Source organism: Xenopus tropicalis, chromosome 5 (genome assembly GCF_000004195.4).
Source record: "Xenopus tropicalis strain Nigerian chromosome 5, UCB_Xtro_10.0, whole genome shotgun sequence".
In the NCBI taxonomy this organism is placed as follows: Eukaryota; Metazoa; Chordata; class Amphibia; order Anura; family Pipidae; genus Xenopus; species Xenopus tropicalis.
Window position 1 is genome coordinate 131,223,235 of NC_030681.2, and position 72,089 is coordinate 131,295,323.

Below are 72,089 nucleotides of genomic sequence, written 5' to 3' on the forward strand. Positions count from 1 at the left end.
TATATGCTTTTTTAATGTGTGTTTAGGTACATTATGTACTTTTGTATAAATGCTTATGAGTATATTCAGTACTTTTGCACTATTTGTTTAAATTGATTAGTGTCAATCATTGTTAACTAATAGGTTATTTATTGCCATCACTATTACGTATGTTTATGCTTGACAAAGGGGCAGTTCTTGCCTCGAAACGTTGCATTTTCCGCAATAAAGAATTTGAAGGGCATAGTCCCGTATTAAGCTCCTGAGTGCCGTTGCTATCTACCTATTCGGAATCTGTGGGGAGGGTGCCGATCCCTCTGAGCACTGTGAATGGTTATTGGAGAGCTGAGGGAGTGCGGGTGAAGGTTCATTTTGTATTCTAGATGTCACGTGTCTTCCCACTAACCTTAATTTACCTACTAATATACACATAAGTGCACCCTGCTGATAGATTATAGTGCTAAGTTAACTTTTTCTACAACAATAAAACATACACAGCTGTTATCTAATTGCCTCTTTTTCTTTGCCACATTGTTAATGAGATTTTCCCTTGGAATGATAGACACCCTATGATAAGGTGGCCATACACGGTAAGATTTGCTTGTTTGGCGAGGTTTCCAAACAAGCAAATCCCATCCACGATATGCCCACCTTGAGTGGGCGATAACATGCCAATGCAGTCATTTGGCCCTAGGAGATAGAAAAAGTTGGAGCAAGGAACACATCAATGAGTTGAAGTGGTCTCCGATCTGATGAAAAATCAAGCTGTCATTCTGTCATTAACATCTGGCCAATTTTTGGCTAGATATCGGTTGGGGAAGCCTCTTGGAGGGCCCCATACAGGGCTAATAAGCTGCCTAGTTGGTCTTAAGGACCCAAATCGGCAGCTGAAATCTGCTCTTGTATGGCCAACTTTACTATATACGAGTTTCCAGTAATCTTGCTGACAGTTCTTCAGCCCTTCTAACTTATACATCATGTTACTATGAAGACATATGCATTCCCCAAAAGGTGTGTTTTTATTGGTATATCATGGTGGATGCTGAAATATAAAATTAGTTGCAGGCAGGGTCGGACTGGGTTCCTCCTCCAGCTGCGTACCCCACACCCCCCACAGGGGTCCCTGCACCACCCCCTACCACGCAGTGTCCTCCCCTGAGCGTGCGTAAGTGTAATGCGGGAGGGGAGGGACAGTGGCAGCCGGGGGGACTGCAGACAGGGATCGGGTCTGGGCGGTGGGGCCCACTGGGTTTTTCCCCGGCAGCCCAGTGGTAGCAGGTTTTCTGTATAGATTGGTCGATAACTTGCCATCGGGTGTGATAGAGAGGGAGATGTCCAGTAAATCGATCATGTTAGTGCTATGTGTAGATTTTAAATTAATCAGGTCCACAGACATTGAGTACTGACAGGATTTTGTCTAATAATATGACAGTGCCCATCCACAGAAACAGTTTAGCAGAACCATTCAATTACATGTTTTGGGTAGCATGCTGTATTAGTGTATTAGTGGGGGGGGGGGCAAAGGCCACATGCAAAGCTTCCCCTCTCTCTACTGAAGGTAAAATGTGTTACTAAAAGAGAAGAAAGTAAGCGTGAGGCAGAATTGTGTGAATAATAAAAGATTGTTTCAATTGGTGGGTTTTACCTCAAATCTTTAAAAGTAGATCTCCTGTATCTCAAACATATGAGGGTAAGTTACATACAAATGGGCATTACTTCCTATCAATATAGATGCTTGCTTATTCATAAATGTTTCCATTGCCAGAGACAATTCCTGGAAGTTTACTTTAGAAATCATATAAAATGTTGGAGTCCTAGAATGGACATTAATTGGAGCCCTCAGTTGTACTCGAGGCATTAAACCAGTTTGATATCCATCTTCTGTAAAAGTGTTATATTGGTCTCTACTTGGATCCTGATGTAATTCACTGTAACACGTAGTATACACACGTTATTTTAATTCCACAGTAATATAAATGATCTTGGGCCACAATACAACATTCCTAGGACACTAAGGGGTGCAAAAGCCTATGCCGGGTGTAATTTCCTAATTTGTCTGGATAACATTGGGGGATGGGAGAGGGGGCTTCTGCATGCCGTCCCCAGCCTTCATGAATAAAGCACTGACAAATAAGTGCAGTGCTGTATTCATGAGGGGCAGGGATATGCACGCCAAAGTGCAAAGAACACGGTTGATTGTGCCCATTTTTTGCATGTTACACCCTGTTGCATGTAAAAAATAACCCCCTACTCTCACTTTCTCTGATACATACTGTATATGTCTGTGAAAAGTATTTATACCTTTTCAATTCTCTATATTTTCCAGGTTTTTAAGAAGATATTTTCAAAACCAAAAATATTTGGTAACAGCTGTTACCTTCTGGATCACTAAAACATTATTTTGCCCAGTCCTGCACTTTAGGGAAAATGCCCATACCTGGTGCACTCTTACCTTCCAGTTTGTGCCTGTATGTTACCCAACCACTTAGATTGTAAGCTCTACGGAGCAGGGACCTCCTTCCTACTGTGTCTCATACCACATGGTACTTATTCCCTGTGTATTTATATATATATTTATTTTATTTATTTTTTATAACACTTGTCCTCCCTGTGTGTAATTTTGTATTCTATAAGATTGTACAGCGCTGCGTACCCTTGTGGCGCTTTATAAATAAAGTTATACATACATACATTCATTGTGGGTAGATGTGGGGTATATTTACTGCATTTATTGGAATGCAGGCAGGTAAGTGCATGTCTCTCAAGGCAAGAAGAATATTCTGCAAGCCATGAATTCCATGTTGCACAAGAAAGACGTGAGACATAGGTTGGCATTGAAATACACTACAGTCATGCAATAAGACATGACACAACCAGCAGAGTAGCTTAAAAATAACAATTAGTGGAGTGAGGAGAATGAAACCCAGCTACAAATGGAGGAGGATACAAATAGAGGAATCTAGTTCTCTGCCCGTTCTCAACTACAGATCTGTAAGTTTGATATCAGTGGTAGGAAAGGGTCTTTTTGGAAGGGGCAATAAGGGATAAGATACTTAAAAATCACAATACTATGAGTTTGTGCCAGCATGGTTTTATGCGTAACTAATTTAATTTCTTTTTATGAGGAAGTGAGCAGGAACCTAGACTCTGGGATGGCAATAGATGGGATCTACTTACACTTTGCTAAAGCTTTTGATACAGTACCACATAGAAGGTTATGGTTAAATTGAGGAATATTGGCCTGGAACATAATATTTGTACTTAAACAGAGTACTGGCTGAAATATCCTTACAGAGAGTAAGCATTTTCTAATTGGACCAGGGTTGTTAGCAGAGTTACACAGGGGTCTGTCCTTGGCCTTTTGCTTTTTTACTTGTTTATTAATGACCTGGAAGTGGGCATAGATAGTACTGTGTCTGATTTTGATACTAAATTGTGCAAAACTATAATTTGTCTAATTCCAGGCAGTGTCACTCAGTGGCTACTAAAGCAAATAAATAGCTGTCTTGCATAATAAACGGCATTGACTCAAGGTCTCTGGTAAGGCCTCACCGTGAGTATGCAGTGCAGTTTTGGGCTCCAGTCCTTAAGAAGGATATTAATGAGCTGGAGAGAGTGCAGAGACGTGCAACTAAACTGGTAACGGGGATCAAAGATTTTTGCGCCTGTTTTTTAAAAAAAAAATCTGCCAGTGACGAAACACGGAGATTCACCTCCAATCCGTGCCTGATGAAAAATTTCACTCATCACTAACCAGACCCTTATTATTGAACTCTTCCATTTACCAGAAATTCACAAAAAAAGTGCTGCATTTGTTGGAAGGAAAAGTTAAATCAGAGACAGTAAGTTATTTATTTCTTACAATGAAGCTTCTATGTTAGTAACACTAGCCCAGAGAAAGAAACAATTTCACAATCTGGAATGCACCAAATGTAAACCAGTTGATAGGAAGAAGACATTTCATAGATTTATTTGCCCACCCCGCAGGCTAGAACGCAGCTAATGTGTTTAACGGTGAGGCTTCTGCAGCCAAGAGTCTGCTATGAACCTGTAACAAGTGGCAGAGAGACAGAGGCTGCCAACCCCAAGCAGTCTTTATTCTAGTGAAACTTCAGAATTATCTAAGACTCCAATAAGGAAACTCCTAGAAAAACACAAACATTTTTTTAATGAAAATTCATATGCACAACTTGCTTTCCTCTCACTGGGCAAAGCCGGCATCCAGGATTAATCTGAGGTGGTGGGGGCAGTTGCACCTTTAACCTCAGGGTCCAACCATTCTACTATATTTGCAGATCAAAAACTATAGCAGTTGGTCAGCTTGATACCAACAACCAATACTGAGATCTTACTTTTACAAAAAAATATCTCACCAAACACAGATGCCCATTTGCTCCTCATTGATCCTGACAATGCAATATGTAATCTGGCATTCCCAGACAAATTGCAAGACTCAGCACCGTAGTTCTGGAAGGTTCTAGCATAATACAGATTACATCCTTGGTGTAAATGTAGGGACTTGGCCCTATTTCCTTTGCACCTTCTCTAATGAAGCACCCATTGATGTAAAATTCATCAGGTAGGAATAATTATTGGCAGATGAGCATTTTATCTTCCATATGTGTGAATGGCTGTGAATAAAACAATATGGCAAAAAATGATGTTCCTGACTGGTTTCCTTATTGGCGACTTTACATACATGGGTGGTCAGATTACCAATCTCTTTCAAGCACTTCATCTCCAAGATGTTACTCTTTATGGTAATGCTTCATCATTCTGTCTATCAAGCTATCACTTTTAATGCAGGTTATTTTCTAATTGATCACTTGTCCAGATATAGCATACTCAGGGCTTCTCCTTGCTGGACAGGGTGTTAAAGATTGTGCTATATTGCTGATCCCACTACAGATGTAGATGATCACATCAAAGAAGCTAGAGGAGCTACACCTGGCAGATCCATGCCATAGAGCTCCCCAGCTCCTTGTGTTGCTTGCAAGCTTAGATGCCTGAGCAACACACACTCAAGGGATAGTCCAGGAGATTCCCATAGGCGCTTTGCCTCCTGGCTGCATATGTTTGTGCCCCTTTTTTTGCACAAAGAGTTGTATTTCAGGGCACAAGCAGTGTACTTGAATAGGGAAGGTGCATATGATCCTCTGTAGCACATTTATTTTGGTTTTCTGTTAGTTCTTGTTTCCTGTCAGTTACTAGTACCTAGGCTGTGGTTTACTATTTCCTTATTTGATATGAACTGTTGCTAAACTGAGTTTTTCATACATATGTGACTCCTGTACTTTATTTTCTTTTAGAAAGTCAATGCTGATATGGTTGCTCCAAGCAAAAGGAAAGATTGATTGGCAAAAACATTGATGTATTACTTTGGGTTCTGTGTCTTGATCTGGTCACTGGGAAAAACAAATCTTGGTTATGTCTAGGAGACACAATATAATGCAGGCTGAATTGTAGATGATAAACTGGGAGGGTACCTTTGTACATGTGCAACTTTTTTCTTACACATATGACTTTTTTCCTCATTCCAAGTGCCTTAAAGTCTATGGGTGTTTCTTCTCACTCCTACTGTGCACCTATTTTTTACACACAACTTTTTCCCAAATTTTTGTGGGGAGTTTTTGCCGCAGTTTCGGGAAATAATTTGTCAATGACAAAATGTGGAATTTCCCCATGAATTCATGCCTGGGGAAAAAATCACTCATCATTAACCACAGGGATCCCCAACCTTTTTTACTTGTGAGCCACATTCAAATGTAAAAAGACTTGGGAAGCAACACAAGCATAATACATGTTCCTGGGGGTGCCAAATAAGCACTGTTATTGGCTATTGGAAGCCCCTTTATGGACTGGCAGCCTACAGAAGGCTCTGTTTGGTCGTACATCTGGTTTTTATGCAACAAAAACTTGCCCCAAGCCAGGAATTAAAAAATCAGCACCTGTTTGAAGGCCACTGGGAGCAACATTCAAGGGGTTGGAGAGCAACATGTTGCTCACGAGCCACTGGTTGGGGACCACTGATTAACCATTATACCACCAAGATCTCGGCTATGGAGACATCAGTAGAAGGGATTGCGCCAGGATAATGACTGGAGCCCTAAGGCAGGCGGTAAGGACAGGACTAAGCTGCTTCCCTTGACGCTGCTCTCTGCTCGGAGCACTGAATTTCTAATCTGGCTCTCAGTGAGGGCAGCAAACCACTGGGTGAAAGTGCTTGGTAGATAAGCACTAAGGGGTGTACTCTTGCACTTGCACCCAGGGGTTTGCTAATTAACCTTTATAGTCTTTGACATTGTTCTAATAAAATATTTGTATTACTATTTTACTTTCAATGTACCAAAATGAACACAAGAGGCAATTAGAGAGCAAAATGCATATTAGCAAATATAATAGTGCTGAACTAGAAAGGGAAGTTTGAGAACAAACTTCATGTTGGGTTGAAAAACATGAAGTCACTGAATGGGCTCTGCCCACTTTCTCTAACCTTGGGCCACAGTTATATAGTAAAAACCACTGTGCAAAGTTTGGGGACCCTGGTTTTAATAGTGTCTGAATGGCAGCAACTTAAATTTCCCCACTGAAAGTCAACGAGTGACATCTGATTGGCGGTTGGTGGCTCCACCCCCTTTTTCTAACCTGGAACTGCAGTTACCCAGTGACTAACTCTGCAAAGTTTCGGGACCCTAGGATTAATAGTTAAGGAACGGCAGCAGTTAAAATTTAAACCAATAAAAGTCAATAGGTGAATTGTGATTGGTGGTTGGTGGGTGTGCCCACTTTTTCTAACCTTGAGTCGAAGTCACCCAGAGACAAACAGTGGGCACCCTGCCATAAATAGTGTGAGAATTACAGCATTTTAAATTTAAACCAATAAAATTCAATGGATGAAATTTGATTGGCTGTTAGTGGCCCAACCCACTTTTCCTATTTTTGACCTGCAGTCCCCCAGTGACTAACTTTGCAAATTTTGGGGACTCAGGCATAAAAATTGTGAGACTGACAGCATTTTACATTTCCCCATTGAAAGTAAATAGGTGAAATGTTATTGGCTGTTGGTGGCTCCGCCTAATTTTTTCTAACTTTGAGCGGCAAATACCCATAGACCAACTCTGGAAACTTTAACAACCCTGGAATTAATATTTAAATAATGGCATCAGTTTAAATATAAACCAATGAAATCTTTTTTAAAACCTAAAAATGCAGTCCCCTAGTGACCCTGGTATTAATACTGTGAGAATGGCAGCAGGCTGAATTTCCCTATTGAAAATCAATAGTTAAAATCTGATTTGCTGCTGGTGGCTCCACCCACTTTTTCTAACTCTGAACCACAGTTACCTGGTGACTAGCTCTGCAAAGTCCGGAGACCTTAGTATTAATATTTAAAGAATGGCAGCAGTTTAAATTAAAAGATATGAAGTCTATAGGTGAAATCTGATTGGCTGTTGTTGGCTCCACCCACTTACAAAAATACAAAAAACCTTAAATGCGTAGTCACCCAGTGTCTGACTATGCACCCTGGTAAAAATCAATAGGTGAAGTCTGATTGGTTGTTGGTGGCTCCGCCCACTTTTCAAAACTAAAACTGCAGTCCTCTAGTGACCAAATGTGAAAAGTTTGGGGACCCTGGTGTTAGTACTGTGAGAATGGCAGCAGGTTGGATTTCTGCCAAGTCAATAGGTAAACTCTGATTGGCTGTTGGTGGCTCCACCCAATTTTTCTTACCTTGAATTGCAGTTACCTGATGCCTAACCCTGCAAAGTTTGGGGACCCTGGTGTTATTACTGTGAGAATGGCAGCAGGTTGGATTTCTGCCAAGTCAATAGGTAAAATCTGATTGGCTGTTCACAGCTCCGCCCACTTTTGGGCATCCAACAATCATCATATTTTCATTCAGGCTGACCCCATGACTGTGTGATTCAAGTTTGGGGAGTGAAGCCTCAAAGCTGTAAGATTGGCAGCAGTTTCAATTTCCCCATAAAAGTCAATGGGTAAAATTTGATTGGCTGTTGTTGGCCCCTCCCACTTTGCTGTTTAAAAAAAAACAAAAAAAAACTTGAATGCGTAGTCACCCAGTGACTGACTGTGCAAAGTTTGGGAACTCTGCCATCAAACCAATAAAATGCAATAGGTGAAATTTGATTGGCTGTTGGTGGCTCCGCCCACTTTTCAAAATTAAAACTGCAGTCCCCTAGTGACCAACCCTGCAAAGTTTGGGGACCCTGGTGTTATTACTGTGAGAATGGCAGCAGGTTGGATTTCTGCCAAGTCAATAGGTAAAATCTGATTGGCTGTTCACAGCTCCGCCCACTTTTGGGCATCCAGCAATCATCATATTTTAATTTAGGCTGACCCCATGACTGTGTGATTCAAGTTTGGGGAGTGAAGCCTCAAAGCTGTAAGATTGGCAGCAGTTTCAATTTCCCCATAAAAGTCAATGGGTGAAATTTGATTGCCTGTTGTTGGCCCCTCCCACTTTGGGGTCATCCAACAAATGTCGCTGTTTCATTCGGGGTGACCCCATGATTGTGTTATTCAAGTTTGGGGGCTGTAGCTTCAAAGCTGTAAGTGTGGCAGCAGTTTGAAAATCTTCCCTGTTAAAGTCAATGGGAAAATTGGGGGGTTCGGAGCGGCGCCACAAAAAGACGGGGGGCGGGATTGCTTAGAAAAGCACAAGCAACCTGCTCCGCTATAGGGCGAAGACGTTTGTGGAGTTTGGGTGTTGTACCCCTAAAACTGTAGGAGGAGTAGCGTTTAGAAAATGGGGGGCGCTAAGAATAATAAGAAGAAGCGGAAGAATAAACCAAAGTGGAAGAAGTCTGTGGGGTTTCCAACCCAACACAATTATTATAATGCATACATACAGACATTAACGAGTTACAACCAACACATTAGGGCTCAATATCAAACCCTAAGGGGCTGATTTACTAACCCACGAATCCGACCCGAATTGGAAAAGTTCCGACTTGAAAACGAACATTTTGCGACTTTTTCGTATGTTTTGCGATTTTTTCGGCGTCTTTACGAATTTTTCGTTACCAATACAATTTTTGCGTAAAAACGTGAGTTTTTCGTAACCTTTACGAAAGTTGCGTAAAATCTTGCGCTTTTTCCGTAGCGTTAAAACTTACGCGAAAAGTTGCGCCTTTTTCGTAGCGTTAAAACTTAAAAGGTGCAAAGTTTCGCGTAAGTTTTAACGCTACGAAAAAAGCGCAACTTTTTGCGCAAGTTTTAACGCTACGAAAAATCGCAAGATATTACGCAACTTTCGTAATGGCTACGAAAAACTCGCGTTTTTACGCAAAAATCGTATTGGTAACGAAAAATTCGTATAGACGCCGAAAAAATCGCAAAAAATACGAAAAAATCGCAAAATACCGATCTTTACGAAAAAAACGCAATCGGACTCATTTCGACCCGTTCGTGGGTTAGTAAATGTGCCCCTAAGAGTAAATAATGGTGCAAAACTGTGCCCATCTCAACACCATACAGAACACGCTTGCACTTATCTGTGTTTATCTACATGTGACACATTCAGTTTGCACTTACTTTGGTACATGAGGTGCAGGACACAAGGCACAGTTTGCTCCAAAAGAAACAAACCTTGTATGTAACACTTCCAATGACCCGGCAGCCAGGCCAGGGCTCCATCTGCACACATATAGACGCTCAGTTTTGTAATACCAAATGTTTGTTTTTAAAGTAGTGACCTGTTAATTCTACCAAGGAAAACTATACCCAAAACAATGTAGGTCTCTATAAAAATATATTGCATAAACAGCTCATGTGTAAAGTCCTGCTTCATCTAAATAAACCATTTCATACAAATATACTCTTTAGTATTGGGTACTCCTAAATAGAAATGTAACACTTGTTTGGCTGAGAAGGGGTTAATCCAGACTGGAATACGGTAGAGCATGTGTTACATGCAACCCCCTTTCCTAGGAGTGGGGCCTTCGCTAAGTGGAAGGTTGCCTGCACAATGTAGTTGTACTACAACTCCCACGGGTACTGTGTAGTGTGTTAAGTAATAGGACGCCAGGAGCTCTTGCAGATGAACTAGTTAACTCTTTATTGTCCAAGACAGATGTTGTTATCACAGGGATCAGTAAATACTCACAGCAGTTGAGGTAGACTGGTATAGTTGGTAAATAGCAATTGTGACCAATAGAGACAGTGAAGCCCACAATGCAGATATGCAGAGGTAATAGCCAAGAGCCCAAGATGGATGCCCTTTAGTGGAACGGATCCCTACAGCCAACGGTGGTTCAGGGGTAAGTACTACCCTGAATCCTTCGTCTTAACTGTGGTCCCTACAGCAAGGCATACAGAGCCTGGGGTAGGCTAAACCCTTAGGGGCACATTTACTAACCCACAAACGGGCCGAATGCGTCCGATTGCGTTTTTTTCGTAATGATCGGTATTTTGCGATTTTTTCGGAAAATTGTCGCGACTTTTTCGTTACCAATACGATTTGCGCGAAAAAACTCGAGTTTTTCGTAGCCATTCTGAAAGTTGCGCAAAATCGCGATTTTTTCGTAGCTTTAAAACTTGCGCGAAACGTCGCGCCTTTTAAGTTAACGCTACGAAAAAAGGCGCAACTTTTCGCACAAGTTTTAACGCTACGAAAAAGGCGCGACTTTTCGCGCAAGTTTTAACGCTACGAAAAAATCGCCAGCTTTTGCGCAACTTTCGGAATGGCTACGAAAAACTCGCGTTTTTTTGCGCAAATCGTATTGGTAACGAAAAAGTCGCGATCATTTCTGAAAAGTCGTAAAGTCGCCGAAAAAATCGCAAAAAATACAAAAAAGTTGCAAAATGTTCGTTTTCCAATCGGAATTTTTCCAATTCGGATTCGAATTCGTGTCTTAGTAAATCAGCCCCTTAGAGTCTCCTTTGGTGGGGCTATTAGCTGCCCTTTCTAGTTAAAGCTGACTATGCTCACTTCTCCTAGAGAGTGCTATTAAATGTTCTGCTGTGTTTCTTATCCTCATTCACGGGGCTGGCTGTCCCCAACTTTCACTAGAGTAAATGGTCCCCTAGGGTACAAATGCTTCTGAGGCCTAGTCTGCCTCCAGGCTCAGATGGAGCTCTGCTTAGGAGACAGCATGCAGCCAAAAGAGGAAGCCACACCCTCCTGCCAGACACTATATCAGTCTGCAGGGGGAGTGGTCAACCTGTATAGACCTATAGGGCATAGTGTTAGAACTGTAATTTAAGTACAGGGACTCTTACCTAATAACAATAAAGGTGTGAAGAGGTAGGGGATAAAACCATAGGGAGCTTAACCCTATGGGTCCCTACTGAAAATTGCCATTTTAAGAATTAAGGGATCATAGGATTCACAGTGCACACAAATAAGCCAAGGCACACATACATGCTAGGCCCCATCAGCCAATTAACGGACAGAGTTCTGCCTTTTACTCCCACACTACTTCCTGTTACAGTCACAGCCACATTATTTCCTGTCAGCTGATCTCTGAGGGAGCACACAGCCCATCACTAAATGGTGGCTCAAGGGAAAGGATGTAAAAGGGCAATATTTACTGATATATATATTCCAGTTTGGCGAGATTCTTTAACAGGCCACCAATGCTTAAGTAATCTGTAAGTACTGTACATAGAAGCAAAGATGCAATAAAGGTTAAAGGACATTCATTACAAATTTGTTATGTTTTTTTAAGTTATTTGTATATTTTAATAGCAATTAAAAGCAGTGCTTATCTGTTCTTTTTATTCTCTGCCCTGTGGCCTCTGGTATTTAAACAGTGTAACACAAGCAGCAGACTGACGGACCTGACTTGCTGCAGGAAACTGACCTTTGAAGCATTTTTTATATATTCATTAACAGGAGTTAAGCAAATACTGCTTTTAATAGCAATTATATTTACTAATACCATTTAGAGTACTATAGATCTTTAACACATTCATATTGATAAATTGCTTAGAATTCTTTCTTTTATTAGGGAAAAAATCTTTTGGGTTGACATGTCCTTTAAGGTGAGAAGGGCTAAAAGGGGCAGAAGAACAATTCCCAATGCAGTGACTCTCAAGTGGTGCAATAATGTCCCACATTTTATGGTTTACCAGACACGTACAATATAGCACATCCTCTATCATAAACAGGAACACAGTCTTACTAGGATTTAGCAACAAAAGGGTAAATCCCCACTTTATCCTTCTAAGTGCTTACGCCTGTTGATCATGGGGGCAAAAATACTGAATCATGGGTAGGAATGGGAAGTCTATATAACCTTGACTGCAGCAGCAGGAATATTACATTGTGTAACTCCCAAGCACATTCAAGCTTTATACTGCCGACTTTCTACACAAAGCTTTTATTTATGGCACCATCATGAGTAAACTTTGGTGAATGTACAACCATTAACCCCTCTACTTATCTTTCATTAGCCATCTTTTCCAGGGAACTGCTGCCATAAAGCAAGTTGAGAAACTCTCCTCAGGCGGTTAAGTTACTATGGTCTTGGTAATTTCAAGAATTGAAATTCGGATTTTTTAATCCAAATTTTGTCTCTAGTGCCCAGAGCACCCCAGGGTGGTACTGAGCTCTGAAATGCCCCTGGCACCCTTGTGTCCCAAGGAATGGAAAATGACAATACTCAGGAAACCAATTAAGTTTTCCCTTATTTTACACGGTTTTCCCATTTAATATGAAATACACATAATGGTGGTTTAGTGTAAAGCCCAGGCCCAGATTTGTGGTGAGGCCACAAAGGCACAAACGTAGGGGTGGCATGCCGCCCCGCCACAGTGCAAATTTGAAATTTTGCTCCCATATGGAGAAATGGGGACCTCTCCCCAGTGCTCCATATGGGACTGTTACTGTTCGCGCATGTGCACTCGGCACCATTGGGGGGGGGGAGGTGTTTGTGCATGCGCGGGGGGGTAGGGGGGCGGTGTCGGGGCGCACCCATTAGAAATCCGGCTCTGGTAAAGTCCACAGATTCCTTGTATTTTAGAGCACTGCATCTTGCATCTCAGGCACAAAAATGGGCACAACAGGTGCCTAGATATTAAGCACAAGAACACACAGACACACATGATTTCTTGGCGATGTTTTAGCTAGGGATGCACAGAATCCACTATTTTGGGATTCAGTTGAACCCATCAGGTGGATGGGCGACGATGTGTGGGAGGTGGGTTAATGATGTCAGTGGGTGGGGCTATGACACAGCAATCGATCATTCACCTGTCACATCATCATTCACCTGTCCTGTCCAGATTTCCTAATACGGTTAGGCAGTTTTCACCTGGACAGCCCTTCTGCAAACCAGGTATTTGTGGTAAAAACAGCTGGCAGCCCTATGCGGGCAGAAAGTTCAAATATATACCTTATGCTTAGAGGGGACCTTCTAATTATTTCCAGTGGTTTGCAGTGTTTTTACTAAATATGCACCCCCAGATTCTTTCATTGGCCCCTCATGCTGTTGCTGCTGCTCTAGTAATTATTCACTGGATCAGCTGATCCTCCCTTAATGTGTATCTGAGCATAAAAACCACACGCACAGGGAGAAATCTGATCCTGATGCTCTTATGCCTGAGAAGCAAGCTCCCAATGAATTCAATTACTTGCACATAGACAAACTGCACTTCACTAAGCCATGTTGTTCTTTCACATTTTCTATTTGGAAACTACCAGCAAACATGTCTCGACAAAGTTCATGCTAACTGTAGTAGTTCAGCAAAATACATTATGGGGCCATCATGCATATAACAGAAGATAGGAGGCTCTAGACCAACTGGGCGGGGAGCAGGGAAATTGTTGATCTCGGCAGGCATGGTTTTAGAAGACAGTTACAGTAAATAATGTAACTACGCCCATCTCATTTCCTTTGAAACAGCAAGGAGAGAAGATGAGAGAAGTGCCGAGATGAAACAGCTGCCCACAAGGTAAAAGAAGAGATAATTTGATATTTTATTTTAAAGCACGTCAGAGAAATGATTATATACAGTTTCTGCAGATATGGCTGGGTCTATTAATATCCCCTTTAGAAATCTTTGTATACTATATGTGCATGCAGAAAGGGAAACCAGGCTTCAGCTGTGAGAATGAAAGGACGTTGGCAACACTAAAGAAAACTCTATTAAATCATCTGTTTCCAACAAATTATTAACCCATTAGAGGATATAATGGAGCAACCATACTAAGTGCAAAATGTACAGCTTATTCTGCTTGCTGAGCCAGTAGATAACATATTGCAACACAGAGAAGGCAATGAGATAAAACAGCAAAACCAGATCATCAGCTTGTTTTTTTACAGGAAAAAGAGCAGAAAACTTAAATACAGTTTGCTTATGGCAAACATAAACTTTACTTTCTCATCTTGTACGGGGAAAATGTAACTTTTTCAAAGTTTAAAAGGCCAAGTGTGGAGTATTCTGATTAACAAGCATTTCTACATTAGGGACGGTCCTTTTTAGCTGAAGGAGTACCTCCTAATATAGAGACAGCATAGAACTGATAGCTTAAAATAGTTTTCTAGAGAAAAGTTAGTAGGAGATTTGGAGAAATTGGAAAATGCTTCATAAGATTAGTCACAGCAAAAAAATGCCATTTTGGTTTCATCTTACATAAAGCAGTATATCTGCCACCCACCTGTTGTCAATATCTAGGGATAGTCTTCTCTTTCGACCGTCAGGCTCTAGAGCTTTTGTTCCTGGAAATGTGTTCTGGGTTTTAAAAATGTCAACTTGCACAGAGCTGAAATTCGAAAGATTAGTCCCCAGTTTTGCTTTCACCATAGTGATTAATAGTAAAGCTTGATCATGACCTTTAAGCATGTCATATATGGTATTTGTGGGACATTATTTACTACATTTCTGCATTTATCCCATGATGAATAGCACAAAAGTCAAAATGTCCTTAAAAATTATTTATTCAGGTTTCAACTAGGAAAGAGGGAGGGTGTAGGCAATGGGCATTGCACCCTGGCCATCAAGAGGAAGTGGTGAGTGAATATTTCAACCTTTGTATTAATTGCATTAAAATGGAGAGTGAAAACCAACTGAGCAAGAGGTTCGGGGCATAAGCACCCGAACCTGTAACCTAATTTGGTGAGCGCTTAACTTGTTATAATAAATTGTTAGTTCACCGCTGTATATTTTAACAGGAATGACTGTGAGCCTCTAGATAATTAGAGTAAAGTGTATTAGTGATGAGCAAAATGTTTTGGTAGGTATGGATTTTCAGGGAAATTCTGCATTTGGCCTTGGTGAATTGTTTCGCAAAACGGGCTAAAAAATTCACGTGGCAAAAATTTGCAGAGAAAGGAAAAAGTCACAGTGGCATCAAAAAAAGTTGCAGTCGCTGCAAAAAAGCCACATTATGCTTCAGTGAAGATTGTGACAGATTTGCTCATCACTACTGTGCATGTATTGTGTATCTAACGGTATCCGTGGGGGACCTACAATGTATTTCCAGGACATAACTTTCGTATAATTGTAGTCTGCTGATTATGAAAGGTCAGAACATTGTCCTATTTGTTACTTTTAGGACTCTTATTCTTTAACTTCAATCTGAGTGTTAGTTTTAAATCAAAACATCGAAGGGGACCTGTCACCCTAAGAAATAATTCCATATTCTTTTCTATTGTGCTTTTTGAGCAATCTAAACTTTACTTACATTATATAAATTATTTAAATCATGTTTCCGTAAGTCTTGGAATTACACAATCACAACAAGCAGGAAGGCGCCGTTTTGTGGGCACTGTTATCAAGGCAAGATTTATATCATGCCAAAATCTAGTTTATGTGCCAGAATTAGGGACCTGATGCCCAGGCCCTTGCACTGGCTACACAATCAGATAGTGAAGAGGGAGGGGGAAGGTAAGTGCTGAATAGAAAATAAAACTCATTGTTTGCTCCACCTCTATGCCTGAGGCATAGAGGCGTGGCAAGGAAAATATGATTGGCAGCTGGGATTTTTAAATGCCTTAATGGGCATGGATGCATTTATACAAAAAGGAATTTGGGTTTCATGTTTAATTTGAAATTGACTTTTATAATACAGATTTTTTTATGTCTGGGTGACAGGTTTCTTTTAAAATGCACAATCAATATCTTCATTTGTTGTAAGACAGCTAAAATCTGAATGTGTATGGCCAGCTTTATGGGATGTGGTAGGAGTCATGTGGAGGGAAGGCTACTAAAGGTGGCCATACACGGGCCAATTGTAGCTGCCGATATCAGTCCCTTGGACCGATTCGCCAGCTACAATCAGCCCGTGTAGAGGCACCAACAAGGGGCCTGCCTGACCATTATCTAGCCTGAAATTGGGCAGATATCGACCAGGCAGGTTAAAAAATTTAGTCGGATCGAGGACCGCATTGGCTCGTTGATGCAGTCCCCAATCCGACGTCTCCTATACCCGACGTTTTAATTCGATCGTTTGGTCCCAAATTAGCCTGGATTCACCTGATATCACCCACCCATAGGTGGGGGATATCGGGAGAAGATCGGATCTGAAGGTGTATGGCCACCTTAAGTGTGTGGCTGAGTGCTATCACGCTATTTAAAAAGAAGCTGACTCTCCAAAGACATTGAGGTTAGCATCTCAAGCCACTTTGTGATCAGATTATTGGATAATTGTCTCAGGTTCCACATTTGGCTGATCGAAATCACCTCTATTCATTACCCAATCAACAATAGGCCAACAGACTGCAACCTCAATTACATATTTATATGAACCTAGAACATGAATCGGGCCAGAGTCTTGCAGTCAGCTGACTAAATGGCACATTCACAGGTATCATGGAATTATTTTTGAGAATCTCTCATTCTCCAATAAATATTGCTCATTATGTCTGTGGCTGCTGTACTATTTCTTTGATACCTTAATTAAGTTTAAAAGGACAGGGTTAGGGCAAAGCTAGAATGCTAGTAATTGTAGTAAGCCTAGAATGATTATACAGGTATGAAAAAAAACTGTAAATAATGTAATCAATTTATACAAGGTTCCTTCTCACTTGCTGGTGTTTATTTGCCGCTAGGGGCACCACAGCAAGTCCCCGACCAGAAGTGTTCTGCACATTAGCAGTAAGGGGCACGCTTTTGTGTCTCTTACAACTTCTGAACCCACAATTTGCTCAAGAAATGTTCCCATAAGTTTCCCTAATGACTTCATTAAATATATTAATAAGAACATTGTTCTAAACTTTGGCTATGCTAACGTTAGTGGCAAGTGGGTTAAAGGTAAAAGGCAAATGGGTAAATGGAAAATATACTGTAACTCAGCAGTCAACTCAGCACAACTATAATGCAAAATGAATTAGATAACTTTGGTGTATACCTGTATATGATTTTGGACTCTCTACAACAAAGCTGAGCATTGGATCATATAATAACCATTGGAGAATATTTCATAATCAGCATTGGTAGCATTAATTTTTGTTAATATGTCTGCTGGTTTATTGGTTAGTTAATGTTTGTTAACTAATGGAGTTAATGTTTCAGGCTCATTTACCAATTACCAATTACCCATAGCAAACTGTAAGTGATTATCTTCCTTGAACAACATAAAAATTCAGATTGTAAGCCACTCTGAGCAAGCCTCCTACATGCTACATAACTCTAAAAATATCAAATATGCTCCTTACATGCAGGTAATTTATCCCAAAAGAGTTTACACTACTGTATGTTGTGGCCTGCACATATGTACAATGCAGAGTCATAGCACAGCATTATACTGACAAACACTGAATAGGACTCTGCTGATCCCAGTAAATTAAAAAGGAGAAACATACTGAAAATACACTGCTGTACATGCAAAGTCATCTGTTGTCAGGAAGGAAATGCACAGTATATGACATTGTTAGCAGTTTGATATTGGCCTAACAGAAAACCACTGAATGCACCAATGGTTAAAATCCCAAGGAGAGCTTTTGTAATGCATGGTTTTAAGTGAAGTCTGCAAATATTTTCATGAAAGAGCTAGGGTATAACATCATCTGTTTGACAACCAACTATATTAGTGTTTAGTGGTTTTTTTAAAGACAAATGCAAAGATGATACTGTAAGTACAGTGGCTGAGACCCTGTTCTGTAAGTAGCAACAGATCCATGATAATGCTTCAAAAAGTACAGCTTGGTTTAAAGTGGACCTGTCACCCAGACATAAACAGCTGTATAATAAAAGCCCTTTTCAAATTAAATGTGTCACCCAAAGTAATTTTTTTATTAACATATCCATACCCATTATATAAGCATTTAAAAGTCCCAGCTGTCAATCATATATTGCCTGACCCGCCTCTATGCCTTAGCCATAGGGGTGGGGCAGACAGTTACTTTCACTTTCAATTCAGAACTGTTTAGCTGTCACTGCCCTCCTCACATTCCCCCTCTCTCCTCACCATCTAATTGTGTAACCAGTGCATGGATATGGGTATCAGGTTCCCCCATACTGGCACAGAAACAAGATTTTAGCAGGATGCACAGCTTGCCTTAATAACAGTGTCCACATAATGGCGCCTGCCTGTTTTCTGCAATTGTGAATTCCACTGCTAAAGGAAACCTGTTTAAAATCATTTATATAGTGTAACTTAAATTTATTTTGCTTGACAAAGACAATAGAAAACAATTTGTAATTATTTCTTAGGGTGACAGGTCCGCTTTAAAAGAGGTTGAGGGAGAATTCTTTTAGAAGGAAGTTTCAGACAGCATAGGAAGTGGGTGAAGGGAAAGGCAGTACTTAAAAATAGTACAGGAATTTTACACTAATACAAGAGAAGAAGTGATAGGGTGCTGAATGTTACAAAATGTCTCTGTAAATGAAAGCCATAATAAAGATTTCAGCACTGGAGGAACCAGGCTGGTCATTAGAATGGTAAAGCAGTTCACTACATGATTAAATATGGACATGAATAAGGGGTTTTCTAGCTTTTTGAGAGAAAGAAAGGCAACTGGTTTTGTCAAATACTAGCACAATGCAGGGTGCTGAATCCAGAGCAGTAAGTATGATGCTACTAGAAACAGCAAAGGTCAGTAAGCCCAGCTAGGTCAGGTTTAGGTGGAAATACGCAAGCAGTTCACATTTTGTTAGGTTACATTTTAGATGGCATATTAAAAAGCTAAGCAGGCAAACACAATGCAGCTTCATTCAAGATTGCAACAAAGAGGACATTTTGCATTATAGGAGGGTGGCTGACATTAAATGCAGAAGATAAATCCAGGAAGATCACAATCAAGAAGCATTCATATTTTTGGCAGCCTAATAATATATTAAAACTTAAGCCTGCCTCAGTATGTTACCAAAGTACCAGATTACATTACACAAAAGTGACAATAGTAATGTGAGAGTACGCAATCTTTTCCTGGGCTTTTGGTGGTAGACAAGAGATAGGGCAGTGTTTAGAGAGGGGGAATAAGTGGATTGTGGAATTTTATGCAGGTCTATATGAAATGGAAAGTTCAGAATCTCTGAGAAGAATATAGATGGTTATGAGCTAGAGTAACGACATGGCAAAACTTGAGTTGAAAAAAGATCACTTAGGGCCAAGAAAGAAAGTTGTAAGGGCAAGATAGTCATGTGTCATAGGAGCAAGACAGACAAGAGTCACAGGCCAGGTATGCATTTGAATGCCCATGGACTGCCAATATGCACAGGGGCAAGTTGTCCTTGCTCAATTTGCTGTTGAAGAATTTAATTGAAATCACTAGGTGCAATGAAGGTGAGGTAATGTTATTAGAGACTACGCCTTGTTCTTGTGTCTCTAATTGGCAGTATTAGGAGAAACATCTTTCCCAATACCATAATGAGAATTAGCAAATTCAAACTGCAAAATAAATACTAATCATTTTAGCCTTGTGGTTACTGTTTCTTGCTTAACATTTGTCTCTGAAAGTAATACCTATAACTGAGATTTGAGGCACATAACTATTTTTTCTTGTTGGTGGCTTTAACATGGTGCTCACCTGTAAAATGTAGAAAGAGGTGATGATGAGCAATCCAAGGATCCACACAGGTCATGAAAATATTGTTAAAAAAAAATCTTTATTCAAAGGAACAGTTCAGTGTGAAAATGAAACTAGAAAAATGGTGGACTGCGCAAAACAAAAAATATTTGTAAGCAAAAATGTAATCTATAAAGGCTGGAGTAACCATATGTCTAACATAATAGCCCTAACACTACTTTCTGCTTTCAGCTCTCCAACCTTTTATACCCGCGAGCCACATTTAAATGGGAAAAGAGTTCGGGAGCAACACAAGCATGAAAAAGGTTCCTGGTGGTGCCAATAAGAGCTGTAATTGGCTACTTAATAGCCCCTACATGGACTGGCAGCCTACAGAAGGCTCTGTTTGACATTATCCTTGGTTTTTATGCAACCAAAACTTGCCTCCTTACCAGAAATTAAAAAATGAGCACCTGCTTTGAGGCTACGGGGAGCAACATCCAATGTGTTGGTGAGCAACATGTTGCCCCTGAGCCACTGGTTGGGGAACACTGCTCTAACCTCTTAGTTACTGACTCTAGGGGGGGGGACATAACTGTTCAGTTAGTTTGTGAGCATGCAGGTCAGATTTAAAGGCAAATTAGCTAAACAGTTACAGTATGTCTCATATGCCCCCTCCCTTAAGTCACTGATTAGCTACTGACTGCTAACAGCTTAGAGAGCTGTAAAGGAGGAAGTAGTGTTATGGCCATTATGTTAGACATCTGCTCACTCCAGCTTTTGTAGATTACACTTTTGCCTAACTAACTACATTGAAAACATTTTTTATTTTGCACAGTCTATCTATTTTACCTAGTTTCATATTTATACTCAACTGCTCCTTTAAGACAACAAGAAATCTCTGTAGCCCTACATGTTTTGTGCTTAAGAAGCACTTAATCATAGGCTGAAATGAGTAACAGGAAGTCAATAATTAAACAAACAACCACCAACACTGAAAGTTAAAGAAGGAGACAGTACACCAATACAATGGAATATTGAAATATCCAGATGTAGAACTTAACACACTCACTTAAAAAACATATTATATAATATTATCAGTAAAGTGCTTAACCTTTATATATATGCATACAAGCTTATATAAGCCCATATAAATATGGTGCATAGGTTTATCTGTCAGGTTACATACATGCAAGATCTAAATAGGTCAAAGAACATTTCTTTGTAAATACAGCTAAGACTTTTTTTATAAATGCATTTAAAATTGGACACAGTGACCTGTGTGGATACTTTGAGTTCCAACCACCTTTCCTTACATTTATGGCTCACATGGCTGAAGGTGTAGGACTTGTGCACCCCGGACCACACATTTTTTTTCTGGTCAGTTTGGTGAATGTGTTTCTGTGTTCCTTATGTTTATGGAACTGATGTGATGGTCACACAAGGCAAACCAGAGGGTCACTGTCATCTAGTGGGGAGGGACAAGCAGCATGCTTTGACCTTGCATGGTATTTCCAATGTAAACCCAAAAGGGAAGTACCTCGGTTGCCGCAGGGTTATTGGGTTGATTTGGTGGATGCCCCTCTCTACTAGACAACAAGGAAAGTGAACTGCATCACCCATTTGTAAAGCCTAGAACCACCGGTGGAACCAGAGGAGGATAAGGAATAGCCAGTGTGGATTTTTCCTACTGTTTCTATTATGGATGTTTCATTTCCAACCTAGATCCAAGGCTTCCTAAAAGCTCCAGTGGCTTCTTGCCATATCTGTATTCATTTTTGGTTGGCAAGAGGCCACCTAACAAAAAAAAAAAAACATTCTAACATCAACGAGCACCTACCTGTCAATCTATCTGGCTGGGTAGAGAGGATGAAGAAGGAAACCATCTTTTCTATTCGTGTAGTCAAGAGAAGTTGGATATTGTCATCTTCTAACTGACCACAAAGACATTAGTGAAATCAATGAAGAAAAAGAAAAAGTAAATGTTTTTTTTTCACCAGCAATAATCTCTACGAATAAAGCAGTAACTGCAAAACATACATTGTTTTTAAGGCAGAAATTATTAGAAAATATACTCTAAAATTGTGTAGTACCAGGAGTAGCTAGAGATTATTTGTTTTATCTACAAATGCCTATGCATTTTATTAGTGAGGATGCCTAATCACTGAAGAATTATTGGACACATAATCATAAAATGTAATTGCTCCCATTCAAGGAGTATGACTTTCATTAGAGAAAGTGTTATAATGAGATGAAGATGTTGGATGAGAGCATTACATGCATTAGCAGAATCATATTTCCACTAAACCAGCATCATGGCCTCTTATTTTACCCAAAAAAGATACCCAACAGATATTGCCATATTAAATGACCTTGTACTGTATCTGAAGGAGTAATTAAGAAGTAGAGCAGAAATGTACAATATGTGTTAGGCTTCTGTACCAGCCCAAAGCAACCATAGCTCTATAGCGCACAAGATCTTTGCCATTGAAGTGTTCCCTGTAGCTCTTCTATGTAATAAAAGCACTCTATTATAGCAGACAACTTAAACCCCAAGTTATCCGTCAGCGGTTGCTGAACTAAATTTTCCACTAAGATTGTGACTATTACAGATAAAATAACTCTCATTCATGTAAATATAAAGTTACATACAAATATGGATTTAATGATACGTTGGCTCAAGGAACCCAGAGCAGCACCTACAGGCTTGCATTCCCCACCCATGTGCCACATGGCATACAGAGAAGGAAGCAACATTTGCCCCCCAAAATAATTCACTAAAAAAGTGAGAAAAACACAGAAAAAAATGCTAATTCACTTCAATGCATGTGGAGTGAGGAAAACCGCTATAGAGCCTTTATCTTAATTTTAAAAAAATGGTATTTTTTTTATTTTTTAAAGTCCTAAAATCAAAGGTGGCAATGGAAAAATGAATTAAAAGAAAAAGCTTAATAGTATAACCATCAGGGTATATCCCAGTATCACAATGTGAAGTTCATCGTTTCAAGATACTGTATGCTCAAACTGTACCCATTAGCTGCAAGAAGCCACATGAAATGTGATATCATTTGGCAAATAATGCTATGATAGCTTCAGTGCTCTGTTCTTGTTGGAGTGAATATATTGTTATCACCAATAAGGCAGCCTGCTCCATTAAGAGCACTCAAAGCTAAACCAGACATCAGTTTGTTTTACAGAAAATGTTATGTTGACATGGTAAAGTAAATCTTCAGGTAGACCTGTGGTCTGCAGCAACACAAGTGTTACACCTGAGTTATTACAATACAAAAATGGAAGACCAAGCTCTGAAACTCAGGCCCTCCATATGTCACAGTTAAAGAAATAGTAGTCTGTACATAACCTATAAATATATGTCTCAGCTTCAAGAGCTGAGATCGATTGAGAGACAGACTGATAGAGTATATCTCAGACTGTACTGTGATTGTAGTGTGTGTCTATGTCTAGGTATAGTGAGAAAATATACTTAGTTGCATGATCTGCCTGCAATAGCCATCAAGGATTTGGGGTGGAGGCCCTAGAGGCATGAGGGCTATGCTGTGAGGTATTCTGCATCAACCTGAAAATTTTCCTCCATAGGCATCTTCAAGTATAAAAATCTGCCCTTTTCCTTCAAGTCAAAAAATGGTTTAAAGAAGGAAGGGACATCCAGATGTTCTTTCACACACTGTGTAGAGCAAGAAGAGCAGAAGGATATGCCCACTTGTAGGTGATACCTCTTTCTTTGAGTTCTGCTGTTACTTTGCATAGATGGAAGTCATACTCACAAGGCCCTTGCATAAGCTACATCTTGGTAGATTTCAATTATATCTTCTAGTTTCATGTCCTTGATCTCCTTTGTGTAATTTCTGCTCTTAAGTTGAAAAGCTATGAAAACACATAGAATATCCCAAAGTTTGCCAGATCACACACTTCAGCTACTCTGTGTTGGTGGGCTATATGTATTTTGACTGCCTTTCTCCTGGTCAAAAAGCTAGTTAGAATTTGGCGGTGAGAATCGGCCTAAGTTCAGTGCCAAAGACTTAGAGATGCTGCATATGCAGAGGTTACTATGTTGGCTCCTTCTTTTGGCATCCTCTAATAAGCAGCACAGGGTGTAGATATGTCACAGATCAACAAAGAAGCAGGTGCTCACAAACCCCATTGCCAGACCAAGTAAGAAATACAGTAGACTTTCGCATTTCATGCAGCAGAGACCTCTGCTGTTATCTACTAAAGTCCTCCACTAACTCCTTAGTTTTGCTGACATTCAGATGGAGGCAATTCTCTTGATGCCATGATACTAGGTTCTCCACCTCCTCTATATACGCTGACGTATCAACATTGGAGATAATAAAGCCCAGCACCACTGTGTCATCAGCAATTTTGATGATGGAATCTGAGTTGAATGTAGCCACACAATCACGGGCGAAGAGAACATAAAGCAGAGGACTAATGTGCCTATTTATTATTCTGTGTAAAAAAACTGCAACAAAATTTGCCACACATCATCAGGCTTCACCTTTTATTACATAATCCCATATGTGGAACTATACAGCTATCTATAATCAATAAAAAGCATCCTCACATAATTAAATTAATGTCTTTAATAAGACTCTCCAACATTTTCATTACTACTGACAATAGTGGGACAGGCCGGTAATCAAGCCCAAAGCCTTACTGTTCTTAGGTATCAGGACAGTAATAGATTAGGGACCATAGACTGAGGCAGAGACTCGCAACTCATAGCATCAATACAAACACCCGGCTCTGCTGCTTTCCCGATGTCGACCCTCCTATGCACATCATGCTTTGCAATTATTATAACTTCCACACCCTTCATTAACAGGCAAAACTCTGCATTAGCCACATGGCTAGCGTTAGCACTATTAGCCTAGTTAGTCTCAAAGCGGGCATAGAATACATTAAGTTCGCTGGCAAACATGGAGTCTCCAAACACAGCCAATATGGATTTACTTAATGTCTGTAATTGTATGTAAGACATTCCACATATAAGGGTTGATTCACTAAGGTGCGTTAAAACGTGCGCTATTTATAGCATGTGTTAAAAATGTTATCGCGTTGTAACGCACGATTCACTAAAAGTATTTGCGTTAATTTAGACACGATGCTTTGTGTTATTTAAGTCGCGAAGACTATTTTCGTGTGGTATTCGACGCAATGCGCTAATTAACGCACGAGCGATACTTTTCGCACGCCATATTAGCCATACACAGCATGACGCTCGTAAAACTACTTTTTTTTTAAAATGCCAATTTCCCTGCAAACTGGCGGCTGCATCACTCTGGGGCCAACACAGACTTGAATAAATCCCACTGCAAAGTCCATGTTGTGTTGCCAAAGCTCATGAACTGTACTTTTCTATAATTACCGCCTGCCCCAAGTAGGGGTTAATTTTCGCACAGACTAATGCGATATTTAGCGCGCCTAAGTGTTTGTGAATCATGCGTTAGTATTATTTCTGTGCACTAATTAACGCACGCGATATGCGACTTATAGCATGCGATAATACTATAGCGAATCGCGCGTTTTTTTTCACGTCTATTTTAACGTAAAAGAAACATGCGATATGCATTATCACACTTTAGTGAATCAACCCTATAGTGTGTGTCATTCTGATAGAAATAGCACTCCGCAAGTGATGAGCGAATCTGTCCCATTTTGCTTCACCATAAAATTTGCTTTACGGCAATAAAATTCACGAAATGGCAAGAAATTTGCAAAGCGCATTTGTCACCTGCATGTTTTTTGTCGCCCTTGTCTTTTATTGTGACTCGTGTCTTTTTTGGTCACCTGCGTATTTTTTTGTCATCCACCCTTTTTTGACGCAACCGTGCCCAATTTTGCCGCGACCGCGCCCAATCTGACGCGCAACTAAGTTTTTTTGTGGGCGACAAATTTTCACAAATTTTTTTGATAAACAATTCGCCAGTGGCAAAATGCGAATCCATGCCTGGTGAAAAAATTCACTCATCACTACACTCCACTCAATCATGATACCTGTGCTTTCCATCTTTTACAGCACAGCGTACGCCAGATGAAGCCTCCTTGAAAGCACTCATATCACTGGTGATGAGACCTTCATTATTCACAGCAGAACATGTATTTACATCCTGTTGAAGAATGAAGGAGATCATAAAAATTGGGGAGCATAGTGCCTTGCTTCTAGGGAAAACAGACTGTAAAACGATAGCTGATGTTTATCATTTATAAACATGGGGTAAATTTGCATCTAGGCCATAAACAGTAGCAACTTCTTTTGTTAAGCCAGCTGTAGGCAGAACACCATGAGAACAAACATTTATTTAATTTTTTTGTCTTTGTTTGCAGATTGATAATCATAACCAAATGAAATATTTCAATGATGAATGGATTAAAGTTATCTGGCATCTTGTTATTCGCTTTATCTATTGGCTTTGTCTACAAGACCACCAGAAAACAATTAAGCTTTGAATATTTCCCTTCTTTTTTTTCAAAGTCTTTAACCAGTAGCAGTACCAGTAGCAGTACCAGTACCAGTACTAATTACAATGCCAGTATAAATGTAGAGGAGATTCTAAAAGAAGGGAATGGAGTTATATTTTTGGAGACTACAGACAGAATGGAGCCACCATCTTTAGTGCTGTGTGCTATTGAGTCAGCGGCCCGTGTGTACACTGATAGACCGGTGGTTTTCTTCATGAAAGGTTTAACAGACATTAATTCAGAAGAGGATGAGAAACAAGCAAAGGAAAAATTTCCATCTCTGTCATCTTTTGAGAATGTCTACATCTTCCCACTCAGAATGGAGGAATTGTTTAAAGACACACCCCTTTCTGAATGGTATAAGAAGGTATGTACAGTATATTAATGTTTAAAAGTTAAACATTCTTACAAGCACCTTTTTCTCATTGTGTTTAAAGGAAAATTGCATAATTGCAGAAAAGTTTAGATTTCCTTTATTTTCTTGATCATTACATATTGGCATTTTTTCCCTATTGTGATCACGTTGCACTTTACCTAATAGTAGCCCCTTCCACTACACCCACATTCCTGATATATACAACACTAAAGAACATTACTCCTGTATGCTGCTTGCATATAAAGATATGTTACTTAAAGTTAACCCATATCCAGGGGCGATTCTGGACATATCCCATATCCAGGCGGCTCCTGGATGCCGCACCCCCCCCCCCCCCCCCCCCCACTCCCCAGCGCTTACCTTCTGAGCGCAGGAGGCGCACTAGAAGAGACAAATTTCCGGTTTAAAAAATGGAAATTCGACTATTAAAGTTAGCAGGAGCGGCTTTTTGCCACCCCTGGTAACTGGGGCGATTCTGCCGCCTGAGGCGAGTTTCTCAAGTCGCCTAATGGCAGAAGCGCCCCTGCCCATATCATGGAAAACCAAACCAAACTAAAATGTAATAAATAATTCTTTTAGTTACTCAGTACATCAAAATAACTTATTTTTTTTACTATTTAACTAAAAGAAATAGTATGGTTATACTTTAATTTGGCTTTGCTGTTTTCGCATGATTTAGGGTAACTGGAGGTTACAACTGCAAATTTTGTGTTTCCAAACTGTATATATGGCTGGATAGGGTTTCTCTTTCCCTGCCTTTCTGGAAGAGTATTTTTTACTTTTTATAATCTTATACCCACAAGCCATTACCACTGTTAACAGTGAGCCTGGGTGCTCATGCCCTGGATCTTCAGCAGACAGATCAACTGGGAATAAACAGTTGGCACAGTTCTGGACCCACCCCAAGTAAAAGACTTAAAGCAGCTGTTCACTTCTAAAAAGGTTCCATTCTATTTATATTTCTTTAAACATCTATATTAATAGCCTGACACGTTTCGTGCCCCTCATTTGCACTAATTCATAGCCTAAATAAAACACATTTACGTTGAGATATTTCAATGAATATTAACCCATCACATTTAGAAGGAGGCGCATCCTTTATAGCGGGGATCCCCAACCTTTTTTACCCCGTGAGTAACATTCAGCTGCAAAACTTATTTGCGAGCAACACAATACGTGAACAGTAGCGCAAACACAATTTTTAATAATAATAATAATAAGAAGAAGAATATACACTATATAAAAATATTATATAATATCAAAATATCAGTGTGAAATCTGGCACTGCATGTTTTCTGCCAGTGAAAATCTGAGGTGTAGCTGATGGGAAGCAGTATGGCACACTGGAGCTCTTGGGGTACAAATGGGAAGCAGTATGGCACACTGGAGCTCTGAGGGTACAGATGGGAAGCAGTATGGCACACTGGAGCTCTGAGGGTACAGATGGGAAGCAGTATGGCACACTGGAGCTCTGAGGGTACAGATGGGAGGCAGTATGGCACACTGGAGCTCTGAGGGTACAGATGGGAAGCAGTATGGCACACAAGAGCTCTGAGGGTACAGATGGGAAGCAGTATGGCACACTGGAGCTCTGAGGGTACAGATGGGAAGCAGTATGGCACACTGGAGCTCTGAGGGTACAGATGGGAAGCAGTATGGCACACTGGAGCTCTGAGGGTACAGATGGGAAGCAGTATGGCACACTGGAGCTCTGAGGGTACAGATGGGAAGCAGTATGGTACACTGGAGCTCTGAGGGTACAGATGGGAGGCAGTATGGCACACTACAGCTCTGAGGGTAGAGATGGGAGGCAGTATGGCACACTGGAGCTCTGAGGGTACAGATGGGAAGCAGTATGGCACACTGGAGCTCTGAGGGTACAGATGGGAGGCAGTATGGCACACTAGAGCTCTGAGGGTACATATGGGAAACAGTATGGCACACTGGAGCTCTGAGGGTACAGATGGGAAGCAGAATGGCACAGAAGCAGCAAGGATTTATAGAGGAGAGAGAATGGCAGGAGCAAACAGGTAGAGGAGATGAGGGAAAGGAAAATGGCACAGAGGAACAAGGAATAAAAGAAATGTAAGAGTGGAACTTTTTGGAAACATATTTCTGGTACAGTTATATAAATGGGTGAGTAGGTGGCACAACGACGACTGGGCAGCAAGATTTGTACAAAAATGTAATGGGTGACAGAGAATGTGAAATATTAAATTTGGCACAGCAGTGGCATGGGTGAGGAGAAGGGGTCACTGGGATGGCTTCCCAAAAAATTATTGTGCTGGGGCTGGCAACAGATAAAAAAAATATTCAGTGGAGGAGCTGGAACTCAAAAGATTGTGCTGTTATAATTCACAGCTGGATTTGACAGGAGGCTCACAGGACTGATCCGGGTCTTTTCTCACCCTCCTTCCTTGCCCCCCCCCCCCTGCTCCCTGACTTGCCATAGTGCCTCCTGTCAAATCCAGCAGTGAGTTATAGCAGCACAACCTTTTCTCTCTGTCCCTTCCCAGCACCTTTTTATTCCAACAATCCTATCTCCCTAGCCCACAGCAAATAATGTATTACAAAGTCCCCAGCATGATTGTAATAGGTCCTCCTGTCATATCCAGTTACAACAGCACGATCTTTTCTCTCCCTCTGTTCCCAGCCCCTGGGAACAGAAAAAGATTGTGCTGTTGTAACTGGATATAACAGGAGGCTTACCCTCCTTCCTAGCCCCCCTCTTAGGGGGGGTCCGGCAGTGAGTTATAGCAGCATGATCTTCTCTCTGCGACTCTTCCCGCCCCTGCTCACTGCTGAATATGACAGGAGGAGCGATCACAAGTGAGTGAGTGGGAGGGGATGGGAAGGGAGGGAGAGAAAAGATCTTGCTGTTGTAACATGATATGACAGGAGGACCGATCACAATCATGCTGGGAGCTGGGTCTGTAACTTTCACATGCTTTCCTAGGGAGAAGGGATCGGGGGATGTTAATAGACAAGAGTGGCTGCAAGCAACATGTTGCTCGCGAGCTACGGGTTGGGGATCCCTGCTTTATAGTGTTATACATACTGAACATCATTTACACAGACAATTGAAATTATACATGAAGACATACAGTATGTATTTAAAAAATGATTGTAAAGAGCCCAAAATAAAGTGGAATTATAAGTATACAAAAATACACATTAATGTACGTAAGTTATACCTAACAAGATATGCTGAATTCTAGATTTAGACCATTAGGTTCTCTAGTACCTAGATAAAAGATCCGCCTAGCTTCTGTTTTAAGTAGAGTAAGCTTATGGTAAATTAGCCCTTCTGTTTACCACAAACTACACCATATATCACCTGGGCTGAGACTCAATCCCTCAGGTGTGAACCCTCGCTTGATATGGAGGCCAGTTATGTGTTGTATCACTCAAGAAATGGGCGCCAGTGGTTCTTAACGTTGAAACAATGAACTGTTTATTTACACAGCCACATAGGAGTAATTACAGTACAGAATAGGTAGGTAGTAGCATCTCACAGAACAGGCAGTACTTACAACAAATGGTCACAATGACTCTCTCCCCGCAGGGCACAATTGGTTAACTCCAAGCTTTAGGGCTCTGGCACACGGGGGAGATTAGTCGCCCGCGATAAAACTCCCTGTTCGCGGGCGACTAATCTCCCCGAGTTGCCTACCCCTGCCATCCCACCGGCGAACATGTAAGTCGCCGGCGGGATGGCAGACGCGGCGGCGCGATTTCGCGCAAATCGCCGAAAAAGACTCGCGAGTCTTTTTCGGCGATTCCCTGAAATTGCCCCGCCGCGTCTGCCATCCCGCCGGCGACTTACATGTTCGCCGGTGGGATGGCAGGGGTAGGCAACTCGGGGAGATTAGTCGCCCGCGAACAGGGAGTTTTATCGCGGGCGACTAATCTCCCCCGTGTGCCAGAGCCCTTAAAGTATATGCTTCCATTGGAACCTGGGTGATCACTATCTAACCCTAGGTCTGTACACTGTTAACCCTACTCTGGGCAATATTATACCCAGGATAATAATCCCTTTGAAAATCCTTATTGGAGCCAGAAGCTGCTCACTAAATAGCCCTGCCTGTCTATCACACCTAGGGGCTGATTTACTAAGACACAAATTCGAATCCGAATTGGAAAAATTCCGATTGGAAAACGAACATTTTGCGTCTTTTTCGTATTTTTTGCGATTTTTTTGGCGCCTTTACGACTTTTCGGAAATTGTCACGACTTTTTCATTACCAATACGATTTTCGCGAAAAAACGTGAGTTTTTCGTAGCCATTACGAATCGCTCGTATCTTGTCGCGACTTTTTCGTATTGAGCGCTCGTAAGCGGCGGGCGAAACTTTCAGACTTAGCAAGATTTTGGAAGCCTCCGATAGGACTCAATGGCACCCTGCAGCTCCAACCTGGCCCAAGAAAAGTCACCATACTGAAGCTTGAATGAATCCGAACGCTACGAAAAAATCGCAACATTTTGCGCAACTTTCGGAATGGCTACGAAAAAGGCGCGACTTTTCGCGCAAGTTTTAATGCTACGAAAAAATCGCCATATTTTACGCAACATTCGGATGGCAACGAAAAAGCCGCGATAATTTTCCGAAAAAATCGCCAAATACCGATCATTACGAAAAAAAAACGCAATCGGACGCATTCGGCCAGTTCGTGAGTAAGTAAATGGGCCCCCTAGTGTGACCTATAACAGGAGCTGCCTATTCTGTCTGGACCTACCAATTTCCAGATTCCACAATATCAATCTGCCTGCTTGTTGAGGCAGAGAGCTTGACAAAATGGCCTTAAGCCTCATGGCTGCTCAGCCTTTTATACCACATTTAAACATGCAGGAGATCTATTATTACAATCTAGGAAGTAGGCCCGGTACTTGCCCCTGCTGCCAATGCTACAGCTTTAAAATTCTCCTCACCTGCCCTACCTCCTGTCCCTAAAGAATTTCTGGTTTTTAAAATGGAAATTCAGCACTGCTAGTGATTGCACTCTCTACACTAGCGATGTGCCCCCCCCCCAGACAACCTCTGGCACTGTAAAGGTAAGTGGAGGAGCACCTCAGGCTGCTCAGGGGCCAGAAATGCCCTTGTTCCCTGATTCTATCTCTAAGATTTTTAGAATTTAGAATTTTTAGATATTTAGAATATGTTCCCTGATCTTATCTTCAAGTTTTCTTGCAATATTCAGAATATGTTTCCTGATCCTTTCTTTAGGTTTTCTCATAATATTTATAATGTGTTCCCTGATCCTATTGTTAATAAACTTTTACCAGTTTGTTGTCCATCAACCAGCTTGAAAACCACATAGAGGTTCTTATTGTGAGGAACAGGGTGACCTGCAGCCAATTAGCCACTGAGGAGGTTGTGGGGATGGCTGCTGATCATCCCTCTTCACAGAATTTAGCTATACTGTTAAGTATTGCGTGGATTTGCAGCGAATTCCCGGACTTCCAGAATATATATACTGTATATACTCGAGTATAAGCCGAGTTTTCCAGCACTCTAAATGCGCTTAAAAAGGAATCCTCGGCTTATACTCGTCAAGCAGTACGCCCCCCCCCCCATGTGTCGCCCAGCACTCTCACTCTTAATCTCACCAACTAGTACGCCGCAGGCACGTCGCGCCGCAGGAACTGTAAGGTACCTGGGGCTGCCCGTTGCCTCCAGCCGCCGGGTCCCGAAGCGGCGCCGCCGCCGATTGATGCAGGCGCGCGGCGGGCCCTTCTGCGAATATGCGCACGCGCCGGAATGACGCGCATGGAGGCGCGCACGTTCGCACGCGCTCGGGAACGCGCTTCCGGCGCCCTGCGCATGCGCACAAGGTATAAAGAGACGCTGAGGCCTAGGATCACTGCTAAGTGATCATTTCTGTTTGAAAACACCAAGCCTTATTTTCTGCTACCAAGACTCTGATTTTTGACCCGGCCTGACTTGACTTTGAACCCTTGCTGCCTGCACTGACCCTCTGCCCGCCTGACCTCGCTCCTGCCTTCTGAATTGGTTCCGACGCTCCGGTTTGGCACTCCTGCCACTCCTCCACTAAGCCCAGTCCTGTCTCCACCATCAGCGGCTGTCGCTTCAGTGGGAGGTGTAGGAGAGGTCCTTCCCCTACGAATTTCTCTAACGACTCTCTACGGTCCTGATAGTATCACTTAGCCAGATGGAGGAATCTGGGGAAGCCTCGGCCTTACATCATGTCACCCAGCAGCTGGCGACTCTTACCCAGGCGGTACAAGACCTTCAGACGGGGTTTCAGCAAATGCAGGCTCAGCTACATGCCTTGCCCGAGGATCCCGAAGTCGCCCAAATTCCTGTCGTTGTTCCGGCACCGGCTACCAAACTTAAACTTTCTCTGCCTGAGCGCTTCTCTGGGGATCGAAAGAAATTTGGGGCCTTCATGAACAGTTGCAAGCTGGAGTTCACCCTGAACCCTCACATCTATGTTACGGAACAGTATAAAGTGGGGTTTGCAATTTCCCTGTTGTCTGGCGAACCACAGACATGGGCTCACCGGCTTTTGGAGCAACAAAGTCCATTGTTCAGTAACTCCACAGCATTCTTCCAGGCTATGGCACAGCTTTATGATGACCCCCAAAGGGAGGCTACGGCAGAGGCCGCGCTCAGATCACTGTCCCAGGGGAGACGGGCAGTGGAAGAATATGTTACGGACTTTTGCAACTTTGCAGCTGACACACAGTGGAATCAAGCTGCCTTAAGGGCTCTGGTACACGGGGAGATTAGTCGCCCGCGGCAAAACTCGCTGCTCGCGGGCGACTAATCTCCCCGAGTGGCCTTCCCCCTGCCATCCCACCGGCGAACATGTAAGTCGCCGGTGGGATGGCAGGGGTAGGCAACTCGGGGAGATCAGTCGCCCGCGAGCAGGGAGTTTTGCCGCGGGCGACTAATCTCCCCGTGTACCAGAGCCCTAAAACATCAATTTAGGATTGGCTTATCGGAGGGCTTAAAAGATGAGTTAGCCCGTGTTGGGATACCCGAAGACCTAGATTCCCTAATTGACTCTGCGATCCAGATTGATCGACGCCTGAGGGAGAGAAGGCAAGAAAAGTCAGGAATGTTTCAGCCCAGCTGGTTGGTTCCCAAGGCTCCTCTGTTTCCCAAGCCTTCTTCTTCTACACCCGTTCCAGTCTCCTCCTCCGCGGATTCTGAACCTATGCAAATCGGATTAATTCGCTCTCCACTGACAGCAGAAGAGAGGCTGCGCAGACGTCGTCTGAATTTATGCCTGTACTGCGGGGGCTCCGGGCACCTACTCCGTACTTGTCCCGCTAGGCCCACAAGTAAGAGACTCGTTCCCGTCCTCCTTAGTGCTGAGGCTGTTGATGGTTTGTCTCTCATGTCTGTTGATGCTGTCTTACAGTGGTCAAGAGGAACACTTCAGATACCGGCACTGATTGATTCTGGAGCGTGCGGATGTTTCATTGACCGGGACTTTGCCCAATCTCATGATATTCCTTTGAAATCGAGGTCCTGTCCAATGACGGTTAAATTGGCGGATGGATCCGATATCTCCTCTGGTCCCGTACTTTTTGAGACCATTCCTTTGTTAATAAAGATTCAGCAGCACAGTGAGTTGTTGTCTTTTGATGTGGTGTCCTCTCCTTTGTACCCGCTCATCCTGGGGTTTCCTTGGCTCAAGACGCACAACCCCTGTATTCATTGGGACTCTAACCAGATCTCATTTCCTTCCAACTCATGTTTCCGTCACACCTGGTCTCCTGGAAGGTTGCAGTTATTAACTCCTGACCACCGTCTCAAACTTATTCCTGAGCCGTATCACCAATTTTTGGATGTGTTTGATGAAAAAGGCGCTGATGAACTTCCCCCTCATCGAATTTATGACTGTCCTATCGATCTTCTTTCCGGAGCTACTATTCCTTTTGGACGGATTTATCCTCTTTCTGAACCAGAACTCACTGTCCTTAAGGGGTATATTGAAGAAAATCTGGATAAAGGGTTTATTCGTCCCTCCACTTCTCCTGCCGGGGCGGGCATATTCTTCGTTGAGAAGAAGGATCATTCCTTACGTCCTTGCATTGACTATCGTGACCTGAATAAAATCACGGTTAAAAACCGGTACCCTCTGCCTCTTATATCTGAACTCTTTGTAAGACTGCGATCGGCACAAGTATTCACGAAACTTGATCTTCGGGGAGCCTATAACTTAGTCCGTATTCGCCAAGGGGACGAATGGAAGACAGCTTTCCGCACCCGGTACGGTCACTTTGAGTACTTAGTAATGCCGTTTGGGCTCTGCAACGCCCCAGCTACGTTCCAGCACCTTGTCAACGACATTTTTAGAGACTTTTTAGATCTTTTTGTCATTGTCTATCTCGATGATATCCTGATTTTCTCTTCCTCTCTGGAAGAACATCGGGTCCATGTTACGAAAGTATTTTCTAGGTTACGAGCCCATAAACTTTTTGCAAAGCTCGAAAAATGCGAATTCGAAAAGTCTTCCATAGAATTCCTTGGTCTCGTCATTTCTCCTGATGGTATATCCATGGATTCACGCAAGGTCTCTGCCGTGCTGGACTGGCCTATTCCTAACAATCGTAAGGCAGTTCAAAGGTTTGTGGGCTTTGCTAACTTCTATCGAAAATTCATCAAGGACTTTTCTAGGGTTATCGCCCCAATCACTGCCCTTACAAGCTCTGTTAAAAAAAATTTTTGGTCTTCGGAGGCCCAACAAGCATTTACGGAACTCAAGAGATCTTTCACGACTGCCCCAATTCTACGTCATCCTGACCCAGCTCGCCCATTTATTTTGGAGGTTGACGCCTCCGAACATGCCGTAGGGGCAGTACTTTCACAGAGAGCCGATTTTAAGAATCAACTTCATCCTGTTGCTTTTTTTTCCAGGAAGTTATCACAATCGGAACGGAATTATGATGTGGGAGATAGAGAGCTGCTTGCTATTAAATCTGCGTTTCAAGAATGGCGACATCTTCTGGAAGGGGCAAACCATCCTATTTTAGTTTTTTCCGATCACAAGAATTTGGAATATTTACGTTCAGCGAAGAGACTCCGTCCTCGCCAAGCCCGGTGGGCGCTTTTCTTTTCCAGATTTAATTTCCATGTGACCTTCAGGCCGGGTTCTAAGAATGGGAAGGCGGATGCCTTGTCTCGTATGTTTCCGGCACCTAAAGATGTTCCGGCCACCAGTACTGTACTTAGGACCTCTAACTTCCTTCTCTTCCAGGCCGAAGTATTGAGTAAGATTCAAGAGGCCTCTAGAATTTTAAACAAAGGACCTGAGGGGTCTACCCTCCAAAAGGACTATTTTATGACTGGTGGTAAGATTTTTGTCCCCGAAAGGCTGCGCCTTGAAGTTCTCAAGTTTGTCCACGACCATCCAGTGTCAGGTCATTTTGGGGTTCATAAGACGCGGGAACTTGCTAAAAGACATTTTTTTTGGCCCGGCTTATCCAAAGACTGTCTTAAATACGTCACCACTTGTCAGACTTGTGCCCGATTTAAGGATCCTCGTTCACATCCTATGGGTCTGCTTCAGCCTCTTCCTGTTCCTGAGAAACCATGGGAAAGGATCTCCATGGATTTTATTGTGGATCTTCCTGAGTCTGTTGGTTATAATACTGTTTTAGTTGTGGTTGACAGACTTACAAAGATGGCTCATTTCACTCCCATGGTAGGTTTACCGTCTGCTGATGCAACCGCTGAAACTTTTATCCGGGAGATTTTTCGACTCCATGGACTACCTAAACAGATAATATCTGACCGAGGTTCACAGTTCACCTCTCGTTTTTGGAAATCTTTGTGCCAGGGACTTCACATTCAACTTGCTTTGTCTACTGCTTTTCACCCTCAAACTAATGGCCAGACGGAACGTACCAACCAAACACTTGAACAGTATATTAGGTGTTTTTCTTCCTTTTCCCAAGACGACTGGTCGGTCCTCTTACCTTTGGCAGAATTTTCATATAACAATGCGGTACATTCCTCGTCCAAACAGTCTCCTTTCTTTTCCAATTATGGGTTCCATCCTACTGCTCTACCGGGACTTTCTGAAGTTGCTGTTCCTGCGGCACAAGATCGGCTTTCCTTTTTGAGCAGTAACTTCAAGGTTCTTCAACAAACTATTAAGGAGGCTCAAGTGACCTATAAGAGACACGCTGACAAGAGAAGGAGAAGGAGTCCTGAGTTTAAGGTTGGTGATCTTGTGTGGTTGTCGACCCGTAACCTCAAACTCTCTTGTCCCTCCAGGAAATTGGGCCAAAGATTTATGGGGCCTTTTCCGATTATCAAACAAATAAATTCTGTTGCTTACAAACTGAAGTTGCCTACCAGCCTCCGGGTACACCCGGTATTTCACGTTTCCTTATTAAAGAACTCTGTCAAAGATCCATTTCCTGGTCGTACTCAGCCTCTTCCTAAGCCTGTGGTGATACAAGGGTCAGAGGAATTTGAGGTACAAGCCATCCTTGATTCCAGACTCCGAAGGGGGCGCTTACAATATCTGGTTCAGTGGAAGGGTTTTTCTCCTGAAGAAAATTCTTGGGAGTCTATAACCAATGTCCACGCTCCTCGGTTAATTCGAGCCTTCCATAAGAAGTTTCCAGGTAAACCGGCACCTATGCACGTCCGGAGGCCGCGCCTTGGGGGGGGGCAATGTAAGGTACCTGGGGCTGCCCGTTGCCTCCAGCCGCCGGGTCCCGAAGCGGCGCCGCCGACGCTCCGGTTTGGCACTCCTGCCACTCCTCCACTAAGCCCAGTCCTGTCTCCACCATCAGCGGCTGTCGCTTCAGTGGGAGGTGTAGGAGAGGTCCTTCCCCTACGAATTTCTCTAACGACTCTCTACAGTCCTGATAGGAACACTCTCAGCGGTGCGAGCATGCAGACTCGCTGCCGCCACCCCCCCCCAGTGCATCACCAGAACACTCAGTTGTGTGGGCATGCAGGCACGCTGCCGCCACCACCACCCCCCTCCCCATCCGCCACCGGAAGACTCAGTTGTGCGGGCATGCAGTCGCGCCGCCACCCCCTCTTGTGTCGCCGGCACACTCTCAGCGGTGCGAGCATGCAGGCGCATCACCTCCGCCCCCCTGCGTCGTCAGAACACTTTCAGCGGTGCACGCATGCAGACGCACACAGCCAGGAAACCATTATAAGTCTGTCACTGACCATTTCTGTATAATTTAACATGTAAATATCTTTGTTTCTATCTTTGAGAGCTTTAATACACTGTAGAACTCTCAGTATCATTCCTGTTACTTACACACTTTTTGTGAGTGTCCTTTTATTAAATAATTTGATTATTGAAACTTAGCAGTAGCGGCTGCATTTCCCACCCTAGGCTTATACTCGAGTCAATACGTTTTTCCAGTTTTCTTAGGTAAAATTAGGTACCTCGGCTTATATTCGGATCGGCTTATGCTCGAGTATAATATTTCTAATATTCTTTTTTATTATTGTATTCTAGGGTAATGAAAGGTGGGAACCTTACTGGATCCATAACCTCTCAGATGCCTGCAGGATGGCTATGATTTGGAGATATGGTGGAATTTATTTTGACGCTGATGTCATCTCAATACGGCCAATCCCAGAAAAGAACTTTTTGACTGCTCAAAGTACTGATACATCGGGCAGCAGTGTTTTTGGCCTCACTCCTCATAACAAGTTTGCCTGGAAGTGCTTGAATGACTTTGTGCTTAATTATAGAGGAGATATTTGGGGACATCAAGGTCCAGGTCTTTTTACACGTGTTCTAAAACCACTATGTGTCATGCCTGATTTTAAAGTTATAGATGATATTATTTGTGGAAATATTTCTTGCTTGAAACCTGAGCGCATTTACCCTATACCATATCAGAACTGGAAAAAGTATTTCGAAGTCTGGGACCAAGTACCGTCTTTCAATAACACCTACGGCGTGCATCTTTGGAATTACATGAACAGGGATGAGAAGAAGTCTGTAGTTCCTGGCAGTAACACATTGGTGGATCATCTCTACAGACAGTATTGTCCATCAGAATATGGAAATCTTTCCGAACATTAGGACATTGTGACATCAGACAATAGAGTTTAAATATTAAATATTGATCGGATATATGCATTCATCCATTTTGACTCAGAGCAACTGTTTTCCCTTAAGGTTCAGCTAAGATATAAAGTAGAGTTTTTTTTTAATATATATGAATTATTTCTGATTTCTAAAATGATTATAACTAATCTAAAATGCATTGCATAGTATATGAGCATGATATAGTATCAAATGCACATACTCTTTAACACTTTCATTTTCATTTTTTTAGTTTTTTTTTCCATCCATTCATTTTCATGCAAAAGTTGATATAATAAATGTTGGCCCCCACCTCAATTAGATTTGCCAGATTTTGGACCCCTGATAATGGGGAATTGTAACTGCTGGTATAGTAAATATTTGATGCACGTTTTCTTTCATTTTTTTAAAAAACATGTTTAACTAGGGGCCAACCAGTGTTATTACATGTATTTTTTAAATGACCTGCAAGCACAATTTTTGCACTGTCACTGCAGAGATAAGAGCTGTACTTTTTATGTATTATTGTATAGCACAGTCTGTTCATATATTTTCCTTAATATATACTAAATGTGCAGTTCTGTCTGTTGTGTTAGATTTTGAAACTGAAAGAGTTAACATATACAACTGGCCTTCTGTGACCACAACTATCATTGCAATATTTAAGCAAAGAATAAAATATGGTTACACAGTTGCTTTTTGACAGGAACCGAGCCCTTCCTTGAAACTATGACTGTTATTTCAGGGAAATATTGCTGAAAAAAGTGCAAGTGCTTTATAAAGCTGGAATATTTCTCTCTCCTCCTGTGTATCTATACTTTTAATATAGAAAACAGTTTTCTGGACTTCGCTGATGGAAATCTGCAATACTTGCTACAGCTATAGATTTGTTTAATACCGCCAAATATGGCTAGGCCCTTTATCATCAAGATTTGTTTGTTTTATTTCTATTAATGAAGCAATGTTATCACTTGCCACCCAGATCTGCCAGTTTGTCCAGATGCCGCCTGCTGGAATGGAGCATCCCAGACAGGTGTTTCGTATAGTTTCGTATAGTTTTAATGGGGTATTTGACCTGTTATAAACTTCTTAACAAGTTATCCCTATTGCCAAAATGACAGGTACTTACTCAATCAGAGGGTCAAGCCCTGTCAATTCTGCTATAAGTAGAGTAGAGTCAAGGCAATGCACTTCTATTCTTGTGTATGCTCTCTCTTTTTCGAAACCATTTTTCATAGCATCAGTTATAATTGACAGGTATGTGAAGTAGTGCTTGATGCTTGTGCTGTCTGGGCTCTACCTAGACAAACTGTTTACCATCTCTTTGATCCTCCACTGGGACACAAAAGACCCTGTGATTGGGTAAAGAAACAAAAACATTAGGATTTTTATTTACTTAAGTCCCTATCGCCAAAATGGTTATTTAGGGAAAACTGGAGGAAAAGTTCACCAAGGTAACTTTCATAGCGGTACTTTATCTTGCAGGGTGTATTTCATGTTAGATACTGTTGTTTAGGTTTTATCCCCACCTGCCCTTGGGCTCAGTAGAATTCTTTGTCAAACAACATCAGTTGAATATAAACGAATTCAAAATATGGGGTGCAGGAGTGCTGCTACCATGAGGCGAGTTGAGAAATTCGCCCCCAAAGTTACCAGGGGGGGGGGGCGAATTTCCGTTTTTTAAAACAGAAATTTGGCTCTTATAGTGTAGAGAGCGCAATTGCACTCTCTATACTAGTGATGCACCCCCCCCCCGGACCCCCTCAGGCGCTGTGAAGGTAAGCACTTGGGGGCGAGGGGGGGGGGGCTTTATCGGAGGGGCCGTCTTAGACGGCTCTGGGGCTGAAAACGTCCCTGATGGGGTGTAGCAATGTCCTTCTCTGCTTAAAGGAGTACTGTCATGGGAAAACTAGTTTTTTAAAATAAAAATTTTGAAATATCACACGTGGCTAGCCATATTCTTCATTTCCCAGGGTGCCACAGCCATGTGACCTGTGCTATGATAAACTTCAGTCACACTTTACTGCTGAGCTGCAAGTTTGAGTGATATCCCCCCCCTCCCAGCAACTGATCAGCAGAACAATGGGAAGGGAGAAAGATAGCAGCTCCCAGTAGGTATCAGAATAGCACTCAATAGTAAGAAATCCAAGTCCGGCTTGGGACTCCTCCAGTTACATGGGAGTAGGAGAAACTCAGCTCAGACTCAGGCGCAATGCACTGAGATGGCGCCTACACACCAATATTACAGCTAAAAAAATACATTTGTTGGTTCAAGAAAAAATTCTAAATGGCAGAGTGAATTATTTGCTCTGTAAACAGTGTAATTTAGAAATAAAAATATGTCTATGAAGATTTTCATTCATCCAGGTCATGGTATATCTAGTATAAATAAATTTAAAGCAACTGGACTTGTTTGGTAATCATTGAAGACGTTTCACTACTCATCCGAGCAGCTTCTTCAGTGAACTGAAGAAGCTGCTCGGATGAGTAGTGAAACGTCTTCAATGATTACCAATCAAGTCCAGTTGCTTTAAATTTATTTTTACTAGATAGAAATAAAAAGTACTCCATAAAAATCACAGCAACAGTAAAGAGTTACTCTTGTTTTCAAATATCTTAAAATGCTACATGCCTACACAGTTAACCAATGCTTTAACAAATTAAACTGCTGCTTGGTATAAATGCTTCCAGCTTTTCGTGGAATCAAGAGTGAGGTAATAAGGTCAGCATAGAGCCAGATGCAACTTAATACGCAAAACTTAACTCACTGTTTATCACATGAAAACTCTATTGAAGTCTATGGAAAAAATCTGAACTGAATTAGATTTTTTTTTTCTCCGCAAATTGAATATTGGCCATAAGTTTTCACCTGATAAACCATAAAATAACATTTTCTCATTAATTTGAATCTGACCCTTTATGCCTTATCAAAATATAAAGATATACTGTAGTTCATAAGAAACTTAAAAGTTATTAAACCCATCACACAAATACATAAAACCAATCAGAAGACTTCACATCAAATACCAATTAGTCACTAATATTACACATACATATAACAGGGTTCTGCTTTCTATCTGATGCAACGAGTACTGATTATAACACAGATTCTCAAATGAGTTAAGTTCACAAATTAAAAAATAGGTTACCCTCTCAGCCATATTATTACATAGAAACATGGTGGCACATAAACAGTTTTAAGCGAATTCCTGCAGAGAAATTAATAGTCACAGCTTAATTAAATTTACAAAGTAAAAACGTATTCTTGCTCTTGGCCAAAATAATGTTAAGTACAGGTATGGGACCTATTATCCAGAATGCTCAGGACCTGAAGTTTTCCAGATAAGGGATCTTTCCATAGTTTGGATCTCCATAACTTAAGTCTGCTAAGAATCATTTAAACAATAAATAAACCCAATAGGATGGTTTGCCCCCAATAAGGGGTAATTATATCTTAGTTGGGATCAAGTACAGGTACTGTTTTATTATTACAGAGAAAAGGGAATCATTTAACCATTAAATAAACCCAATAGGGCTGTTCTGCCCCCAATAAGGGGTAATTATATCTTAGTTGGGATCAAGTACAGGTACTGTTTTATTATTACAGAGAAAAGGGAATCATTTAACCATGAAATAAACCCAATAGGGCTGTTCTGCCCCCAATAAGGGGTAATTATATCTTAGTTGGGATCAAGTACAGGTACTGTTTTATTATTACAGAGAAAAGGGAATCATTTAACCATTAAATAAACCCAATAGGGCTGTTCTGCCCCCAATAAGGGGTAATTATATCTTAGTTGGGATCAAGTACAGGTACTGTTTTATTATTACAGAGAAAAGGGAATCATTTAACCATTAAATAAACCCAATAGGATTGTTCTGCCCCCAATAAGGGGTAATTATATCTTAGTTGGGATCAAGTACAAGGTACTGTTTTATTATTACAGAGAAAAGGGAATCATTTAACCATGAAATAAACCCAGTAGGGCTGTTCTGCCCCCAATAAGGGGCAATTATATCTTAGTTGGGATCAAGTACAAGGTACTGTTTTATTATTACAGAGAAAAGGGAATCATTTAACCATTAAATAAACCCAATAGGGCTGTTCTGCCCCCAATAAGGGGTAATTATATCTAAGTTGGGATCAAGTACAGGTACTGTTTTATTATTACAGAGAAATGGGAGATGGACTTTTCAGAATTCGGAACTTTCTGGATAACGGGTTTCCGGATAAGGGATCCCATACTATAGTGGAACATAAAGGCATAACGTTGCAGAGGCACAGTGTTTAAAATAACAATAATCTATCGATAGTGATGAGCAAATTTTTTGGCAGGCATAGATTTGCAGAGAAATTCCGCATTTCGCTATCAACGAATTTCTTCACGAAACCGTCGCAAAAAATTGCCACGACTAAAAAATTTGCTGCATGAAAAAAGTTGCTGAGACAAAAACCTTGTAGAGACCAAAATGTTGCAAGACAAAAAACTCACTGATACAAAAAAATGCCCATTGATTTTGATGCATTGCGTGTAAAAAATTAAGCCCGGGTAAAATTTGTCGCCTACTTGACTACAATGCATTTCACAATTTTTTTTGCTGTTGCACGGATTTTTCAGCAGTTTTGTGAATTTTTCGGTGAAGCTAAACCGGACAGAGTTGCTCATCACTATCTATCAATAAATAAATTAGGCCCAGAAAATATTCAACACACACACACATATATATAATTATATCCACTGATATGACTTATTTTGTGTAGAATGTTACATCAAACTTAAAGTTTAAACCCAATGGTAACCATCTGTGCAAATGGAAAATCCAAAATACATGTCTTTTGGCTTAAAAAAACCCAGTAGATCACCCCCTCTGTTTCACAACCTTGCCTTCTCAGTGTCCTGTGCTGGAAAAATCTAGTATCTTTATCTCATCGCACTGTACAAAATGCCTTGTGACATTGTTTTTCTCAATAAGTTGCAGATTTTTTGTATGGATCAAATGTTTTCTCATTCTATCTTTCAAAGATCTATTTGTGCAGCCCGCATACTGCTTGTCATGCTTTAGGCAGGTTAGCAAATACATCACTGTGTTAGCCTGACATGTCTAACAATGCGATTACATCAGTAAACCTGCTTGTCTGGTGATGGGTTAAAATCCTAAATCCAAAGCTTTTATAATAGTAATTATCTCTTTATAGTATAGGTTAATATTTCTTTATAATACACAATACATATGTATACTGTAAATTATATCCTTGTAAAGGCTGCTTAGTGATGTCATTCCTGTCACATGACTCACTGAAACGTGATTCTAATTTTCTTTAAAAAAGTCACAGAGAAAAATCGCTGCAACTTTTACTATGCGTCCAAAAATCCAAATTCGACAATTCCTCAGATTAAATTTGCTGAGTTCATGTAGTCAATGGCAGAGGTCCCTTACCTTTCCATGAAGTTTTTTCTTTTGTGTCAAAACATTACAGATTTCTCTGGATTTTGTCCAAAAATCCCAACTTTTTCAAATTGTTGCTGCAACAATTCGATAAAATCTGGATTTTTAACTGTGACAATTTGTGTTGAGATTTTTTACAACTTTTCCGTGCGACTTTTTTTAGTAAATATTAGACATTGGGAAAAATGAGTTTAGTCGAATTGGAAAATTATGGAGTTATAGTAAATCTGCCCCTAGAAGTCACCTGAGAGATTTATTACCTGTAAAAAAGTATTCAGCCTTGTGCTTTTATTTGCTCATGGAACTCTTTGGTAACTTATAATATGCTTATTTGTGACAATGGGGGTACATTATTTACTGTATAATATCCAGAACTTTATAAAACTGTATACTGTGCCTTGTAATAAACAGAATTTTATCTATCTAGCCTCTTTGTTTCTTTTTTTGGATGTTACAGGTAAATATTTACTGATACTATAGAAAGATAACTATTAGAAAGCGCTGAATGGAGGGATTAATGCCATTGCCAGATGAGCAAATACTTTAAAAGACATGCTGTCACCAAGTATGTTTACTGATACAATCAATAAGGAAAAAATCTAAATATTTTGGAGTGTCAGGGAATTGCAAGTATGTTAACCTTAGATGTATTACATGTCAACATATGAAAACATCTAGAGAATTCAGAAACTACTATTTTGGGTAAAAGATTTGCTTTAACCCTTTAAGTGCCAGCCGAATTCGTCATTTCGGTTCCCCCCAGTGCCAGACGTTTTTTAAGCATTTTGTACTCATTCACTTTAACAATGTTTTTTGGTAGGAAAACCTCCACGAAACTAGGGAAATTATATATCGTTTTTTTCGTCACTAATTGGGCTTCGACATACATACCAAATTTTATAACTTTTCTGGAGATATGATGTGTATTTTGGGTGAAATATGTAAAAAAAAAATAAAATTATGAAAAATTTCTGTATATTTTGAGGTTTTTTTCCATAGAAAAGTTAATTTTACTCACTTTTTTTTATTGTTTGTAAAAGCCCTGATACTCCCAATTCCAACGATACCAAATATGTGGTGGTACCCCACAGTTCCTGTCCAGAAGTAACCCCCAAACTAAGGCAATACTTAGTACAATATCACACCAGAACAAAGCAGAAAAGCGCTTGTAACAGTTAATGCAGCATAACTTATATGTAAATCTAAAATATCCCCTCATGTTTGGTATCTTTAGAAACTACAGACCTTCAGGTTTCTAGGTGCAATGTAGTTTTCACTCAAAAGCCAAATACCTTTTGTCAGTGCATTGTGAAATTTGGAACTTTTTATGACATTTTTTTTTTTTTTCTAAAACGTAAACTTGGACGCATGATCAAATGTGGATTTGACAAAAAAAAATCTCATAAAAATTTTCTAACAAAGGCATATTTGAAAGACAAACTTCTCCTGAATAAAATGATGCCCCATATGTATGGGTGCACATAAAGACATGGGCACCAAACACTCCAAAGCAGGGGCAATGCACAAGGGCAATTACAGCTAAAAATGTGGGGGCTGCGCTCTATGTGCACTTCCTGCAGTTTTTCAGTGTTAACCCCCCCTACCTGTGAAATAACCCCCACAAACTATATATTTCTGAAAAGTGCACACCTTCAGCTATTCAGAGACACCACTCTTCTCTTTCTACATGGAAAATTGTGGCCGCAGTCCCTTGCAGAAGTCAGCGCTTTGGTCAGAAATCAAGGAAAAACTAGATACAAACCTAGATTTCTCCCCAAAATCTCCATGGCAACTACCAAAAACTTACTAACCATCAATCTGCAAGTTCCCCTGAATAAAACGATACCCCATATGTATGGGTGCACATAAAGACGTGGCCACCAAATGCCCCAAAACAGGGGCAATGCATAAGGGCAATTTCAGTTGAAATTTTGGGGGCTGCGCTCTATGTGCACTACCTGCAGTTTTTCAGTGTTAACCCCCCCTACCTGTGAGATAACCCCCACAATCTATATATTTACGAAAAGTGCACACCTTCAGCTATTCAGAGACACCACTCTTCTCTTTCTACATGGAAAATTGTGGCCGCAGTCCCTTGCAGAAGTTAGCGCTTTGGTCAGAAATCAAGGAAAAACTAGATACAAACCTAGATTTCTCCCCAAAATCTCCATGGCAACTACCAAAAACTTACTAACCATCAATCTGCAAGTTCCCCTGAATAAAACGATACCCCATATGTATGGGTGCACATAAAGACGTGGCCACCAAATGCCCCAAAACAGGGGCAATGCATAAGGGCAATTTCAGTTGAAATTTTGGGGGCTGCGCTCTATGTGCACTACCTGCAGTTTTTCAGTGTTAACCCCCCCTACCTGTGAGATAACCCCCACAATCTATATATTTACGAAAAGTGCACACCTTCAGCTATTCAGAGACACCACTCTTCTCTTTCTACATGGAAAATTGTGGCCGCAGTCCCTTGCAGAAGTCAGCGCTTTGGTCAGAAATCAAGGAAAAACCAGATACAACCCTAGATTTTGGTCAGAAATCAAGGAAAAACCAGATAAAAACCTAGATTTCTCCCCAAAATCTCCATGGCAACTACCAAAAACTTACTAAACCTCAATTTGCAAGTTCCCCTGAATAAAACGATACCCCATATGTATGGGTGCACATAAAGACGTGGCCACCAAATGCCCCAAAACAGGGGCAATGCATAAGGGCAATTTCAGTTGAAATTTTGGGGGCTGCGCTCTATGTGCACTACCTGCAGTTTTTCAGTGTTAACCCCCCCTACCTGTGAAATAACCCCCGCAAACTATATATTTCTGAAAAGTGCACACCTTCAGCTATTCAGAGACGCCACTCTCCTCTTTCTACATGGAAAATTGTGGCCGCAGTCCCTTGCAGAAGTTAGCGCTTTGGTCAGAAATCAAGGAAAAACCAGATACAAACCTAGATTTCTCCCCAAAATCTCCATGGCAACTACCAAAAACTTACTAACCATCAATCTGCAAGTTCCCCTGAATAAAACGATACCCCATATGTATGGGTGCACATAAAGACGTGGCCACCAAATGCCCCAAAACAGGGGCAATGCATAAGGGGAATTTCAGTTGAAATTTTGGGGGCTGCGCTCTATGTGCACTACCTGCAGTTTTTCAGTGATAACCCCCCCTACCTGTGAGATACCCCCACAATCTATATATTTACGAAAAGTGCACACCTTCAGCTATTCAGAGACACCACTCTTCTCTTTCTACATGGAAAATTGTGGCCGCAGTCCCTTGCAGAAGTCAGCGCTTTGGTCAGAAATCAAGGAAAAACCAGATACAACACTAGATTTTGGTCAGAAATCAAGGAAAAACCAGATAAAAACCTAGATTTCTCCCCAAAATCTCCATGGCAACTACCAAAAACTTACTAAACCTCAATTTGCAAGTTCCCCTGAATAAAACGATACCCCATATGTATGGGTGCACATAAAGACGTGGCCACCAAATGCCCCCAAACAGGGGCAATGCATAAGGGGGGGCTGTGCTCTATCTGCAGTTATTTAGTCTAAACACCCCCATACCTGTGAAATAACCCCCGCAAACTATATATTTCTGAAAAGTGCACACCTTCAGCTATTCAGAGACGCCACTCTCCTCTTTCTACATGGAAAATTGTGGCCGCAGTCCCTTGCAGAAGTTAGCGCTTTGGTCAGAAATCAAGGAAAAACCAGATACAAACCTAGATTTCTCCCCAAAATCTCCATGGCAACTACCAAAAACTTACTAACCATCAATCTGCAAGTTCCCCTGAATAAAACGATACCCCATATGTATGGGTGCACATAAAGACGTGGCCACCAAATGCCCCCAAACAGGGGCAATGCATAAGGGCAATTTCAGTTGAAATTTTGGGGGCTGCGCTCTATGTGCACTACCTGCAGTTTTTCAGTGTTAACCCCCCCTACCTGTGAGATAACCCCCACAATCTATATATTTACGAAAAGTGCACACCTTCAGCTATTCAGAGACACCACTCTTCTCTTTCTACATGGAAAATTGTGGCCGCAGTCCCTTGCAGAAGTCAGCGCTTTGGTCAGAAATCAAGGAAAAACCAGATACAAACCTAGATTTTGGTCAGAAATCAAGGAAAAACCAGATAAAAAACCTAGATTTCTCCCCAAAATCTCCATGGCAACTACCAAAAACTTACTAAACCTCAATTTGCAAGTTCCCCTGAATAAAACGATACCCCATATGTATGGGTGCACATAAAGACGTGGCCACCAAATGCCCCCAAACAGGGGCAATGCATAAGGGGGGGCTGTGCTCTATCTGCAGTTATTTAGTCTAAACACCCCCATACCTGTGAAATAACCCCCGCAAACTATATATTTCTGAAAAGTGCACACCTTCAGCTATTCAGAGACGCCACTCTCCTCTTTCTACATGGAAAATTGTGGCCGCAGTCCCTTGCAGAAGTTAGCGCTTTGGTCAGAAATCAAGGAAAAACCAGATACAAACCTAGATTTCTCCCCAAAATCTCCATGGCAACTACCAAAAACTTACTAACCATCAATCTGCAAGTTCCCCTGAATAAAACGATACCCCATATGTATGGGTGCACATAAAGACGTGGCCACCAAATGCCCCCAAACAGGGGCAATGCATAAGGGCAATTTCAGTTGAAATTTTGGGGGCTGCGCTCTATGTGCACTACCTGCAGTTTTTCAGTGTTAACCCCCCCTACCTGTGAGATAACCCCCACAATCTATATATTTACGAAAAGTGCACACCTTCAGCTATTCAGAGACGCCACTCTTCTCTTTCTACATGGAAAATTGTGGCCGCAGTCCCTTGCAGAAGTCAGCGCTTTGGTCAGAAATCAAGGAAAAACCAGATACAAACCTAGATTTTGGTCAGAAATCAAGGAAAAACCAGATAAAAAACCTAGATTTCTCCCCAAAATCTCCATGGCAACTACCAAAAACTTACTAAACCTCAATTTGCAAGTTCCCCTGAATAAAACGATACCCCATATGTATGGGTGCACATAAAGACGTGGCCACCAAATGCCCCCAAACAGGGGCAATGCATAAGGGGGGCTGTGCTCTATCTGCAGTTATTTAGTCTAAACACCCCCATACCTGTGAAATAACCCCCGCAAACTATATATTTCTGAAAAGTGCACACCTTCAGCTATTCAGAGACGCCACTCTCCTCTTTCTACATGGAAAATTGTGGCCGCAGTCCCTTGCAGAAGTTAGCGCTTTGGTCAGAAATCAAGGAAAAACCAGATACAAACCTAGATTTCTCCCCAAAATCTCCATGGCAACTACCAAAAACTTACTAACCATCAATCTGCAAGTTCCCCTGAATAAAACGATACCCCATATGTATGGGTGCACATAAAGACGTGGCCACCAAATGCCCCCAAACAGGGGCAATGCATAAGGGCAATTTCAGTTGAAATTTTGGGGGCTGCGCTCTATGTGCACTACCTGCAGTTTTTCAGTGTTAACCCCCCCTACCTGTGAGATAACCCCCACAATCTATATATTTACGAAAAGTGCACACCTTCAGCTATTCAGAGACGCCACTCTTCTCTTTCTACATGGAAAATTGTGGCCGCAGTCCCTTGCAGAAGTCAGCGCTTTGGTCAGAAATCAAGGAAAAACCAGATACAAACCTAGATTTTGGTCAGAAATCAAGGAAAAACCAGATAAAAAACCTAGATTTCTCCCCAAAATCTCCATGGCAACTACCAAAAACTTACTAAACCTCAATTTGCAAGTTCCCCTGAATAAAACGATACCCCATATGTATGGGTGCACATAAAGACGTGGCCACCAAATGCCCCCAAACAGGGGCAATGCATAAGGGCAATTTCAGTTGAAATTTTGGGGGCTGCGCTCTATGTGCACTACCTGCAGTTTTTCAGTGTTAACCCCCCCTACCTGTGAGATAACCCCCACAATCTATATATTTACGAAAAGTGCACACCTTCAGCTATTCAGAGACGCCACTCTTCTCTTTCTACATGGAAAATTGTGGCCGCAGTCCCTTGCAGAAGTCAGCGCTTTGGTCAGAAATCAAGGAAAAACCAGATACAAACCTAGATTTTGGTCAGAAATCAAGGAAAAACCAGATAAAAAACCTAGATTTCTCCCCAAAATCTCCATGGCAACTACCAAAAACTTACTAACCATCAATCTGCAAGTTCCCCTGAATAAAACGATACCTATGTCTGGTTGCACATAAGTACATGGCCGCCAAACCTGAAAATGCATAATATTGGGGCTGCACTCTATGCACCCCTTTTTTTTTTGCCTGCACCCGAATGAATGGGATACGCTCGGGTGCAGGCACATGTAGCCGATATACGCATGAAAACGCGTGAGAATGCAAAGTCTCGCGTTTTCATGCGTATATCGGCTACACGTGCCTGCACCCGAGCGTATCCCATTCATTCGGGTGCAGGAACAAGTAGCAGGCGTAGGGCTGAATTTTTGGCAAGCGTTTTTCCACTTGCTGAAAAAATCAGCCCTACGCCTCGTGTGGCATCAGCCTAACCCTTGGCAATAGAAACTACCAGAACAATCTTAGCACCTCTGGACCTTTCTAGAACAACTGAAATCAAATGGAATAAAACCACTAAAAGCAATCAAAGAACAATAGTTGCAATGAAATCGGTAAGAGCCCTGGATCCACCAATGTCACTGCAAAAGCAACCTTTTTGGGGGCACTAAACACACAATAAAGAACAATGCAAAGATAAAACACCGTAAAATCCAATAAAACCACCTAAACCAACAGAAGAACAATAATTGCAATGAAATCGGTGGTCAGAGCCCTGGATCCACCAACGTCACTGCAAATTCAGCACCCAATAGCAATACAAAAAGTTACAGTGCAATAGAATAATTCAAAAACAGAAATCAATTATGAAAATGCCAAAAAAACACTAAAATGCAACCAAATAAATCAGATAATTATAGAGCAAGATCAGAAATAAAGTTTTAGTAAAAAAAAGACTGCCAAAGAAAGCAAAGACAGAAAGAAAAGAAAAGAAAGAAAGAAAAAAAAAAAAAAAAAAAAAAAAAAAAGTGTAAGTGTAAGTGTGTGTGTAAGTGTCTGTGTGTGCTTGGGAAAGTTGTAAATAAGTGTGTATGTGTACAAAAGTGTAATAATGACAAAGATAGAAGAAAAAATGCAAAAAAAAAAAAAAAAAAATTTTTTAGACAGTTGAGATAGAAATAAGCAAAATAAACAGTGGTAGAGAGTTGTAGTTCAGCTTACCCAAGGCAGGCAGACGATCAGGGGCGATCAGGGGCGATCAATCCAGCAGGAAGGCAGCAGGGGAGCTCCATCTTGTCCAAAGTGCGCAGCAGGAGTGAGGGAGCCGACAGTAGGCGGCGCTATTTAAAGGGACAGCAGTGGACACGTCATCAACGCGTGTCCACTGCTGTCATTGGCTGGCGACGCGATCGGTGCGGCTGGGGGACCCGGATCGGTATGTATGTGCTGCTCTGCTCGTTGCCTAGGGGGATCTGAGGGGTTTACAAGCGCTGCGCTGCTTTAAAAGCGAGCGCAGCGCTTGTAAACCCGACAGTGCCATTGGACGTAGATTCTACGTCCCATGGCACTTTGGTCCCTTGGTACCTGGGACGTAGAATCTACGTCCCTTGGCACTTAAAGGGTTAAGGTACATCAACTGTGACACTAGCACATAGATTAGCTTACTAACCTGTCTAAGGGGCTGATTTACTAACCCACGAATCCGACCCGAATTGGAAAAGTTCCGACTTGAAAACGAACATTTTGCGACTTTTTCGTATGTTTTGCGATTTTTTCGGATTCTGTACGAATTTTTCGTTACCAATACGATTTTTGCGTAAAAACGCGAGTTTTTCGTATCCATTACGAAAGTTGCGTAAAAAGTTGCGCATTTTGCGTAGCGTTAAAACTTACGCGAAAAATGCGCAACTTTTCGCGTAAGTTTTAACGCTACGCAAAATGCGCAACTTTTTACGCAACTTTCGTAAAGGATAGGAAAACTCGCGTTTTTACGCAAAAATCGTATTGGTAACGAAAAATTCGTAAAGAATCCGAAAAAATCGCAAAACATACGAGAAAATCGCAAAGTACCAATCATTACGAAAAAAACGCAATCGGACTCCATTCGACCCGTTCGTGGGTAAGTAAATCAGCCCCTAAATGTTACAAACAGTATGCGGGCTGTGCAGATAGAAAGATAGATAGATAGATAGATAGATAGATAGATAGATAGATAGAGAGATAGAATAGAGGACATCTATATATAGAGAATGGTAAAGTCTCTAGGCATTTTGCACAGTGTAACGATAGAGGGATACTAGATTTTTTCAGCACGAGGCATTGAGAAGGTGAGGTTAGGAAAGAAGGGAGGTTAAAGCTATACAAAATAAGTAATATCAGTGCATTATATATATATATATATATATACACCGTATTTTTCGCCGTATAAGATGCACTTTTTCTTCCCCAAAAGAAAAGTTGGTGCGTCTTATACGGCAAATACACATTTTTGGAATACAGCATTGCAAAAAAACAGCACTACGCTTACGTAGTCAGTCGATAGTTCAATTGTGCTCGGAGGCCTTCTGGTACTTGTAGTCTATTTGACGCCTCCCAGTGCTGTCGCGAAAGGAGAAAAGTACTACAATGCCCAGGGTGCATTTCGTCCGAATGGACGTTCAGAAACTGGGTTGAATAGGGTAGTACAATGGATGAAAACATTCCGGTGTATGAAGTGACTGATGCGAACACGCGTCTGATCCATTTAGGTTCCTTCGGGGACTTATGGCGAGAAAGGTTACAGAGCTGTGATTTAACCTTGGCCGCCGACCCTGGGCCTATACAGGCAGGGCCGCCATCAGGGGGGCACAGGGGGTACAGCCGTCCTGGGCCCGGACAATTTTAACCTTAAAAGGGGGCCTGGCTGTGCTCAAGTTTTCTTAATAGCTCGGGCCCCCTTAAATTAATTCCGGGCCCCCTGTCATTGGTGGTCAGCGGGTGATCCTATTGGTCGCACCCCGTGCGTACATGCACGTCAGTACGCACGGGGCGCAACCTTATGAAAGGGCCTGTCTTCTGCCGGCACTCAGAAGTGCAGAGGCTTTGCCAAGGAGGAACGCGAGGAACGCGAGGCTGCCGCTGTAGACGCCGGGGGCTGTGCTGTTCCGTTCCGTGCTGTGCTGGCTACCAATGTACTGGGATGGGGGGCCCTGCTGGCTACCAATGTACTTGGGGAGGGGGCCCTGCTGGCTACCAGTGTACTTGGGGAGGGGGCCCTGCTGGCTACCAATGTACTTGGGGGGGGCCCTGCTGGCTACCAATGTACTTGGGGAGGGGGCCCTGCTGGCTACCAATGTACTTGGGGGGGGCCCTGCTGGCTACCAATGTACTTGGGGAGGGGGCCCTGCTGGCTACCAATGTACTTGGGGGGGGGCTGCTGACTACCAATGTACTTGGGGAGGGGGCTGCTGGCTACCAATGTACTTGGGGAGGGGGCCCTGCTGGCTACCAATGTACTTGGGGGGGGGCTGCTGGCTACCAATGTACTTGGGGAGGGGGCCCTGCCGGCTACCAATGTACTTGGGGGGGGCCCTGCTGGCTACCAATGTACTTGGGGGGGCCCTGCTGGCTACCAATGTACATGGGGAGGGGGCCCTGCTGGCTACCAATGTACTTGGGGGGGCCCTGCTGGCTACCAATGTACTTGGGGAGGGGGCCCTGCTGGCTACCAATGTACTTGGGGTGGGGGCTGCTGGCTACCAATGTACTTGTGGAGGGGGCCCTGCTGGCTACCAATGTACTAGGGGGGGAGCACTGCTGGCTACCAATGTACTGGGGGCACTGCTGGCTACCAATGTACTTGGGGGGGGCTGCTGGCTACCAATGTACTAGGGGGGGCCCTGCTGGCTACCAATGTACTTGGGGGGCCCTGCTGGCTACCAATGTACTTGGGGAGGGGGCCCTGCTGGCTACCAATGCACTTGGGGGGGGGGGCTGCTGGCTACCAATGTACTTGGGGAGGGGGCCCTGCTGGCTACCAATGTACTAGGGGGGGGGCACTGCTGGCTACCAATGTACTGGGGGGCACTGCTGGCTACCAATGTACTTGGGGGGGGGGCTGCTGGCTACCAATGTACTAGGGGGGGCCCTGCTGGCTACCAATGTACTTGGGGGGGCACTGCTGGCTACCAATGTACTGGGGGCACTGCTGGCTACCAATGTACTGGGGGGGGCACTGCTGGCTACCAATGTACTGGGGGGGGGGGCACTGCTGGCTACCATGTATTGGGGGGGGGCTGCTGGCTGTGAGTCTTTTGTACTGGTGGGAGGGGGGCCCAGAAAATTTTCTTGTGAGGGGCCCCGTGATTTCTGATGGCGGCCCTGTATACAGGATAATAGCTATGTGGCCCAGGATCTTGGCTGTACTGAGGAAACTGCTTCAGAACTTCGGCCGATTTGCGGGTAATCTAGAAAACTTATTTTTCCGCAGAGAGTGACTAGGAGCGCAGACTTTGTAGTGCGCAAGCGTAATATAAATGATGACTAGGTTATCATTTAAAAGCAGCCGGAAAATAGGAGGCTGCATGGCTATCGTCACTACAAGCATTTTGCGCTGTGTGCCTGTAATGACATTTGCCTCTGGGCACTGTAAAATTCTATTTTATGGCTATGTCAGTAGTACTACCTGCACCACTTCCTCATATAAATGAAACTAAAATCATTAGGGGCTCTCCATTTGCTAGGCAGATACATGTTTAGACTTTATTTATCTGTAACTGTGCGCATGTGCCAAGGGGGTACCTAGGAGCAGGCAAGAAGGTGGTGGCTGGCTGTGCACTGTATGACATTACTCTGGTCTGGGACACACAAACCAATTTGTGTGAGGTGCCTTAACTCTGTGGTTGACTGAAACTGTGCTCTGCTTGTCAAGAAATATGAACCTACATTAGATTAATTTAGTGTGAGTCCAAAATGGCAGTTGACCTGTGTGTAAATTATTTAGATTAAACTGGGTCAGCATTTTTTTTTCTAAACAGTGGTGTTTGAAAACATTAAAATATTTTACTACAGTATTTGGTTCAGAATCTTTTTTTTCTAGATTTTCCTCCTTTAAAATTGGGTGCGTCTTATATTCCGGAGCGTCTTATAGGGCGAAAAATACGGTACTGTATATACTGTAGATATTTATATATGCCTTATATGTGTTTGTTCTGGGTTTGCTTTATTTGTTAACCCATTATTGTTAAGATTTTTTAAGCACTGTCCCACTGGCATTTTGCCTTTATGTTGAATTACAGTAAACTTAAACGAATACTGTCATGGGAAAACATGTTTTTTTCAAAACACATCAGTTTAATAGAGCTTCTCCAGCATTTTCAAATTTCACATGGGCCTAGCCATATTCTTAATTTCCCAGGGTGCACAGCCATGTAATCTGTGCTCTGATAAACTTCAGTCACACTTTACTGCTGAGCTGCAAATTGGAGTGATATCCCCCCCCCCAGCAGCCGATCAGCAGAACAATGGGAAGGGAGCAAGATAGCAGCTCCCAGTAGGTATCAGAATAGCACTCAATAGTAAGAAATCCAAGTCCGGCTTGGGACTCCTCCAGTTACATGGGAGTAGGAGAAACAATAGGTTAGCTGAAAGCAGTTCTAATGTGTAGCGCTGGCTCCTTCTGAAAGCTCAGACTCAGGCACAATGCACTGAGATGGCGCCTACACACAAATATTACAGCTAAATTAAATAAATAAATAAAATACATATGTTGGTTGAAGAAAATTTTTTAAATTGTAGAGTGAATTATTTGCTATGTAAACAGTGTAATTAAGAAATACAAAGTATACCATAAAAATCATGACAGAATCCCTTTAAAATTATTTTGGCCAAGAGGGCAATATGTTTTTACTTTGTAAACTAAATTAAGCTGTGAATATTTATTTGTCTCAAAGATTCCCTTAAAACTGTTCATGTGACACTATGCTTCTATATGACCAAGAGGGTAAAACATTTGTTTTAATTTGTGAATTTAACTTATTTAATAATCTATGGGACACATTAACTAAAATGTGTTTTTTTCTGGCCTTGAAACGCGATATGGTATAAATTCGAAGTAACCACGATAATTTCTGTAGTTCTAAAATGTCTCGACAATGCTTTTATCGTTTGTACAAAAATATCGCAATTGCGTTCCGAAAGTCACTAAATTTTCGTGCTGAAAAGTTTGTTAAAGCCATGAAACCCGTTCTGGCTTTGATGCCTTCCATGTCTGGCTTTGAAGCCTTCCATAGGACTCAATGACACTCGACAGATCAAAACCTGGCAAAAATATAGTCCCGATGATGGTGTAACCAAAGCGTTAACAAATTCTGAAATGTTCGTATTCTTTGCACAAAATATGATTTTTTCGTGGAAATTTACAGAAAACCACAAAAAACTCGTGGAATTTTAACAATTGTTTTGGGTAAAAGTTTTTGCTTTAAGGTACATCAACTGTGACACTAGCACAGAGATTAATTTACTAACCTGTCTAAGTGTTACAAGCAGTATGCGGGCTGTGCAGATAGATAGATAGATAGATAGATAGATAGATAGATAGATAGATAGATAGATAGATAGATAGATAGAATGAGGACATCTATATATAGAGAATGGTAAAGTCTCTAGGCATTTTGCACAGTGTAACGATAGAGGGATACTAGATTTTTTCAGCACGAGGCATTGAGAAGGTGAGGTTAGGAAAGAAGGGAGGTTAACGCTATATACAATAAGTAATATCAGTGCATTATATGTATATATATATATATATATATATATCTAGAAACAAACAGTTCAAAAAGCAGCACACCAAGAGTTAGGAACGCTACCTGGGTGCCTGAACAGAGGAATAAGTGTATAATAAAGCAGAGAGGAACGGCACTCACAGGCAATTTTTCACACTGGAATCATCACAAGGCATCATAGTCAGTGAGGTTCTTTATTAGTCCAACGTTTCAGTTCCTACAGGAACTTTCATCAGGGACAACAAAATTGCATTGCACATTTGAACGCTATTTAAACTAAAAATGGCGCCAAAAGCAGGTTGCTAAGCAACCACAACCAACAAATAAACAAACAACTTGGTGTGGGAGTAAAACACATATAACATAAAAGAGACAAAACAGTGTAGGGTCTCATGTGCGAGGTACAAACAGCGAGGGAACACAGGAATACATTAGTAAAAATCGGAGCGATCTCCTGAGCGCTATAGTAGTAGCGCTAAAACTTACCCAACACTATGCCAGCGCCAGACCCAGGTACCCCTTGCGAGCCACACACTTTTTGCCGTTGGACCGGGATGTCACTGTGGGAGAGGGGAGCGCTCCCCTTGTCTTACCCAAGTATGCCGCTACCTGTCACAACATGCGATCAGCTTGCAAGTAGGTTGCTAGGCAACCCGCCAGTGGTGAGCGGACCCAGGCGGTCCCTATGTTGCGGCGGTACACCAGTTCCAAGGTTCTCGGGGGACAGCAATAGTCGCTTTTATATTCTAGCCCAGGGCAGAACTGAGAAGGCGGTCCCTGTCAGGGGATCAGCCGTCTCTGTATGCCCTATCAAAGGCTGTAAGGATCTCCCCTGGTTCGGACCCCCAAAGGGGGGTGTGTTCAATGGTGTCGCCATTTACATAACTCACATGGGGGTTGGAGCTAGTAACAGAGGCATTACCCTGCGCAGGGTAGTAAGAGAAAAAACAGACAGACAGGCAGGTTGCGGATCCAGGGGTGTAGTAAAATATCCCCACGCGGGGTACCTTAGTTGCTCAGTGATTTGTCCAATAATATAGGGGGCACGCCTGCTACCCACCTAGTGTGTGCTCAGAGGACCACATATATGGCAAAAGTGCGAGAGGAGAAAGGAAGAGCTGTTAATGTACCCATTCCAATATACCCAGCAGGGCTGGAAAAATGTGTGAAACATTGTAACAGATATACGGATAATATGTATATAAGAATTGTAACAGTAAACCATTAGTCTGACAGCGCTGGGAACAGCACCAGCCGCTATAGTGGGAATGCAAAAGATCCAGCAGCAAAAACAACGACTTATGTAGTTCAAATAAAGCATCCCAGGGGTAGTGTCTCATTAAGGCCCCGTGGGGCCACGCAATCAAGTTTATGGATCCAGCGGGATTCACGACGGAGTAGGGCCAAATCTCTGTTACCCCCTCTAGATAGAGGAGGTTGGTAGTCTATGGCCATGCATTTAAAGGTTGGGAGAGTATGTCGCATGAGGAGGAAATGCCGTGCCACGGGTTGGTTAGATTCCCCTTCTTTAATGGCCTTACTGATGGCCGAACGATGGTTTCCAATTCTTTCTCTAAGGGTGGTCACCGTCTTACCCACATAGTATAAGCCACATGGACACGTAATGATATATATTACAAAAGTTGACAGGCAACCAAGTCTTGAGCGTATTTTTAGTCTCTTGCCCGTGTGGGGATGTGGGAAGTCAGCCCCAGTTAATAAGCATCTACAAGTTACACAGTCAGGGCATTTATAACATCCAAGTTTCTGCAAAGAAGATAACCAGTTTTTTTGTTTGTTACCTGTACCTTTGAAGTCAGTTTTAACTAACAGGTCCCTTAGGCTGTTATTTCTTCTGTATCCCATCAACGGTTTAGGGGCCTGGTACAGCGACAGGGACTCATCTTGGTTAACCATGGGCCAGTTCCTACGGATGCTGTTGGATAAACTCTGTGAGTTGGAAGAAAAGGTAGTGGTAAAAATCAGTGGAGACGATTCCACATTTTGCTTCTGGGGTTTGTTGAGTAAGGTTTCCTGGTTATGTTCAAGGGCTCTTTCCAGCTGGGTTAGTAGGAGTTTTTCTGCGTACCCACGGTCCAGGAATCTATTAAACATTTCCTGGAGTTGTGTTTTGGCAGTATCCGTCGAGCTGTTATTCCTGATTACACGTAGAAATTGTGAGTATGGGATACCCCTGATGGTAGTAGGAGGATGGTCACTGGATGCATGAAGGATGGAATTGCGGTCAGTGGGTTTCCGAAATAATCTTGTGCCAAGTTTCAATTGGTCTTTAAAAATATTCAGATCTAGGAAATCAATGTTCTCCTTATGGGTATTCATAGTCAGTTTGATTGGACAATCAAGATTATTCAAATATTGGTGAAAAGCCAATAGTGATTCTTCACCTCCGGTCCAGATGAGAAACAAATCGTCTATGTAGCGAAAATACGCTAGAATGGACTTATGTAGGAGCGGAAGTAAGTAGGTAGACTCAAATTGTGCCATATATAGGTTGGCATATGATGGTGCCAAGGCACTGCCCATGGCGGTGCCTGAGATCTGGAGATAGAACTGATCCTCAAAACGAAAAAAATTTCTTGTTAGGGTAAGCTCAAGTAATTGTAGCAGAAATTCTGTAGGTGTGTTGCCCGTATCGTGGGTAGTCAATACTTCCCTTACTGCCCTAATACCTTGCCCATGTGGGATTACTGTGTATAGGCTTGTTACGTCCATGGTCACTAGGATACAATCGTCAGGAATATTGCCCAATGCCTTTAGCTTATTAATGACATGCGTCCTATCATTAGAGGCCAAGCAGTTGGGGACAACAAACTCGACACATTACAATTTATCCCCACTGGAACGCCAGGCCATCCGTACTCTGAAGGATGACCGTGACCTGGTCATTAGACCAGCAGACAAGGGTGGGTCTATTGTGCTACTAGATTACTCCTACTATAGGGATGAATTATTGGGGCAACTCTCTGACGAACGGACCTATAGGACACTTCCTGGGGACCCTACTCTCAAATTTAAAGGGGAACTTGACACGTTGCTGTCTGGGGCCCTTAGCGCAGGGTGGATCACAAATAATGACTATAACTTTCTTAAAACCGATCACCCCCGTACACCCATCATTTATACACTGCCCAAGGTCCACAAGTCTCTCTCATCACCCCCGGGTAGACCTATAATTTCCGCGGTGGGGTCTCTATATCAGTCAGTTTCCATGTATGTGGATTCCTTTTTACAGCCCTTGGTTAAGGCCATGTGCTCCTATACCCAGGATTCGACGCATGTCATTAATAAGCTAAAGGCATTGGGCAATATTCCTGACGATTGTATCCTAGTGACCATGGACGTAACAAGCCTATACACAGTAATCCCACATGGGCAAGGTATTAGGGCAGTAAGGGAAGTATTGACTACCCACGATACGGGCAACACACCTACAGAATTTCTGCTACAATTACTTGAGCTTACCCTAACAAGAAATTTTTTTCGTTTTGAGGATCAGTTCTATCTCCAGATCTCAGGCACCGCCATGGGCAGTGCCTTGGCACCATCATATGCCAACCTATATATGGCACAATTTGAGTCTACCTACTTACTTCCGCTCCTACATAAGTCCATTCTAGCGTATTTTCGCTACATAGACGATTTGTTTCTCATCTGGACCGGAGGTGAAGAATCACTATTGGCTTTTCACCAATATTTGAATAATCTTGATTGTCCAATCAAACTGACTATGAATACCCATAAGGAGAACATTGATTTCCTAGATCTGAATATTTTTAAAGACCAATTGAAACTTGGCACAAGATTATTTCGGAAACCCACTGACCGCAATTCCATCCTTCATGCATCCAGTGACCATCCTCCTACTACCATCAGGGGTATCCCATACTCACAATTTCTACGTGTAATCAGGAATAACAGCTCGACGGATACTGCCAAAACACAACTCCAGGAAATGTTTAATAGATTCCTGGACCGTGGGTACGCAGAAAAACTCCTACTAACCCAGCTGGAAAGAGCCCTTGAACATAACCAGGAAACCTTACTCAACAAACCCCAGAAGCAAAATGTGGAATCGTCTCCACTGATTTTTACCACTACCTTTTCTTCCAACTCACAGAGTTTATCCAACAGCATCCGTAGGAACTGGCCCATGGTTAACCAAGATGAGTCCCTGTCGCTGTACCAGGCCCCTAAACCGTTGATGGGATACAGAAGAAATAACAGCCTAAGGGACCTGTTAGTTAAAACTGACTTCAAAGGTACAGGTAACAAACAAAAAAACTGGTTATCTTCTTTGCAGAAACTTGGATGTTATAAATGCCCTGACTGTGTAACTTGTAGATGCTTATTAACTGGGGCTGACTTCCCACATCCCCACACGGGCAAGAGACTAAAAATACGCTCAAGACTTGGTTGCCTGTCAACTTTTGTAATATATATCATTACGTGTCCATGTGGCTTATACTATGTGGGTAAGACGGTGACCACCCTTAGAGAAAGAATTGGAAACCATCGTTCGGCCATCAGTAAGGCCATTAAAGAAGGGGAATCTAACCAACCCGTGGCACGGCATTTCCTCCTCATGCGACATACTCTCCCAACCTTTAAATGCATGGCCATAGACTACCAACCTCCTCTATCTAGAGGGGGTAACAGAGATTTGGCCCTACTCCGTCGTGAATCCCGCTGGATCCATAAACTTGATTGCGTGGCCCCACGGGGCCTTAATGAGACACTACCCCTGGGATGCTTTATTTGAACTACATAAGTCGTTGTTTTTGCTGCTGGATCTTTTGCATTCCCACTATAGCGGCTGGTGCTGTTCCCAGCGCTGTCAGACTAATGGTTTACTGTTACAATTCTTATATACATATTATCCGTATATCTGTTACAATGTTTCACACATTTTTCCAGCCCTGCTGGGTATATTGGAATGGGTACATTAACAGCTCTTCCTTTCTCCTCTCGCACTTTTGCCATATATGTGGTCCTCTGAGCACACACTAGGTGGGTAGCAGGCGTGCCCCCTATATTATTGGACAAATCACTGAGCAACTAAGGTACCCCGCGTGGGGATATTTTACTACACCCCTGGATCCGCAACCTGCCTGTCTGTCTGTTTTTTCTCTTACTACCCTGCGCAGGGTAATGCCTCTGTTACTAGCTCCAACCCCCATGTGAGTTATGTAAATGGCGACACCATTGAACACACCCCCCTTTGGGGGTCCGAACCAGGGGAGATCCTTACAGCCTTTGATAGGGCATACAGAGACGGCTGATCCCCTGACAGGGACCGCCTTCTCAGTTCTGCCCTGGGCTAGAATATAAAAGCGACTATTGCTGTCCCCCGAGAACCTTGGAACTGGTGTACCGCCGCAACATAGGGACCGCCTGGGTCCGCTCACCACTGGCGGGTTGCCTAGCAACCTACTTGCAAGCTGATCGCATGTTGTGACAGGTAGCGGCATACTTGGGTAAGACAAGGGGAGCGCTCCCCTCTCCCACAGTGACATCCCGGTCCAACGGCAAAAAGTGTGTGGCTCGCAAGGGGTACCTGGGTCTGGCGCTGGCATAGTGTTGGGTAAGTTTTAGCGCTACTACTATAGCGCTCAGGAGATCGCTCCGATTTTTACTAATGTATTCCTGTGTTCCCTCGCTGTTTGTACCTCGCACATGAGACCCTACACTGTTTTGTCTCTTTTATGTTATATGTGTTTTACTCCCACACCAAGTTGTTTGTTTATTTGTTGGTTGTGGTTGCTTAGCAACCTGCTTTTGGCGCCATTTTTAGTTTAAATAGCGTTCAAATGTGCAATGCAATTTTGTTGTCCCTGATGAAAGTTCCTGTAGGAACTGAAACGTTGGACTAATAAAGAACCTCACTGACTATGATGCCTTGTGATGATTCCAGTGTGAAAAATTGCCTGTGAGTGCCGTTCCTCTCTGCTTTATTATATATATATCTATATATATACTGTATATAGATATTTATATATATATATATATATGCTTTATATGTGTTTGTTCTGAATATTCCCTGGGTTTGCTTTATTTGTTAATCCATTATTGTTAAGATTTTTTACGCACTGTCCCTCTGGCATTTTTTGTACAAAAATATCGCAATTGCGTTCCGAAAGTCACTAAATTTTCGTGCCAAAAGTTTGTTAAAGCCATGAGACTCGCTCTGGCTTTGATGCCTTCCATGTCTGGCTTTGAAGCCTTCCATAGGATTCAATGACACTTGACAGATCAAACCTGGCGAAAATATAGTCCCGATGAAGGTGTAACCAAAGCATTAACAAATTCTGAAATGTCCGTATTCTTTGCACAAAATATTTTTTTCGTGGAAATTTACAGAAAACCACAAAAAACTCGTGGAATTTTAACAAAATTTTTGCATACATTCCAAAATTTAGAAAAAATACGAATTTATCTGAAAATTGGTTAGTAAATGGGCCCCTAAGGGGCTGATTTACTAAGACACGAATTTGAATCCGAATTGGAAAAATTCCGATTGGAAAACGAACATTTTGCGACTTTTTCGTATTTTTTGCGATTTTTTCGTCGCTATTGCGACTTTTCGTAAATTGTCACAACTTTTTCGTAACCATTACGATTTGCGCGAAAAGTCGCGACTTTTTCGTAACCGTTACGATTTGCTCGTATCTTGTTGCGACTTTTTCGTATTGAGCGCTCGTAAGCGGCGGGCGAAACTTTCAGACAGCATGATTTTGGAAGCCTCCCATAGGACTCAATGGCACCCTGAAGCTCCAACCCGGCCCAAGAAAAGTCTCCCAAAGGGCTCAATGGCACTCTGCAGCTCCAACCCGGCCCAAGGAAAGTCTCCCATAGGGCTCAATGGCACTCTGCAGCTCCAACCTGGCCCAAGGAAAGCCTCCCATAGGACTCAATGGCACTCTGCAGCTCCAACCCGGCCCAAGGAAAGTCTCCCATAGGGCTCAATGGCACTCTGCAGCTCCAACCCGGCCCAAGGAAAGTCTCCCATAGGGCTCAATGGCACTCTGCAGCTCCAACCCGGCCCAAGGAAAGTCTCCCATAGGGCTCAATGGCACTCTGCAGCTCCAACCCGGCCCAAGGAAAGTCTCCCATAGGGCTCAATGGCACTCTGCAGCTCCAACCCGGCCCAAGGAAAGTCTCCCACAGGGCTCAATGGCACTCTGCAGCTCCAACCCGGCCCAAGGAAAGCCTCCCATAGGGCTCAATGGCACTCTGCAGCTCCAACCTGGCCCAAGGAAAGTCTCCCATAGGGCTCAATGGCACTCTGCAGCTCCAACCTGGCCCAAGGAAAGTCTCCCATAGGGCTCAATGGCACTCTGCAGCTCCAACCCGGCCCAAGGAAAGTCTCCCATAGGGCTCAATGGCACTCTGCAGCTCCAACCCGGCCCAAGGAAAGTCTCCCATAGGGCTCAATGGCACTCTGCAGCTCCAACCCGGCCCAAGGAAAGCCTCCCATAGGGCTCAATGGCACTCTGCAGCTCCAACCTGGCCCAAGGAAAGTCACAATATCGAAGCTTGAATGAATCCAAAACTTTCGTACTCGTTGCCATAATACAATTTTGTTGCGTAATTTTTAATGCACAGTACGAAAAAGTTGCGCAAAATAACGATAAAATCAGCGAAAATACGCAAGGTACAAAAAAGTCGTGGGAAAATACGAACGGTCGTGGATTAATAAATCTCTCCCTATAACTGATGACCACGTTGATCATTGAATATTGACTCAGCGGCTGACTGTCAGAACATGTGTGGAAGAAGATCATCGTGTAATTATTTCTGGTCATCATCACTTTGTTAAAGATGGGGTGGACACTAAAGGTGAATGTGTTGTATAGAAGCACCAATAGAAAAATGTCTCTGATCTATCATGTGTAAATGAGTCCAATGCACCATAACTTAAAGGTTCCTCTATTTGCACCTTGTGTTTTTGTCATTACCATATGGTAATACACTGCTAAATGTTGCAGTAAGTAATAATAATAAAGCATAGGAACCAATCTGTAAGTGGCATTTACTGGTCACCTGCTTGAAAGCAATGACTGTATGTGATTGGCTGTAATGGGTTACTAGACCTTTGTTACTTTTATAAAATTATATCCTACTCTGTAAGACCCAGAAACTAAACTAGAATGATGCTAATTCACAGTGGGAAGCAACAGAATACAAATACCATAAGGTAAGGGTAACAGCAATATACTGTATATAAAAAATTGATTATAACCAGTGCTTAGTGATTTTTCTTTTATCTCATAGTCAGTAAAGCTGGCTTTTAGGGTAAAGCTCAGGGATAGTAAACAAGTACAAAAAATAATGTTTTTTCAGGTATACACTGTATTTTGAATGTTCTCCCGTAAATAACTCTCTCACACACACACATGCATAGCCTAACCTTTAAACACAACTGTGTACACAGTCAGTATAACCTTTTAACAATATATAATACATACACATATACTGTATTAAAAGCTGGTAAGGCCTAACAAGTGCAGTGCTGTAAAAAGTTTATATATATTGTGAAAGTGGGCTAGGAGAGACAGCATTCTTTCCTAAAAATGTAAGAGAAAGTGTACATTTGAGGTGTGTAATGTGGACAGCAGGGGGATGCCTTGGGCAGACAGGGCTAATAATCCCTCTCAGTTGGCTAATTAAGAGACAGCTCAGAGAGGAGCTGCCTGGATATGTAAAAAGATGTGTGTTCCCACACCTGGGGGTCACTCAGTGTGTAGGAGTCTCTGAGAGTCTCAGAAAGGTGTCCACTCTCAGAGCAGGAAGGCTGCCTGCCTGTCTGCAGTGTCGGACTGGGACCCCAGGGGCCCACCAGAAAACCTACGACCACAGTCCCACTCTCCAAACTATTTTTCCTCCTTTCCTCACCCAACCTCTTCATTCTCCTAGTCCCTTTTATTTACATGCTAGCATCTATTCTTCCATCTACTGTATTTCTCCTCTTTTTTACCATTCAGAAATAGGGAAAGGCCATGAACCAGGCCAAATGGTCAGAAGCAGAAGGGCCCACTGACACCTGGGCCCACCGGGAGTTTTCCTGGTATCCTGGTGGGCCAGTACGACACTGCCTGTCTGTTTTAGGAACTCCCAGAGGAGCTGGGGGTGCTGCCTGCCACTGCAAGGAGCAGAGGGAGTCATGAAGTGTATGAAGTGTATGAAGTGTATGAGAGCTGAGAAGATTCAGCAAGGCTTAGTGAGAAGCCAAAGTGTGCCAAAGGCTGGTGAGCTGGTATCCCAGGAGGGGAGAGACAGCAGGGCTGAGTGAGTAGCCCAGAGTGTGAGAGTCACCGTAGATGTGTGAAATCCATTGGGAATGGTGAGAAGCCCCAGGAAAAGGTTCTAGAGTGTGAGAGTTACCCTGGAAGGTGAGAGCCCTGAAGCAGGGATAAATCATAAACACGTTTGATGACCTGTTTGCTGATGAACTGTGAACTGTTATGTTGGGAGGAGTGTGCCCCATATAAACTTATGTTTCTGAGAGAAAAACGTAATGTGACATATGGTGTCCCTGTCTGTTATGCTCCTGATTCTCTGCATACCTGCCTACCATAGCTAAGGCTAATGCCAGACGAGGCGTAGGGCGGATATTTTCGGCAAGCGGAAAAGGTTCAAACTCTCGTGTTTTTATGCATATTTCCGCTACATGTGCCTGCACACAAGCGTATTCCATTCATTCAGGTGCAGGCACATGTAGGAGGCGTAGGGTGGAATTTTCCACAAGCATTTTTCCGTTTGCCTAAAATATCCACCCTATGCCTCGTCTGACATCAGCCACAAAAAAGCACTGGCACTCAGAGCTGCAAAAAAGGGACAAGCCCTATAAAAATCTTTAATGCGGAGGTGCAACGTTTCGGGGCACAACAACCCCTTTATCAAGCATGATGCTTGATAAAGGGGTTGTTGTGCCCCGAAACGTTGCACCTCCGCATTAAAGATTTTTATAGGGCTTGTCCCTTTTTTGCAGCTCTGAGTGCCAGTGCTTTTTTGTGGCTATTGGAATTGGGAGGGTGCCGATCCCTCCAAGCAGTGTGCACCGAGCGGGAAATTTTTGGAGAGCTAGGGTGTGCGGGTAGGATCTTCTGTTCTTCGTCTGACATCAGCCTAATTCCCCAAAAAGTACATGTACAGGCAGTGAGCATGTCACAATATTTATATATATATTCATAGTGCCACTTTAATCCACGATAAACAAATAGCAATGTAGTGTAGTAGAATTCAAAAGTATACAAAATTAAATGAGCAATATTTCATTTTTATCCCCCTTTCCTCAAACCCATACAGAAACCATTGCTCACACATAAACTATACATGTGTACTGAGCTTAATTGGAAGCAAATTGATTCTTTTAAAACAGTGATACCCTTTCTAAACTGAGAAACAATCATCCTTAAGAGAAAGACAGATACAAATGATAGGTCCTATCAAGAACTAGGGCATGTTATGTATTTAATTTACTAATTCAAATAAGTCATACTTCTATAATAGCAAACAAAGAACCCCAACTGTTTTGGGTAATATTCTCCAAACTAGCGAATCTACCTGTGTAAACCATGTTCCTAACTAAAAATCAATTAAGCATCAGATAGATTGAGTGTTTGTACTTGATAATCGATTTATGTTTAAGATGTTATTCTAGCTGTTAAGTTGTTTGACCAATACCAGCCCTGTCACATTGTCAACTCTCATCTCTAACAAACCAACTGTATTCTGAAAGCCACAACTCTTGAACTCTTGAACGTGCTTGAACATTAATACACCCAGTGTAGTATCTGTGTTAGAGGCTAGTGATGAGCGAATCTGTTCCATTTTGTGCATCCCCATAAAATTTGCAAAACAACAAGAAAATTTGCGAAATGGCGAAAAATCCGAGAAACGCATTTGTCGCACGACTTTTTTTGTCGCCCGTGTCTTATTTTTGTTGTCTTGCCCATTTTGACGCGACGGCAAATTTTTCCACTGCAAATTTTATATTCGCCAATGGCAAATTCAGAAAATTCGCTGTGAATCCAGGCCTGCCGAAAAAAATTACTATTAGAGACGCCTGTATGAGTGAATGCAAGCCAGCTACTTATACCAATAACATTCATAAAGTTTCAGCACAACTTTGATTCTCAAAACATGCCTCCTTTGCTGTTCTGTCAAACAAATTACAACTCCGTTGTGGGGCAGTTTGCTTTGAAGTCATTGCGCTGCATCAGCATGTGATGTTATTGCGCTGCAATGATGCCAAAGCCTCACTCCAGACCTTCTCAACTGTTTTTGATTCCCCTGACCGTGGAGCAGCTGACTTTTCGTGCCTCATGCAGATCCACCAAGGAAACCACAGTGCTAGCCAGTATGCCATTGAATTCTGAATTAAATTGTAAGCTCCGCTAGGGGGGCAGGACTTAATGTGAATGATTAAACATTCTATATAAAGTGCTACACAATGGAGACAGAGCATGGTGTGCACATGGCACAGCATTCATTTTAGCAGGACTGTTTAACTTAAACCTGTAAAGCCAGGCCCCATACTTGATTTGTATATCATTTCCTATGTTCATTGCAGTTTGATAATAGTAAAAATCTGGGTTATGCCGAATTTCCCTCTTGACATGTGGCTGGACAGAATGCAGAAGTACGACAAAAGGTTCCTCAATTTATTCTGCAATGAGGCAGAACCATATTTTGAAACTTTTGACTAGGCCGAGGGTCATTTAACCAATGGGGGCCAATTGTGAACTACCCAAACATTTCAAGGCATAAGCTTCTTTCATCCATTGTCTCAGAATGTCATTCTTTAACTTCTTGCTTTAAATTTCCCCAAACACTCATCTTTATCTTTTCTGTTTCTAGCCTCACCGTTCTTCCTCTCTCAGATTGTTATTGTTTAGGCTGTAACTTTTTCCTTTTATTTCCCTGCCTTCTACCCAAAATATTACCCACAGACACATCTTTGAGATGTTCTATTTACCTTTTTTGTTCTACAACACTTCAACTCAGATTATGAACTGTTACCTTGTTGCTAGAATTGCATTTGTCCTAACAACCAGGCAGGAGTTTAAATGACCGGAATATCATAGATGATGAAGTAAAATGAAATAATAACAATTCAGATATCTGCTTTGTGGAAGCTCTTGCAATTAATGTATAATCAATATTCTGCCTACCCACTGTACACCACAGAGGAATCAGAAACCAAAATAAAAACAATATAAATGAAACAAAGTAAATGTATCTCTGTTATAGCAGCAGGTGTCTGACCTAGGAATAGCTGCAAAACAGCATTCATGTCAGTGGCATAATTATCAGGGGTGTAGGGGGGTGCAATTGCAGAGGGGCTCCCCAGTGGGTCTTGCTCCTAGGTTTGTTGATTCAAGCTCTGTATGACGGTGGGTTTGCAAGCTCTGTATGACGGTGGGTTTCACAGCAGCAAGCTAATGGTAAGGTGTTGGCCTTGTACAGCGCCTGAAAGCTTTTAGTCACACCACTGATTCCGGTGCTTGCTGTGGTTAAAACTGTTAAAAAAAAAAAAGGAACAAGATCACATATCAGTAATGCAAATTTTCTTCAACTTGAACATATGGTATACTTGCACTTATATAGTGTCGTACTTAATACACATATATACTGCAAGTAAGTGTGAATATACAGACACATATGCACTTATATAGACAAATGCCCATACGCACACGAGCAGAAATATATGAAGGGTTATTTATGATGACATAAATAGCAGTCTGCAATTTTTGGATTTTGGAAGTCCCTATATTTTGTACCCACAATGTAGCTTTTCTTATGAGTCTAGTGTAGTTGTGGGTGTATGGGAAGCCTAACCCACTGCAAAACAAACACAATTGCATGTGTATGCTTTGTTTAAAGAATAAGTAAACCTTTGTATAAAAAAATCTTTGTATAAAAAAGTGATCTATCCCGCAGAAACGCATACTCTCAGGGTTCAGTCTAACCTCTTTACCAGCACAAAAGCAAAAATCTACAACACAGTTCCTCAACTTCCTGTACCAGCATGAAGCTCCACTTCACCTTATCTAGTTAGTCAAAGAGGTCTTTACTGAGCATGCCTGAGAAATTATACTGACGAAGAAGGTGCCAATGAGCATGTGTAGCATTTTTTAAACGCAAACCTGTCAGTAATGCAGAGGCACTAGTGATGGGCGAAATGTTTCGGCAGGCATGGATTTGTGGCGAATTCCCGCGGTTCGCCATTGGTGGATTTTTTTGCAAAACGGATGAAACATTTCACCGTGGAAAAATTTGCAGCGCGTTCAAAAATTGTCACCCACATCAAATGGATTGTCGCCTGCGTCAAAAGAATTGTCGCCTGGCAGATAGAATTGTCGCCCACAGCAAAAGAATTTTTGCGAGAGACAATTTTTTCTTTTGACACGCAACATTTTCGCCATTTCGCAAATCTTTTGAAAAATTCACAAATTTTTTGGTGAAGCGAAACGGCACAGATTCGCTCATCACTAAGAGGCACGCCTGCCTGGGTATGTCACACATAGGAAGGAGAATACAGATGCCCAGTAGAGATACTTCATCATGGCTGCTCTGCCATTCCACCAGGCTGAGAGAAGCGGATCCGCTTCCATACGGCACACAGAGCAGAACGGATTGGAGGTTGGAATGGAAAAAGTTCGCTTGCACGTTTTCCAGGCCGACCTCCGCTCCGCTCTTTGTGCCCACACTTATAGATAGGCACACAGAGGACCGTATGGAAGTGGATCCACTTCTCTCAGCCTGGCAGAAAAGTGCAGGGCATGAGAGCCCCGGAGCAGCAAGGTCGGAGGAGGGGCTGCATGACCCAGCCCAGCATCACTAGTGTGGGGATAGGTCAGTTAAGCTAAAAGGGGAGGGAGAATAAGGTGGGAGGAGAAGGGTATATAGGAGAGGTAGTGAGGGCTGGCTAGCCACCATTTTAGGTGATAGCAGCAGAGGAAAGATCAACAGCAGAGAACGACCATGGCTACCAACCTGGATGTGATGCTGGCCCAGATCAGAGCAGAAGCAGAGAGGAGAGGCGACGACTGGCTCAGGCAGTTCCTACCCAGCCAGGACGAACAGCAACCCACGACACCCACAAGAAGGCCCCGCAGATCCAGACCACCCACCAGGCTGAGCCCATCACCCCCGGTGCGCAGGAGAAGGCCGACTACCCCCAGCCCACAGCCATCCACCAGCATGGGCACAGGACGGAGCAGAGCCCCGAGAAGCAAGGGACCAGCCCCCAGCACCCCCCCGACCAGACAGAGGGACCCGGACACCCCAACAGGCAGACCACGTGGAGGAAGAATGGCGACTCGGCGCAGAGACGGAGGACCCGAGGCGAGCGGCGATGACGTCACCGACACGACCGGAGGCACTTCCGGGTCAACCATGCGGCTCCGGAGACAGGCCAGTACTGGGAGCCGGGAGGGAAGCAGCGCCATTCGGGCTGGGCAGGCAGAGGCGCCCGGGCCCCGGGGAGGTAGGGGGGCAGCAGCACGGGGGAGGCTCAGAGCGGGGGGGCCAGAGGGGGGAGATGCAGGGGCCCTGCGAGCAGCACCAAGTGGGGGAGGGGAGGCGGCGCCAACCCAGGCCACGTGCGGCACAGCATGGCCGCGGGCGGCCATGTCAGGAGCGGGGGGCGGGCCAGCCGGGCAGCAGAGCTGGGCCCAGGGAACAGCCCCAGACAGGGGGGGGGGAGCAGAAGCGGCCCAGGCCGCATGGCACACAGCCCATACTGGGGAATGCGGGCCCACCACTAGTGTGGCAGGGGCCCAGGGCCCACCAACAGCGGCCCAGGCCGCGTGGATCACCACAAGGCCCGGGGCAGGCCTTATGGGGAGCCCGACAGGGCAAGGGGGGTTGCCCACTACCACCCAGGAGGGTGGAGCTCTGGCGGGCTCGCCCGGGTACAGGCCCCCACAACCACCGAGGCAACTGGCCGGGCCAGCAGGGAGTGGCCAGGAGAGCCAGGGGTGGCC

At 42.7% G+C, this 72,089-nt stretch overlaps 2 protein-coding genes across 5 annotated transcripts in view; both read left to right on the top strand.

Moving 5' to 3' along the window:
• The first annotated feature begins 13,538 nt into the window (after positions 1–13,538).
• LOC100493218 (alpha-1,4-N-acetylglucosaminyltransferase) lies at positions 13,539–39,599 on the top strand. 3 transcript variants are annotated; one of them, XM_031902643.1, is made up of 4 exons: positions 13,539–13,896; positions 14,889–14,954; positions 26,241–26,742; positions 38,220–39,599. In XM_031902643.1, exons 3-4 carry the CDS (start codon positions 26,272–26,274, stop codon positions 38,793–38,795), a joined length of 1,047 nt encoding a protein of 348 aa, XP_031758503.1. In that variant the 5' UTR covers positions 13,539–13,896; positions 14,889–14,954; positions 26,241–26,271; the 3' UTR covers positions 38,796–39,599. The 3 variants fall into 3 exon arrangements, with proteins under 3 accessions (XP_031758503.1, XP_031758502.1, XP_017949959.2); XM_031902642.1 differs by lacking the exon at positions 14,889–14,954 and adding an exon at positions 25,933–26,130; XM_018094470.2 differs by lacking the exon at positions 14,889–14,954 and having other exon boundaries at positions 13,540–13,896.
• Positions 39,600–70,892: 31,293 nt separating this feature from the next.
• The window catches only part of LOC116406467 (collagen alpha-1(I) chain-like), a 5,657-nt gene continuing 4,460 nt past the window's right edge, over positions 70,893–72,089 (top strand). The window contains exon 1 of one of the 2 annotated variants that reach the window (XM_031902644.1): positions 70,893–72,089. This exon is cut by the window's right edge and continues 233 nt beyond it. In XM_031902644.1, coding sequence (XP_031758504.1) covers positions 71,086–72,089 — 1,004 coding nt within the window. In that variant the 5' untranslated portion in view covers positions 70,893–71,085. The other variant, XM_031902645.1, reaches the window with a different exon arrangement.

Coding starts and splice junctions, on each gene's coding strand:
- LOC100493218 (XM_031902643.1), top strand. CDS start 26,272: ATGATGAATGGATTAAAGTTATCTGGCATCTTGTTATTCGCTTTATCT. Junction 26,743..38,219: donor TTTCTGAATGGTATAAGAAG/GTATGTACAGTA, acceptor ATTGTATTCTAG/GGTAATGAAAGGTGGGAACC.